The following is a 72089-nucleotide window of genomic DNA, read 5'->3' as shown; positions in this document are numbered from 1 at the left end:
TTCTCTTCATTCCTTGTATGTATATCCCTCTTCATTCAGATGTCGTTAAAGTTACTAGAAACAATAATGGCCGTGTTGCAGCAAACAAACCTTTCCTGTAACGTTGAATTGCTAATCGTGTTCTCTTCATTCCTTGTATGTATATCCCTCTTCATTGTAGTTAAAATTTGTAGAAACGATTATTCTCATTTTGCAGGAAATAAACCTTTCCTGTAACGTTGAATTGCTAATCGTGTTCTCTTCATCCCTTGTATGTATATCTCTCCTGATTCAGATGTAGTTAAAGTTACTAGAAACGATGATGGCCGTGTTGCAGCAAACAAACCTTTCCTGTAACGATGAATTGCTAATGGTGTTCTCTTCATCCCTTGTATGTATATCTCTCTTCATTCAGATGTAGTTAAAGTTTGTAGAAATGATGATAGTCATGTTTCAGCAAACAAAACTTTCCTGTAACGTTGAATTGCTAATCGTGTTCTCTTCATCCCTTGTATGTATATCCCTCTTTATTCAGATGTCGTTAAAGTTACTAGAAACAATAATGGCCGTGTTGCAGCAAACAAACCTTTCCTGTAACGTTGAATTGCTAATTGTGTTCTCTTCATTCCTTGTATGTATATCTCTCTTCATTCAGATGTAGTTAAAGTTTGTAGAAATGATGACTGTCATGTTGCAGCAAACAAAACTTTCCTGTAACGTTGAATTGCTAATCGTGTTCTCTTCATCCCTTGTAGGTATATCCCAATTCATTCAGATGTCATTAATGTTACTAGAAACATTAATGTTTGTTGCAGCAAACAAACCTTTCCTGTAACGTTGAATTCCTAATCATGTTCTCTTCATTCCTTGTATGTATATCCCTCTTCATTCAGATGTCGTTAAAGTTACTAGAAACAATAATGGCCGTGTTGCAGCAAACAAACCTTTCCTGTAACGTTGAATTGCTAATCGTGTTCTCTTCATTCCTTGTATGTATATCTCTCTTCATTCAGATGTTGTTTAAGTTTGTAGAAATGATGATTGTCATGTTGCAGCAAACAAAACTTTCCTGTAACGTTGAATTGGTAATCGTGTTCTCTTCATCCCTTGTATGTATATCTATCTTCATTCAGATGTAGTTAAAGTTACTAGAAATGATGATGGCCGTGTTGCAGCAAAGGAACCTTTCCTGTAACGTTGAATTGCTAATCGTGTTCTCTTCATCCCTTGTATGTATATCCCTCTTCATTCAGATGTAGTTAAAATTTGTAGAAACGATTATTCTCATTTTGCAGGAAATAAACCTTTCCTGTAACGTTGAATTGCTAATCGTGTTCTCTTCATCCCTTGTATGTATATCTCTCCTGATTCAGATGTAGTTAAAGTTACTAGAAACGATGATGGCCGTGTTGCAGCAAACAAACCTTTCCTGTAACGTTGAATTGCTAATCGTGTTCTCTTCATCCCTTGTATGTATATCCCTGTTTATTCAGATGTCGTTAAAGTTACTAGAAACAATAATGGCCGTGTTGCAGGAAACAAACCTTTCCTGTAACGTTGAATTGCTAATGGTGTTCTCTTCATCAATTGCATGTATATCTCTCTTCATTCAGATGTAGTTAAAGTTTGTAGAAATGATTATTCTCATGTTGCAGCAAACAAACCTTTGATGTAACGTTGAATTGCTAATCGTGTTCTCTTCATTCCTTGTATGTATATCCCTCTTCATTCAGATGTCATTAATGTTACTAGAAACAATTATGGCCGTGTTGCAGCAAACAAACCGTTCCTGCAACGTTGAATTGCTAATCGTGTTCTCTTCATTCCTTGTATGTATATCTCTCTTCATTCAGATGTTGTTAAAGTTTGTAGAAATGATGATTGTCATATTGCAGCAAACAAAACTTTCCTGTAACGTTGAATTGCTAATCGTGTTCTCTTCATCCCTTGTATGTATATCCCAATTCATTCAGATGTCATTAATGTTACTAGAGACAATTATGGCCGTGTTGCAGCAAACAAACCTTTCCAGTAACGTTGAATTGCTAATCGTCTTGTCTTCATCCCTTATATGTATATCACTCTTCATTCAGATGTAGTTAAAATTTGTAGAAATGATGATTGTCATGTTGCAGCAAACAAACCTTTCCTGTAACCTTGAATTGCTAATCGTGTTCTCTTCATCCCTTGTATGTATATCTCTCTCCATTCAGATGTAGTTAAAGTTACTAGAAATGATGATGGCCGTGCTGCAGCAAACAAACCTTTTCTGTAACGTTGAATTGCTAATGGTGTTCTCTTCATCCCTTGTATGTATATCTCTCTTGATTCAGATGTAGTTAAAGTTTGTAGAAATGATGATTGTCATGTTTCAGCAAACAAACCTTTCCTGTAACCTTGAATTGTTAACCGTGTTCTCTTCATTCCTTGTATGTATATCTCTCTTCATTCTGATGTAGTTAAAGTTAATAGAAACGATGATGGCCGTGTTGCAAGAAAGAAACTTTTCCTGTAACGATGAATTGCTAATGGTGTTCTCTTCATCCCTTGTATGTATATCTCTATTCATTCAGATGTAGTTAAAGTTTGTAGAAACGATTATTCTCATTTTGCAGGAAACAAACCTTTCCTGTAACGTTGAATTGCTAATCGTGTTCTCTTCATCCCTTGTATGTATATCTCTCCTGATTCAGATGTAATTAAAGTTTGTAGAAACGATTATTCTCATGTTGCAGCGAACAAACCTTTCCTGTAACGTTGAATTGCTAATGGTGTTCTCTTCATCCCTTATATGTATATCTCTCTTCATTCAGATGTCATTAATGTTACTAGAAACAATTATGGCCGTGTTGCAGCAAACAAACCTTTCCAGTAACGTTGAATTGCTAATCGTCTTGTCTTCATCCCTTGTATGTATATGTCTCTTCACTCAGATGTAGTTAAAGTTACTAGAAATGATGATGGCCGTGTTGCAGCAAAGAAACCTTTCCTGTAACGTTGAATTACTAATCGTGTTCTCTTCATCCCTTGTATGTATATCTCTCTTCATTCAGATGTAGTTAAAGTTACTAGAAACGATGATGGCCGTGTTGCAGCAAACAAACCTTTCCTGTAACGTTGAATTGCTAATGGTGTTCTCTTCATCCCTTATATGTATATCTCTCTTCATTCAGATGTAGTTAAAGTTTGTAGAAATGATGATAGTCATGTTTCAGCAAACAAACCTTTCCTGTAACGTTGAATTGCTAATCGTGTTCTCTTCATCCCTTGTATGTATATCTCTCTTCATTCAGATATAGTTAAAGTTACTAAAAACAATAATGGCCGTGTTGCAGCAAAGAATCTTTTCCTGTAACGTTGAATTGCTAATGGTGGTCTCTTCATCCCTTGTATGTATATCTCTCTTCATTCAGATGTAGTTAAAGTTTGTAGAAATGATGATAGTCATGTTGCAGCAAACAAACCTTTCCTGTAACGTTGAATTGGTAATCGTGTTCTCTTCATCCCTTCTATGTATATCTCTCTTCATTCAGATGTAGTTAAAGTTACTAGAAACGATGATCGCCGTGTTGCAGCAAACAAACCTTTCCTGTAACGTTGAATTGTTAATCGTGTTCTCTTCATTCCTTGTATGTATCTCTCTCTTCATTCAGATGTAGTTAAAGTTTGTAGAAATGATGATAGTCATGTTTCAGCAAACAAACCTTTCCTGTAACCTTGAATTGTTAATCGTGTTCTCTTCATCCCTTGTATGTATATCCCTCTTTATTCAGATGTCGTTAAAGTTACTAGAAACAATAATGGCCGTGTTGCAGGAAACTAACCTTTCCTGTAACGTTGAATTGCTAATGGTGTTCTCTTCATCAATTGTATGTATATCTCTCTTCATTCAGATGTAGTTAAAGTTTGTAGAAATGATGATATGTTTCAGCAAACAAACCTTTCCTGTAACCTTGAATTGTTAATTGTGTTCTCTTCATCCCTTGTATGTATATCTCTCTTCATTCAGATGTCGTTAAAGTTACTAGAAACAATAATGGCCGTGTTGCAGCAAACAAACCTTTCCTGTAACGTTGAATTGCTAATCGTGTTCTCTTCATCACTTGTATGTATATCCCAATTCATTCAGATGTCATTAATGTTACTAGAAACAATTATGGCCGTGTTGCAGCAAACAAACCGTTCCTGTAACGTTGAATTGCTAATCGTGTTCTCTTCATTCCTTGTATGTATATCTCTCTTCATTCAGATGTTGTTAAAGTTTGTAGAAATGATGATTGTCATATTGCAGCAAACAAACCTATGCTGTAACGTTGAATTCTTATTCGTGTTCTCTTCATCCCTTGTATATATATCTCTATTCATTCAGATGTAGTTAAAGTTTGTAGAAACGATTATTCTCATGTTGCAGCAAACAAACCTTTCCTGTAACGTTGAATTGCTAATCGTGTTCTCTTCATCCCTTGTATGTATATCTCTCCTCATTCAGATGTAGTTAAAGTTACTAGAAACGATAATGTCCGTGTTGCAGCAAACAAACCTTTCCTTTAATGTTGAATTGCTAATGGTGTTCTCTTCATCCCTTGTATGTATATCTCTCTTCATTCTGATGTAGTTAAAGTTACTAGAAACGATGATGGCCGTGTTGCAGCAAAGAAACTTTTCCTGTAACGATGAATTGCTAATGGTGTTCTCTTCATCCCTTGTATGTATATCTCTATTCATTCAGATGTAGTTAAAGTTACTAGAAACGATGATGGCCGTGTTGCAGCAAACAAACCTTTCCTGTAACGTTGAATTGCTAATGGTGTTCTCTTCATCCCTTGTATGTATATTTCTCTTCATTCAGATGTAGTTAAAGTTTGTAGAAATGATTATTCTCATGTTGCAGCAAACAAACCTTTCCTGTAACGTTGAATTGCTAATCATTTTTCTCTTCATTCCTTGTATGTATATACCTCTTCATTCAGATGTCGTTAAAGTTACTAGAAACAATAATGGCCGTGTTGCAGCAAACAAACCTTTCCTGTAACGTTGAATTGCTAATCGTGTTCTCTTCATCCCTTGAATGTATATCTCTCCTGATTCAGATGTAGTTAAAGTTACTAGAAACGATGATGGCCGTGTTGCAGCAAACAAACCTTTCCTGTAACGTTGAATTGCTAATGGTGTTCTCTTCATCCCTTGTATGTATATCTCTCTTCATTCAGATGTAGTTAAAGTTTGTAGAAATGATGATAGTCATGTTTCAGCAAACAAAACTTTCCTGTAACGTTGAATTGCTAATCGTGTTCTCTTCATCCCTTGTATGTATATCCCAATTCATTCAGATGTCATTAATGTTACTAGAAACAATTATGGCCGTGTTGCAGCAAACAAACCTTTCCAGTAACGTTGAATTGCTAATCGTCTTGTCTTCATCCCTTGTGTGTATATCTCTCTTCATTCAGATGTAGTTAAAATTTGTAGAAATGATGATTGTCATGTTTCAGCAAACAAACCTTTCCTGTAACCTTGAATTGATAACCGTGTTATCTTCATCCCTTGTATATATGAATTGCTAATCGTGTTCTCTTCATCCCTTGTATGCATATCTCTCCTCATTCAGATGTAGTTAAAGTTACTAGAAATGATGATGGCCGTGCTGTAGCAAACAAACCTTTTCTGTAACGTTGAATTGCTAATGGTGTTCTCTTCATCCCTTGTATGTATATCTCTCTTAATTCAGATGTAGTTAAAGTTTGTAGAAATGATGATTGTCATGTTTCAGCAAACAAACCTTTCCTGTAACCTTGAATTGTTAACCGTGTTATATTCATCCCTTGTATATATGAATTGCTAATCGTGTTCTCTTCATCCCTTGTATGCATATCTCTCCTCATTCAGATGTAGTTAAAGTTACTAGAAACGATGATGGCCGTGTTGCAGCAAACAAACCTTTCCTGTAACGTTGAATTGCTAATGGTGTTCTCTTCATCCCTTGTATGTATATCTCTCTTAATTCAGATGTAGTTAAAGTTTGTAGAAATGATGATTGTCATGTTTCAGCAAACAAACCTTTCCTGTAACCTTGAATTGTTAACCGTGTTCTCTTCATCCCTTGTATGTATATCTCTCTTCATTCTGATGTAGTTAAAGTTAATAGAAACGATGATGGCCGTGTTGCAAGAAAGAAACTTTTCCTGTAACGATGAATTGCTAATGGTGTTCTCTTCATCCCTTGTATGTATATCCCTCTTTATTCAGATGTCGTTAAAGTTACTAGAAACAATAATGGCCGTGTTGCAGGAAACAAACCTTTCCTGTAACGTTGAATTGCTAATGGTGTTCTCTTCATCCCTTGTATGTATATCTCTCCTGATTCAGATGTAGTTAAAGTTACTAGAAACGATGATGGCCGTGTTGCAGCAAACAAACCTTTCCTGTAACGTTGAATTGCTAATGGTGTTCTCTTCATCCCTTGTATGTATATCTCTCTTCATTCAGATGTAGTTAAAGTTTGTAGAAATGATGATAGTCATGTTTCAGCAAACAAACCTTTCCTGTAACCTTGAATTGTTAATCGTGTTCTCTTCATCCCTTGCATGTATATCTCTCTTCATTCAGATATAGTTAAAGTTACTAGAAACGATGATGGCCGTGTTGCAGCAAAGAAACTTTTCCTGTAACGTTGAATTGCTAATGGTGTTCTCTTCATCCCTTGTATGTATATCTCTCTTCATTCAGATGTAGTTAAAGTTTGTAGAAACGATTATTCTCATGTTGCAGCGAACAAACCTTTCCTGTAACGTTGAATTGCTAATCGTGTTCTCTTCATCCCTTCTATGTATATCTCTCTTCATTCAGATGTAGTTAAAGTTACTAGAAACGATGATCGCCGTGTTGCAGCAAACAAACCTTTCCTGTAACGTTGAATTGCTAATGGCGTTCTCTTCATCCCTTGTATGTATATCTCTATTCATTCAGATGTAGTTAAAATTTGTAGAAATGATGATTGTCATGTTTCAGCAAACAAACCTTTCCTGTAACCTTGAATTGATAACCGTGTTATCTTCATCCCTTATATATATGAATTGCTAATCGTGTTCTCTTCATCCCTTGTATGCATATCTCTCCTCATTCAGATGTAGTTAAAGTTACTAGAAATGATGATGGCCGTGCTGTAGCAAACAAACCTTTTCTGTAACGTTGAATTGCTAATGGTGTTCTCTTCATCCCTTGTATGTATATCTCTCTTAATTCAGATGTAGTTAAAGTTTGTAGAAATGATGATTGTCATGTTTCAGCAAACAAACCTTTCCTGTAACCTTGAATTGTTAACCGTGTTATATTCATCCCTTGTATATATGAATTGCTAATCGTGTTCTCTTCATCCCTTGTATGCATATCTCTCCTCATTCAGATGTAGTTAAAGTTACTAGAAACGATGATGGCCGTGTTGCAGCAAACAAACCTTTCCTGTAACGTTGAATTGCTAATGGTGTTCTCTTCATCCCTTGTATGTATATCTCTCTTAATTCAGATGTAGTTAAAGTTTGTAGAAATGATGATTGTCATGTTTCAGCAAACAAACCTTTCCTGTAACCTTGAATTGTTAACCGTGTTCTCTTCATCCCTTGTATGTATATCTCTCTTCATTCTGATGTAGTTAAAGTTAATAGAAACGATGATGGCCGTGTTGCAAGAAAGAAACTTTTCCTGTAACGATGAATTGCTAATGGTGTTCTCTTCATCCCTTGTATGTATATCCCTCTTTATTCAGATGTCGTTAAAGTTACTAGAAACAATAATGGCCGTGTTGCAGGAAACAAACCTTTCCTGTAACGTTGAATTGCTAATGGTGTTCTCTTCATCCCTTGTATGTATATCTCTCCTGATTCAGATGTAGTTAAAGTTACTAGAAACGATGATGGCCGTGTTGCAGCAAACAAACCTTTCCTGTAACGTTGAATTGCTAATGGTGTTCTCTTCATCCCTTGTATGTATATCTCTCTTCATTCAGATGTAGTTAAAGTTTGTAGAAATGATGATAGTCATGTTTCAGCAAACAAACCTTTCCTGTAACCTTGAATTGTTAATCGTGTTCTCTTCATCCCTTGCATGTATATCTCTCTTCATTCAGATATAGTTAAAGTTACTAGAAACGATGATGGCCGTGTTGCAGCAAAGAAACTTTTCCTGTAACGTTGAATTGCTAATGGTGTTCTCTTCATCCCTTGTATGTATATCTCTCTTCATTCAGATGTAGTTAAAGTTTGTAGAAACGATTATTCTCATGTTGCAGCGAACAAACCTTTCCTGTAACGTTGAATTGCTAATCGTGTTCTCTTCATCCCTTCTATGTATATCTCTCTTCATTCAGATGTAGTTAAAGTTACTAGAAACGATGATCGCCGTGTTGCAGCAAACAAACCTTTCCTGTAACGTTGAATTGCTAATGGCGTTCTCTTCATCCCTTGTATGTATATCTCTATTCATTCAGATGTAGTTAAAGTTTGTAGAAACGATTATTCTCATGTTGCAGCAAACAATCCTTTCCTGTAACGTTGAATTGCTAATCGTGTTCTCTTCATCCCTTGTATGTATATCCCTCTTCATTCAGATGTCGTTAAAGTTACTAGAAACAATAATGGCCGTGTTGCAGCAAACAAACCTTTCCTGTAACGTTGAATTGCTAATCGTGTTCTCTTCATTCCTTGTATGTATATCTCTCTTCATTCAGATGTAGTTAAAGTTTGTAGAAATGATGATTGTCATGTTGCAGCAAACAAAACTTTCCTGTAACGTTGAATTGCTAATCGTGTTCTCTTCATCACTTGTATGTATATCCCAATTCATTCAGATGTCATTAATGTTACTAGAAACAATTATGGCCGTGTTGCAGCAAACAAACCGTTCCTGTAACGTTGAATTGCTAATCGTGTTCTCTTCATTCCTTGTATGTATATCTCTCTTCATTCAGATGTTGTTAAAGTTTGTAGAAATGATGATTGTCATATTGCAGCAAACAAACCTATGCTGTAACGTTGAATTGTTATTCGTGTTCTCTTCATCCCTTGTATATATATCTCTATTCATTCGGATGTAGTTAAAGTTTGTAGAAACGATTATTCTCATGTTGCAGCAAACAAACCTTTCCTGTAACGTTGAATTGCTAATCGTGTTCTCTTCATCCCTTGTATGTATATCTCTCCTCATTCAGATGTAGTTAAAGTTACTAGAAACGATAATGTCCGTGTTGCAGCAAACAAACCTTTCCTTTAATGTTGAATTGCTAATGGTGTTCTCTTCATCCCTTGTAAGTATATCTCTGTTCATTCAGATGTAGTTATAGTTTGTAGAAATGACGATTGTCATGTTTCAGCAAACAAACCTTTCCTGTAACGTTGAATTGTTAATCGTGTTCTCTTCATCCCTTGTATGTATATCTCTCTTCATTCTGATGTAGTTAAAGTTACTAGAAACGATGATGGCCGTGTTGCAGCAAAGAAACTTTTCCTGTAACGATGAATTGCTAATGGTGTTCTCTTCATCCCTTGTATGTATATCTCTATTCATTCAGATGTAGTTAAAGTTACTAGAAACGATGATGGCCGTGATGCAGCAAACAAACCTTTCCTGTAACGTTGAATTGCTAATGGTGTTCTCTTCATCCCTTGTATGTATATTTCTCTTCATTCAGATGTAGTTAAAGTTTGTAGAAATGATTATTCTCATGTTGCAGCAAACAAACCTTTCCTGTAACGTTGAATTGCTAATCATTTTTCTCTTCATTCCTTGTATGTGTATACCTCTTCATTCAGATGTCGTTAAAGTTACTAGAAACAATAATGGCCGTGTTGCAGCAAACAAACCTTTCCTGTAACGTTGAATTGCTAATCGTGTTCTCTTCATCCCTTGTATGTATATCTCTCCTGATTCAGATGTAGTTAAAGTTACTAGAAACGATGATGGCCGTGTTGCAGCAAACAAACCTTTCCTGTAACGTTGAATTGCTAATGGTGTTCTCTTCATCCCTTGTATGTATATCTCTCTTCATTCAGATGTAGTTAAAGTTTGTAGAAATGATGATAGTCATGTTTCAGCAAACAAAACTTTCCTGTAACGTTGAATTGCTAATCGTGTTCTCTTCATCCCTTGTATGTATATCCCAATTCATTCAGATGTCATTAATGTTACTAGAAACAATTATGCCCGTGTTGCAGCAAACAAACCTTTCCAGTAACGTTGAATTGCTAATCGTCTTGTCTTCATCCCTTGTATGTATATCTCTCTTCATTCAGATGTAGTTAAAATTTGTAGAAATGATGATTGTCATGTTGCAGCAAACAAACCTTTCCTGTAACCTTGAATTGCTAATGGTGTTCTCTTCATCCCTTTTATGTATATCTCTCTCCATTCAGATGTAGTTAAAGTTACTAGAAATGATGATGGCCGTGCTGCAGCAAACAAACCTTTTCTGTAACGTTGAATTGCTAATGGTGTTCTCTTCATCCCTTGTATGTATATCTCTCTTAATTCAGATGTAGTTAAAGTTTGTAGAAATGATGATTGTCATGTTTCAGCAAACAAACCTTTCCTGTAACCTTGAATTGTTAACCGTGTTCTCTTCATCTCTTGTATGTATATCTCTCTTCATTCTGATGTAGTTAAAGTTAATAGAAACGATGATGGCCGTGTTGCAAGAAAGAAACTTTTCCTGTAACGATGAATTGCTAATGGTGTTCTCTTCATCCCTTGTATGTATATCCCTCTTTATTCAGATGTCGTTAAAGTTACTAGAAACAATAATGGCCGTGTTGCAGGAAACAAACCTTTCCTGTAACGTTGAATTGCTAATGGTGTTCTCTTCATCCCTTGTATGTATATCTCTCCTGATTCAGATGTAGTTAAAGTTACTAGAAACGATGATGGCCGTGTTGCAGCAAACAAACCTTTCCTGTAACGTTGAATTGCTAATGGTGTTCTCTTCATCCCTTGTATGTATATCTCTCTTCATTCAGATGTAGTTAAAGTTTGTAGAAATGATGATAGTCATGTTTCAGCAAACAAACCTTTCCTGTAACCTTGAATTGTTAATCGTGTTCTCTTCATCCCTTGCATGTATATCTCTCTTCATTCAGATGTAGTTAAAGTTACTAGAAACGATGATGGCCGTATTGCAGCAAAGAAACTTTTCCTGTAACGTTGAATTGCTAATGGTGTTCTCTTCATCCCTTGTATGTATATCTCTCTTCATTCAGATGTAGTTAAAGTTTGTAGAAACGATTATTCTCATGTTGCAGCGAACAAACCTTTCCTGTAACGTTGAATTGCTAATCGTGTTCTCTTCATCCCTTCTATGTATATCTCTCTTCATTCAGATGTAGTTAAAGTTACTAGAAACGATGATGGCCGTGTTGCAGCAAACAAACCTTTCCTGTAAAGTTGAATTGCTAATGGTGTTCTCTTCATCCCTTGTATGTATATCTCTCTTCAGTCAGATGTAGTTAAAGTTTGTAGAAATGATGATTGTCATATTGCAGCAAACAAACCTTTCCTGTAACGTTGAATTGCTAATGGTGTTCTCTTCATTCCTTGTATGTATATCTCTCTTCATTCAGATGTCGTTAAAGTTTGTAGAAATGATGATAGTCATGTTTCAGCAAACAAACCTTTCCTGTAACCTTGAATTGTTAATCGTGTTCTCTTCATCCCTTGCATGTATATCTCTCTTCATTCAGATATAGTTAAAGTTACTAGAAACGATCATGGCCGTGTTGCACCAAAGAAACTTTTCCTGTAACGTTGAATTGCTAATGGTGTTCTCTTCATCCCTTGTATGTATATCTCTCTTCATTCAGATGTAGTTAAAGTTTGTAGAAACGATTATTCTCATGTTGCAGCGAACAAACCTTTCCTGTAACGTTGAATTGCTAATCGTGTTCTCTTCATCCCTTCTATGTATATCTCTCTTCATTCAGATGTAGTTAAAGTTACTAGAAACGATGATGGCCGTGTTGCAGCAAACAAACCTTTCCTGTAACGTTGAATTGCTAATGGTGTTCTCTTCATCCCTTGTATGTATATCTCTATTCATTCAGATGTCGTTAAAGTTACTAGAAACAATAATGGCCGTGTTGCAGCAAACAAACCTTTCCTGTAACGTTGAATTGCTAATCGTGTTCTCTTCATCCCTTCTATGTATATCTCTCTTCATTCAGATGTCGTTAAAGTTACTAGAAACAATAATGGCCGTGTTGCAGCAAACAAACCTTTCCTGTAACGTTGAATTGCTAATCATGTTCTCTTCAATCCTTGTATGTATATCCCTCTTCATTCAGATGTCGTTAAAGTTACTAGAAACAACAATGGCCGTGTTGCAGCAAACAAACCTTTCCTGTAACGTTGAATTGCTAATCGTGTTCTCTTCATTCCTTGTATGTATATCGCTCTTCATTCAGATGTTGTTAAAGTTTGTAGAAATGATGATTGTCATGTTGCAGCAAACAAAACTTTCCTGTAACGTTGAATTGCTAATCGTGTTCTCTTCATCCCTTGTATGTATATCCCAATTCATTCAGATGTCATTAATGTTACTAGAAACAATTATGGCCGTGTTGCAGCAAACAAACCGTTCCTGTAACGTTGAATTGCTAATCGTTTTCTCTTCATTCCTTGTATGTATATCTCTCTTCATTCAGATGTTGTTAAAGTTTGTAGAAATGATGATTGTCATATTGCAGCAAACAAACCTATGCTGTAACGTTGAATTGTTATTCGTGTTCTCTTCATCCCTTGTATATATATCTCTATTCATTCAGATGTAGTTAAAGTTTGTAGAAACGATTATTCTCATGTTGCAGCAAACAAACCTTTCCTGTAACGTTGAATTGCTAATCGTGTTCTCTCCATCCCTTGTATGTATATCTCTCCTCATTCAGATGTAGTTAAAGTTACTAGAAACGATAATGGCCGTGTTGCAGCAAACAAACCTTTCCTTTAATGTTGAATTGCTAATGGTGTTCTGTTCATCCCTTGTATGTATATCTCTGTTCATTCAGATGTAGTTAAAGTTTGTAGAAATGACGATTGTCATGTTTCAGCAAACAAACCTTTGCTGTAACGTTGAATTGTTAATCGTGTTCTCTTCATCCCTTGTATGTATATCTCTCTTCATTCTGATGTAGTTAAAGTTACTAGAAACGATGATGGCCGTGTTGCAGGAAAGAAACTTTTCCTGTAACGATGAATTGCTAATGGTGTTCTCTTCATTCCTAGTATGTATATCTCTATTCATTCAGATGTAGTTAAAGTTACTAGAAACGATGATGGCTGTGTTGCAGCAAACAAACCTTTCCTGTAACGTTGAATTGCTAATGGTGTTCTCTTCATCCCTTGTATATATATCTCCATTCAGATGTAGTTAAAGTTTGTAGAAACGATTATTCTCATGTTGCAGCAAACAAACCTTTCCTGTAACGTTGAATTGCTAATCGTGTTCTCTCCATCCCTTGTATGTATATCTCTCCTCATTCAGATGTAGTTAAAGTTACTAGAAACGATAATGGCCGTGTTGCAGCAAACAAACCTTTCCTTTAATGTTGAATTGCTAATGGTGTTCTGTTCATCCCTTGTATGTATATCTCTGTTCATTCAGATGTAGTTAAAGTTTGTAGAAATGACGATTGTCATGTTTCAGCAAACAAACCTTTGCTGTAACGTTGAATTGTTAATCGTGTTCTCTTCATCCCTTGTATGTATATCTCTCTTCATTCTGATGTAGTTAAAGTTACTAGAAACGATGATGGCCGTGTTGCAGGAAAGAAACTTTTCCTGTAACGTTGAATTGCTAATGGTGTTCTCTTCATCCCTTGTATGTATATTTCTCTTCATTCAGATGTAGTTAAAGTTTGTAGAAATGATTATTCTCATGTTGCAGCAAACAAACCTTTCCTGTAACGTTGAATTGCTAATCATTTTTCTCTTCATTCCTTGTATGTATATACCTCTTCATTCAGATGTCGTTAAAGTTACTAGAAACAATAATGGCCGTGTTGCAGCAAACAAACCTTTCCTGTAACGTTGAATTGCTAATCGTGTTCTCTTCATCCCTTGTATGTATATCTCTCCTGATTCAGATGTAGTTAAAGTTACTAGAAACGATGATGGCCGTGTTGCAGCAAACAAACCTTTCCTGTAACGTTGAATTGCTAATGGTGTTCTCTTCATCCCTTGTATGTATATCTCTCTTCATTCAGATGTAGTTAAAGTTTGTAGAAATGATGATAGTCATGTTTCAGCAAACAAAACTTTCCTGTAACGTTGAATTGCTAATCGTGTTCTCTTCATCCCTTGTATGTATATCCCAATTCATTCAGATGTCATTAATGTTACTAGAAACAATTATGCCCGTGTTGCAGCAAACAAACCTTTCCAGTAACGTTGAATTGCTAATCGTCTTGTCTTCATCCCTTGTATGTATATCTCTCTTCATTCAGATGTAGTTAAAATTTGTAGAAATGATGATTGTCATGTTGCAGCAAACAAACCTTTCCTGTAACCTTGAATTGCTAATGGTGTTCTCTTCATCCCTTGTATGTATATCTCTCTCCATTCAGATGTAGTTAAAGTTACTAGAAATGATGATGGCCGTGCTGCAGCAAACAAACCTTTTCTGTAACGTTGAATTGCTAATGGTGTTCTCTTCATCCCTTGTATGTATATCTCTCTTAATTCAGATGTAGTTAAAGTTTGTAGAAATGATGATTGTCATGTTTCAGCAAACAAACCTTTCCTGTAACCTTGAATTGTTAACCGTGTTCTCTTCATCCCTTGTATATATGAATTGCTAATCGTGTTCTCTTCATCCCTTGCATGTATATCTCTCTTCATTCAGATATAGTTAAAGTTACTAGAAACGATGATGGCCGTGTTGCAGCAAAGAAACTTTTCCTGTAACGTTGAATTGCTAATGGTGTTCTCTTCATCCCTTGTATGTATATCTCTCTTCATTCAGATGTAGTTAAAGTTTGTAGAAACGATTATTCTCATGTTGCAGCGAACAAACCTTTCCTGTAACGTTGAATTGCTAATCGTGTTCTCTTCATCCCTTCTATGTATATCTCTCTTCATTCAGATGTAGTTAAAGTTACTAGAAACGATGATGGCCGTGTTGCAGCAAACAAACCTTTCCTGTAAAGTTGAATTGCTAATGGTGTTCTCTTCATCCCTTGTATGTATATCTCTCTTCAGTCAGATGTAGTTAAAGTTTGTAGAAATGATGATTGTCATATTGCAGCAAACAAACCTTTCCTGTAACGTTGAATTGCTAATGGTGTTCTCTTCATTCCTTGTATGTATATCTCTCTTCATTCAGATGTCGTTAAAGTTTGTAGAAATGATGATAGTCATGTTTCAGCAAACAAACCTTTCCTGTAACCTTGAATTGTTAATCGTGTTCTCTTCATCCCTTGCATGTATATCTCTCTTCATTCAGATATAGTTAAAGTTACTAGAAACGATCATGGCCGTGTTGCACCAAAGAAACTTTTCCTGTAACGTTGAATTGCTAATGGTGTTCTCTTCATCCCTTGTATGTATATCTCTCTTCATTCAGATGTAGTTAAAGTTTGTAGAAACGATTATTCTCATGTTGCAGCGAACAAACCTTTCCTGTAACGTTGAATTGCTAATCGTGTTCTCTTCATCCCTTCTATGTATATCTCTCTTCATTCAGATGTAGTTAAAGTTACTAGAAACGATGATGGCCGTGTTGCAGCAAACAAACCTTTCCTGTAACGTTGAATTGCTAATGGTGTTCTCTTCATCCCTTGTATGTATATCTCTATTCATTCAGATGTCGTTAAAGTTACTAGAAACAATAATGGCCGTGTTGCAGCAAACAAACCTTTCCTGTAACGTTGAATTGCTAATCGTGTTCTCTTCATCCCTTCTATGTATATCTCTCTTCATTCAGATGTAGTTAAAGTTACTAGAAACGATGATGGCCGTGTTGCAGCAAACAAACCTTTCCTGTAACGTTGAATTGCTAATGGTGTTCTCTTCATCCCTTGTATGTATATCTCTATTCATTCAGATGTCGTTAAAGTTACTAGAAACAATAATGGCCGTGTTGCAGCAAACAAACCTTTCCTGTAACGTTGAATTGCTAATCATGTTCTCTTCAATCCTTGTATGTATATCCCTCTTCATTCAGATGTCTTTAAAGTTACTAGAAACAACAATGGCCGTGTTGCAGCAAACAAACCTTTCCTGTAACGTTGAATTGCTAATCGTGTTCTCTTCATTCCTTGTATGTATATCTCTCTTCATTCAGATGTTGTTAAAGTTTGTAGAAATGATGATTGTCATGTTGCAGCAAACAAAACTTTCCTGTAACGTTGAATTGCTAATCGTGTTCTCTTCATCCCTTGTATGTATATCCCAATTCATTCAGATGTCATTAATGTTACTAGAAACAATTATGGCCGTGTTGCAGCAAACAAACCGTTCCTGTAACGTTGAATTGCTAATCGTTTTCTCTTCATTCCTTGTATGTATATCTCTCTTCATTCAGATGTTGTTAAAGTTTGTAGAAATGATGATTGTCATATTGCAGCAAACAAACCTATGCTGTAACGTTGAATTGTTATTCGTGTTCTCTTCATCCCTTGTATATATATCTCTATTCATTCAGATGTAGTTAAAGTTTGTAGAAACGATTATTCTCATGTTGCAGCAAACAAACCTTTCCTGTAACGTTGAATTGCTAATCGTGTTCTCTCCATCCCTTGTATGTATATCTCTCCTCATTCAGATGTAGTTAAAGTTACTAGAAACGATAATGGCCGTGTTGCAGCAAACAAACCTTTCCTTTAATGTTGAATTGCTAATGGTGTTCTGTTCATCCCTTGTATGTATATCTCTGTTCATTCAGATGTAGTTAAAGTTTGTAGAAATGACGATTGTCATGTTTCAGCAAACAAACCTTTGCTGTAACGTTGAATTGTTAATCGTGTTCTCTTCATCCCTTGTATGTATATCTCTCTTCATTCTGATGTCGTTAAAGTTACTAGAAACGATGATGGCCGTGTTGCAGGAAATAAACTTTTCCTGTAACGATGAATTGCTAATGGTGTTCTCTTCATTCCTAGTATGTATATCTCTATTCATTCAGATGTAGTTAAAGTTACTAGAAACGATGATGGCTGTGTTGCAGCAAACAAACCTTTCCTGTAACGTTGAATTGCTAATGGTGTTCTCTTCATCCCGTGTATGTATATCTCTCTTCATTCAGATGTAGTTAAAGTTTGTAGAAATGATTATTCTCATGTTGCAGCAAACAAACCTTTCCTGTAACGTTGAATTGCTAATCATGTTCTCTTCATTCCTTGTATGTATATCCCTCTTCATTCAGATGTCGTTAAAGTTACTAGAAACAATAATGGCCGTGTTGCAGCAAACAAACCTTTCCTGTAACGTTGAATTGCTAATCGTGTTCTCTTCATTCCTTGTATGTATATCTCTCTTCATTCAGATGTTGTTTAAGTTTGTAGAAATGATGATTGTCATGTTGCAGCAAACAAAACTTTCCTGTAACGTTGAATTGCTAATCGTGTTCTCTTCATCCCTTGTATGTATATCTATCTTCATTCAGATGTAGTTAAAGTTACTAGAAATGATGATGGCCGTGTTGCAGCAAAGGAACCTTTCCTGTAACGTTGAATTGCTAATCGTGTTCTCTTCATCCCTTGTATGTATATCCCTCTTCATTCAGATGTAGTTAAAATTTGTAGAAACGATTATTCTCATTTTGCAGGAAATAAACCTTTCCTGTAACGTTGAATTACTAATCGTGTTCTCTTCATCCCTTGTATGTATATCTCTCCTGATTCAGATGTAGTTAAAGTTACTAGAAACGATGATGGCCGTGTTGCAGCAAACAAACCTTTCCTGTAACGTTGAATTGCTAATCGTGTTCTCTTCATCCCTTGTATGTATATCCCTCTTTATTCAGATGTCGTTAAAGTTACTAGAAACAATAATGGCCGTGTTGCAGGAAACAAACCTTTCCTGTAACGTTGAATTGCTAATCGTGTTCTCTTCATTCCTTGTATGTATATCTATCTTCATTCAGATGTAGTTAAAGTTTGTAGAAATGATGACTGTCATGTTGCAGCAAACAAAACTTTCCTGTAACGTTGAATTGCTAATCGTGTTCTCTTCATCCCTTGTATGTATATCTCTCCTGATTCAGATGTAGTTAAAGTTACTAGAAACGATGATGGCCGTGTTGCAGCAAACAAACCTTTCCTGTAACGTTGAATTGCTAATGGTGTTCTCTTCATCCCTTGTATGTATATCTCTCTTCATTCAGATGTAGTTAAAGTTTGTAGAAATGATGATAGTCATGTTTCAGCAAACAAACCTTTCCTGTAACCTTGAATTGTTAATCGTGTTCTCTTCATCCCTTGCATGTATATCCCTCTTCATTCAGATGTCGTTAAAGTTACTAGAAACAATAATGGCCGTGTTGCAGCAAACAAACCTTTCCTGTAACGTTGAATTACTAATTGTGTTTCTTCATTCCTTGTATGTATATCTCTCTTCATTCTGATGTAGTTAAAGTTACTAGAAACGATGATGGCCGTGTTGCAGGAAAGAAACTTTTCCTGTAACGATGAATTGCTAATGGTGTTCTCTTCATTCCTAGTATGTATATCTCTATTCATTCAGATGTAGTTAAAGTTACTAGAAACGATGATGGCTGTGTTGCAGCAAACAAACCTTTCCTGTAACGTTGAATTGCTAATGGTGTTCTCTTCATCCCGTGTATGTATATCTCTCTTCATTCAGATGTAGTTAAAGTTTGTAGAAATGATTATTCTCATGTTGCAGCAAACAAACCTTTCCTGTAACGTTGAATTGCTAATCATGTTCTCTTCATTCCTTGTATGTATATCCCTCTTCATTCAGATGTCGTTAAAGTTACTAGAAACAATAATGGCCGTGTTGCAGCAAACAAACCTTTCCTGTAACGTTGAATTGCTAATCGTGTTCTCTTCATTCCTTGTATGTATATCTCTCTTCATTCAGATGTTGTTTAAGTTTGTAGAAATGATGATTGTCATGTTGCAGCAAACAAAACTTTCCTGTAACGTTGAATTGCTAATCGTGTTCTCTTCATCCCTTGTATGTATATCTATCTTCATTCAGATGTAGTTAAAGTTACTAGAAATGATGATGGCCGTGTTGCAGCAAAGGAACCTTTCCTGTAACGTTGAATTGCTAATCGTGTTCTCTTCATCCCTTGTATGTATATCCCTCTTCATTCAGATGTAGTTAAAATTTGTAGAAACGATTATTCTCATTTTGCAGGAAATAAACCTTTCCTGTAACGTTGAATTGCTAATCGTGTTCTCTTCATCCCTTGTATGTATATCTCTCCTGATTCAGATGTAGTTAAAGTTACTAGAAACGATGATGGCCGTGTTGCAGCAAACAAACCTTTCCTGTAACGTTGAATTGCTAATCGTGTTCTCTTCATCCCTTGTATGTATATCCCTCTTTATTCAGATGTCGTTAAAGTTACTAGAAACAATAATGGCCGTGTTGCAGGAAACAAACCTTTCCTGTAACGTTGAATTGCTAATCGTGTTCTCTTCATTCCTTGTATGTATATCTATCTTCATTCAGATGTAGTTAAAGTTTGTAGAAATGATGACTGTCATGTTGCAGCAAACAAAACTTTCCTGTAACGTTGAATTGCTAATCGTGTTCTCTTCATCCCTTGTATGTATATCTCTCCTGATTCAGATGTAGTTAAAGTTACTAGAAACGATGATGGCCGTGTTGCAGCAAACAAACCTTTCCTGTAACGTTGAATTGCTAATGGTGTTCTCTTCATCCCTTGTATGTATATCTCTCTTCATTCAGATGTAGTTAAAGTTTGTAGAAATGATGATAGTCATGTTTCAGCAAACAAACCTTTCCTGTAACCTTGAATTGTTAATCGTGTTCTCTTCATCCGTTGCATGTATATCCCTCTTCATTCAGATGTCGTTAAAGTTACTAGAAACAATAATGGCCGTGTTGCAGCAAACAAACCTTTCCTGTAACGTTGAATTACTAATTGTGTTTCTTCATTCCTTGTATGTATATCTCTCTTCATTCAGATGTAGTTAAAGTTTGTAGAAATGATGACTGTCATGTTGCAGCAAACAAAACTTTCCTGTAACGTTGAATTGCTAATCGTGTTCTCTTCATCCCTTGTAGGTATATCCCAATTCATTCAGATGTCATTAATGTTACTAGAAACAATTATGGCCGTGTTGCAGCAAACAAACCTTTCCTGCAACGTTGAATTGCTAATCGTGTTCTCTTCATTCCTTGTATGTATATCTCTCTTCATTCAGATGTTAAAGTTTGTAGAAATGATGATTGTCATATTGCAGCAAACAAAACTTTCCTGTAACGTTGAATTGCTAATTGTGTTCTCTTCATCCCTTGTATGTATATCCCAATTCATTCAGATGTCATTAATGTTACTAGAAACAATTATGGCCGTGTTGCAGCAAACAAACCTTTCCAGTACCGTTGAATTGCTAATCGTCTTGTCTTCATCCCTTGTATGTATATCTCTCTTCATTCAGATGTAGTTAAAATTTGTAGAAATGATGATTGTCATGTTGCAGCAAACAAACCTTTCCTGTAACCTTGAATTGCTAATCGTGTTCTCTTCATCCCTTGTATGTATATCTCTCTCCATTCAGATGTAGTTAAAGTTACTAGAAATGATGATGGCCGTGCTGCAGCAAACAAACCTTTTCTGTAACGTTGAATTGCTAATGGTGTTCTCTTCATCCCTTGTATGTATATCTCTCTTAATTCAGATGTAGTTAAAGTTTGTAGAAATGATGATTGTCATGTTTCAGCAAACAAACCTTTCCTGTAACCTTGAATGGTTAACCGTGTTCTCTTCATCCCCTGTATATATGAATTGCTAATCGTGTTCTCTTCATCCCTTGTATGTATATGTCTCCTCATTCAGATGTAGTTAAAGTTACTAGAAACGATGATGGCCGTGTTGCAGCAAACAAACCTTTCCTGTAACGTTGAATTGCTAATGGTGTTCTCTTCATCCCTTGTATGTATATCTCTATTAATTCAGATGTAGTTAAAGTTTGTAGAAATGGTGATTGTCATGTTTCAGCAAACAAACCTTTCCTGTAACCTTGAATTGTTAACCGTGTTCTCTTCATCCCTTGTATGTATATCTCTCTTCATTCTGATGTAGTTAAAGTTAATAGAAACGATGATGGCCGTGTTGCAAGAAAGAAACTTTTCCTGTAACGATGAATTGCTAATCGGGTTCTCTTCATCCCTTGTATGTATATCCCTCTTTATTCAGATGTCGTTAAAGTTACTAGAAACAATAATGGCCGTGTTGCAGGAAACAAACCTTTCCTGTAACGTTGAATTGCTAATGGTGTTCTCTTCATCCCTTGTATGTATATCTCTCCTGATTCAGATGTAGTTAAAGTTACTAGAAACGATGATGGCCGTGTTGCAGCAAACAAACCTTTCCTGTAACGTTGAATTGCTAATGGTGTTCTCTTCATCCCTTGTATGTATATCTCTCTTCATTCAGATGTAGTTAAAGTTTGTAGAAATGATGATAGTCATGTTTCAGCAAACAAACCTTTCCTGTAACCTTGAATTGTTAATCGTGTTCTCTTCATCCCTTGCATGTATATCTCTCTTCATTCAGATATAGTTAAAGTTACTAGAAACGATGATGGCCGTGTTGCACCAAAGAAACTTTTCCTGTAACGTTGAATTGCTAATGGTGTTCTCTTCATCCCTTGTATGTATATCTCTCTTCATTCAGATGTAGTTAAAGTTTGTAGAAACGATTATTCTCATGTTGCAGCGAACAAACCTTTCCTGTAACGTTGAATTGCTAATCGTGTTCTCTTCATCCCTTCTATGTATATCTCTCTTCATTCAGATGTAGTTAAAGTTACTAGAAACGATGATGGCCGTGTTGCAGCAAACAAACCTTTCCTGTAACGTTGAATTGCTAATGGTGTTCTCTTCATCCCTTGTATGTATATCTCTATTCATTCAGATGTCGTTAAAGTTACTAGAAACAATAATGGCCGTGTTGCAGCAAACAAACCTTTCCTGTAACGTTGAATTGCTAATCGTGTTCTCTTCATCCCTTCTATGTATATCTCTCTTCATTCAGATGTAGTTAAAGTTACTAGAAACGATGATGGCCGTGTTGCAGCAAACAAACCTTTCCTGTAACGTTGAATTGCTAATGGTGTTCTCTTCATCCCTTGTATGTATATCTCTATTCATTCAGATGTCGTTAAAGTTACTAGAAACAATAATGGCCGTGTTGCAGCAAACAAACCTTTCCGGTAACGTTGAATCGCTAATCATGTTCTCTTCAATCCTTGTATGTATATCCCTCTTCATTCAGATGTCGTTAAAGTTACTAGAAACAACAATGGCCGTGTTGCAGCAAACAAACCTTTCCTGTAACGTTGAATTGCTAATCGTGTTCTCTTCATTCCTTGTATGTATATCTCTCTTCATTCAGATGTTGTTAAAGTTTGTAGAAATGATGATTGTCATGTTGCAGCAAACAAAACTTTCCTGTAACGTTGAATTGCTAATCGTGTTCTCTTCATCCCTTGTATGTATATCCCAATTCATTCAGATGTCATTAATGTTACTAGAAACAATTATGGCCGTGTTGCAGCAAACAAACCGTTCCTGTAACGTTGAATTGCTAATCGTGTTCTCTTCATTCCTTGTATGTATATCTCTCTTCATTCAGATGTTGTTAAAGTTTGTAGAAATGATGATTGTCATATTGCAGCAAACAAACCTATGCTGTAACGTTGAATTGTTATTCGTGTTCTCTTCATCCCTTGTATATATATCTCTATTCATTCAGATGTAGTTAAAGTTTGTAGAAACGATTATTCTCATGTTGCAGCAAACAAACCTTTCCTGTAACGTTGAATTGCTAATCGTGTTCTCTTCATCCCTTGTATGTATATCTCTCCGCATTCAGATGTAGTTAAAGTTACTAGAAACGATAATGGCCGTGTTGCAGCAAACAAACCTTTCCTTTAATGTTGAATTGCTAATGGTGTTCTGTTCATCCCTTGTATGTATATCTCTGTTCATTCAGATGTAGTTAAAGTTTGTAGAAATGACGATTGTCATGTTTCAGCAAACAAACCTTTGCTGTAACGTTGAATTGTTAATCGTGTTCTCTTCATCCCTTGTATGTATATCTCTCTTCATTCTGATGTAGTTAAAGTTACTAGAAACGATGATGGCCGTGTTGCAGGAAAGAAACTTTTCCTGTAACGATGAATTGCTAATGGTGTTCTCTTCATTCCTTGTATGTATATCTCTATTCATTCAGATGTAGTTAAAGTTACTAGAAACGATGATGGCTGTGTTGCAGCAAACAAACCTTTCCTGTAACGTTGAATTGCTAATGGTGTTCTCTTCATCCCGTGTATGTATATCTCTCTTCATTCAGATGTAGTTAAAGTTTGTAGAAATGATTATTCTCATGTTGCAGCAAACAAACCTTTCCTGTAACGTTGAATTGCTAATCATGTTCTCTTCATTCCTTGTATGTATATCCCTCTTCATTCAGATGTCGTTAAAGTTACTAGAAACAATAATGGCCGTGTTGCAGCAAACAAACCTTTCCTGTAACGTTGAATTGCTAATCGTGTTCTCTTCATTCCTTGTATGTATATCCCTCTTCATTCAGATGTCGTTAAAGTTACTAGAAACAATAATGGCCGTGTTGCAGCAAACAAACCTTTCCTGTAACGTTGAATTGCTAATTGTGTTCTCTTCATTCCTTGTATGTATATCTCTATTCATTCAGATGTAGTTAAAGTTTGTAGAAATGATGACTGTCATGTTGCAGCAAACAAAACTTTCCTGTAACGTTGAATTGCTAATCGTGTTCTCTTCATCCCTTGTAGGTATATCCCAATTCATTCAGATGTCATTAATGTTACTAGAAACATTAATGTTTGTTGCAGCAAACAAACTTTTCCTGTAACGTTGAATTGCTAATCATGTTCTCTTCATTCCTTGTATGTATATCCCTCTTCATTCAGATGTCGTTAAAGTTACTAGAAACAATAATGGCCGTGTTGCAGCAAACAAACCTTTCCTGTAACGTTGAATTGCTAATCGTGTTCTCTTCATTCCTTGTATGTATATCTCTCTTCATTCAGATGTTGTTTAAGTTTGTAGAAATGATGATTGTCATGTTGCAGCAAACAAACCTTTCCTGTAACGTTGAATTGCTAATGGTGTTCTCTTCATCCCTTGTATGTATATCTATCTTCATTCAGATGTAGTTAAAGTTACTAGAAACAATAATGGCCGTGTTGCAGGAAACAAACCTTTCCTGTAACCTTGAATTGTTAACCGTGTTCTCTTCATCCCTTGTATGTATATCTCTCTTCATTCTGATGTAGTTAAAGTTAATAGAAACGATGATGGCCGTGTTGCAAGAAAGAAACTTTTCCTGTAACGATGAATTGCTAATCGGGTTCTCTTCATCCCTTGTATGTATATCTCTCTTCATTCAGATGTAGTTAAAGTTTGTAGAAATGATGATAGTCATGTTTCAGCAAACAAACCTTTCCTGTAACCTTGAATTGTTAATCGTGTTCTCTTCATCCCTTGCATGTATATCCCTCTTCATTCAGATGTCGTTAAAGTTACTAGAAACAATAATGGCCGTGTTGCAGCAAACAAACCTTTCCTGTAACGTTGAATTACTAATTGTGTTTCTTCATTCCTTGTATGTATATCTCTCTTCATTCAGATGTAGTTAAAGTTTGTAGAAATGATGACTGTCATGTTGCAGCAAACAAAACTTTCCTGTAACGTTGAATTGCTAATCGTGTTCTCTTCATCCCTTGTAGGTATATCCCAATTCATTCAGATGTCATTAATGTTACTAGAAACAATTATGGCCGTGTTGCAGCAAACAAACCTTTCCTGCAACGTTGAATTGCTAATCGTGTTCTCTTCATTCCTTGTATGTATATCTCTCTTCATTCAGATGTTGTTAAAGTTTGTAGAAATGATGATTGTCATATTGCAGCAAACAAAACTTTCCTGTAACGTTGAATTGCTAATTGTGTTCTCTTCATCCCTTGTATGTATATCCCAATTCATTCAGATGTCATTAATGTTACTAGAAACAATTATGGCCGTGTTGCAGCAAACAAACCTTTCCAGTAACGTTGAATTGCTAATCGTCTTGTCTTCATCCCTTGTATGTATATCTCTCTTCATTCAGATGTAGTTAAAATTTGTAGAAATGATGATTGTCATGTTGCAGCAAACAAACCTTTCCTGTAACCTTGAATTGCTAATCGTGTTCTCTTCATCCCTTGTATGTATATCTCTCTTAATTCAGATGTAGTTAAAGTTTGTAGAAATGATGATTGTCATGTTTCAGCAAACAAACCTTTCCTGTAACCTTGAATGGTTAACCGTGTTCTCTTCACCCCTAGTATGTATATCTCTCCTCATTCAGATGTAGTTAAAGTTAATAGAAACGATGATGGCCGTGTTGCAGCAAACAAACCTTTCCTGTAACGTTGAATTGCTAATGGTGTTCTCTTCATCCCTTGTATGTATATCTCTCTTAATTCAGATGTAGTTAAAGTTTGTAGAAATGGTGATTGTCATGTTTCAGCAAACAAACCTTTCCTGTAACCTTGAATTGTTAACCGTGTTCTCTTCATCCCTTGTATGTATATCTCTCTTCATTCTGATGTAGTTAAAGTTAATAGAAACGATGATGGCCGTGTTGCAAGAAAGAAACTGTTCCTGTAACGATGAATTGCTAATCGGGTTCTCTTCATCCCTTGTATGTATATCCCTCTTTATTCAGATGTCGTTAAAGTTACTAGAAACAATAATGGCCGTGTTGCAGGAAACAAACCTTTCCTGTAACGTTGAATTGCTAATGGTGTTTTCTTCATCCCTTGTATGTATATCTCTCCTCATTCAGATGTAGTTAAAGTTACTAGAAACGATGATGGCCGTGTTGCAGCAATCAAACCTTTCCTGTAACGTTGAATTGCTAATGGTGTTCTCTTCATCCCTTGTATGTATATCTCTCTTCATTCAGATGTAGTTAAAGTTTGTAGAAATGATGATAGTCATGTTTCAGCAAACAAACCTTTCCTGTAACCTTGAATTGTTAATCGTATTCTCTTCATCCCTTGCATGTATATCTCTCTTCATTCAGATATAGTTAAAGTTACTAGAAACGATGATGGCCGTGTTGCACCAAAGAAACTTTTCCTGTAACGTTGAATTGCTAATGGTGTTCTCTTCATCCCTTGTATGTATATCTCTCTTCATTCAGATGTAGTTAAAGTTTGTAGAAACGATTATTCTCATGTTGCAGCGAACAAACCTTTCCTGTAACGTTGAATTGCTAATCGTGTTCTCTTCATCCCTTCTATGTATATCTCTCTTCATTCAGATGTAATTAAAGTTACTAGAAACGATGATGGCCGTGTTGCAGCAAACAAACCTTTCCTGTAACGTTGAATTGCTAATGGTGTTCTCTTCATCCCTTGTATGTATATCTCTATTCATTCAGATGTCGTTAAAGTTACTAGAAACAATAATGGCCGTGTTGCAGCAAACAAACCTTTCCTGTAACGTTGAATTGCTAATCATGTTCTCTTCATTCCTTGTATGTATATCCCTCTTCATTCAGATGTCGTTAAAGTTACTAGAAACAACAATGGCCGTGTTGCAGCAAACAAACCTTTCCTGTAACGTTGAATTGCTAATCGTGTTCTCTTCATTCCTTGTATGTATATCTCTCTTCATTCAGATGTTGTTAAAGTTTGTAGAAATGATGATTGTCATGTTGCAGCAAACAAAACTTTCCTGTAACGTTGAATTGCTAATCGTGTTCTCTTCATCCCTTGTATGTATATCCCAATTCATTCAGATGTCATTAATGTTACTAGAAACAATTATGGCCGTGTTGCAGCAAACAAACCGTTCCTGTAACGTTGAATTGCTAATCGTGTTCTCTTCATTCCTTGTATGTATATCTCTCTTCATTCAGATGTTGTTAAAGTTTGTAGAAATGATGATTGTCATATTGCAGCAAACAAACCTATGCTGTAACGTTGAATTGTTATTCGTGTTCTCTTCATCCCTTGTATATATATCTCTATTCATTCAGATGTAGTTAAAGTTACTAGAAACGATTATTCTCATGTTGCAGCAAACAAACCTTTCCTGTAACGTTGAATTGCTAATCGTGTTCTCTTCATCCCTTGTATGTATATCTCTCCTCATTCAGATGTAGTTAAAGTTACTAGAAACGATAATGGCCGTGTTGCAGCAAACAAACCTTTCCTTTAATGCTGAATTGCTAATGGTGTTCTGTTCATCCCTTGTATGTATATCTCTGTTCATTCAGATGTAGTTAAAGTTTGTAGAAATGACGATTGTCATGTTTCAGCAAACAAACCTTTGCTGTAACGTTGAATTGTTAATCGTGTTCTCTTCATCCCTTGTATGTATATCTCTCTTCATTCTGATGTAGTTAAAGTTACTAGAAACGATGATGGCCGTGTTGCAGGAAAGAAACTTTTCCTGTAACGATGAATTGCTAATGGTGTTCTCTTCATTCCTTGTATGTATATCTCTATTCATTCAGATGTAGTTAAAGTTACTAGAAACGATGATGGCTGTGTTGCAGCAAACAAACCTTTCCTGTAACGTTGAATTGCTAATGGTGTTCTCTTCATCCCGTGTATGTATATCTCTCTTCATTCAGATGTAGTTAAAGTTTGTAGAAATGATTATTCTCATGTTGCAGCAAACAAACCTTTCCTGTAACGTTGAATTGCTAATCATGTTCTCTTCATTCCTTGTATGTATATCCCTCTTCATTCAGATGTCGTTAAAGTTACTAGAAACAATAATGGCCGTGTTGCAGGAAACAAACCTTTCCTGTAACGTTGAATTGCTAATGGTGTTCTCTTCATCCCTTGTATGTATATCTCTCTTAATTCAGATGTAGTTAAAGTTTGTAGAAATGATGATTGTCATGTTTCAGCAAACAAACCTTTCCTGTAACCTTGAATGGTTAACCGTGTTCTCTTCATCCCCTGTATATATGAATTGCTAATCGTGTTCTCTTCATCCCTTGTATGTATATGTCTCCTCATTCAGATGTAGTTAAAGTTACTAGAAACGATGATGGCCGTGTTGCAGCAAACAAACCTTTCCTGTAACGTTGAATTGCTAATGGTGTTCTCTTCATCCCTTGTATGTATATCTCTATTAATTCAGATGTAGTTAAAGTTTGTAGAAATGGTGATTGTCATGTTTCAGCAAACAAAACTTTCCTGTAACGTTGAATTGCTAATCGTGTTCTCTTCATCCCTTGTATGTATATCTATCTTCATTCAGATGTAGTTAAAGTTACTAGAAATGATGATGGCCGTGTTGCAGCAAAGGAACCTTTCCTGTAACGTTGAATTGCTAATCGTGTTCTCTTCATCCCTTGTATGTATATCTCTCCTGATTCAGATGTAGTTAAAGTTACTAGAAACGATGATGGCCGTGTTGCAGCAAACAAACCTTTCCTGTAACGTTGTTTTGCTAATCGTGTTCTCTTCATCCCTTGTATGTATATCCCTCTTTATTCAGATGTCGTTAAAGTTACTAGAAACAATAATGGCCGTGTTGCAGGAAACAAACCTTTCCTGTAACGTTGAATTGCTAATGGTGTTCTCTTCATCAATTGCATGTATATCTCTCTTCATTCAGATGTAGTTAAAGTTTGTAGAAATCATTATTCTCATGTTGCAGCAAACAAACCTTTCCTGTAACGTTGAATTGCTAATCGTGTTCTCTTCATTCCTTGTATGTATATCCCTCTTCATTCAGATGTCGTTAAAGTTACTAGAAACAATAATGGCCGTGTTGCAGCAAACAAACCTTTCCTGTAACGTTGAATTGCTAATCGTGTTCTCTTCATCCCTTGTAGGTATATCCCAATTCATTCAGATGTCATTAATGTTACTAGAAACATTAATGTTTGTTGCAGCAAACAAACCTTTCCTGTAACGTTGAATTACTAATCGTGTTCTCTTCATTCCTTGTATGTATATCTCTCTTCATTCAGATGTTGTTTAAGTTTGTAGAAATGATGATTGTCATGTTGCAGCAAACAAACCTTTCCTGTAACGTTGAATTGCTAATGGTGTTCTCTTCATCCCTTGTATGTATATCTATCTTCATTCAGATGTAGTTAAAGTTACTAGAAACAATAATGGCCGTGTTGCAGGAAACAAACCTTTCCTGTAACCTTGAATTGTTAACCGTGTTCTCTTCATCCCTTGTATGTATATCTCTCTTCATTCTGATGTAGTTAAAGTTAATAGAAACGATGATGGCCGTGTTGCAAGAAAGAAACTTTTCCTGTAACGATGAATTGCTAATCGGGTTCTCTTCATCCCTTGTATGTATATCCCTCTTTATTCAGATGTCGTTAAAGTTACTAGAAACAATAATGGCCGTGTTGCAGGAAACAAACCTTTCCTGTAACGTTGAATTGCTAATGGTGTTCTCTTCATCCCTTGTATGTATATCTCTCCTGATTCAGATGTAGTTAAAGTTACTAGAAACGATGATGGCCGTGTTGCAGCAAACAAACCTTTCCTGTAACGTTGAATTGCTAATGGTGTTCTCTTCATCCCTTGTATGTATATCTCTCTTCATTCAGATGTAGTTAAAGTTTGTAGAAATGATGATAGTCATGTTTCAGCAAACAAACCTTTCCTGTAACCTTGAATTGTTAATCGTGTTCTCTTCATCCCTTGCATGTATATCTCTCTTCATTCAGATATAGTTAAAGTTACTAGAAACGATGATGGCCGTGTTGCACCAAAGAAACTTTTCCTGTAACGTTGAATTGCTAATGGTGTTCTCTTCATCCCTTGTATGTATATCTCTCTTCATTCAGATGTAGTTAAAGTTTGTAGAAACGATTATTCTCATGTTGCAGCGAACAAACCTTTCCTGTAACGTTGAATTGCTAATCGTGTTCTCTTCATCCCTTCTATGTATATCTCTCTTCATTCAGATGTAGTTAAAGTTACTAGAAACGATGATGGCCGTGTTGCAGCAAACAAACCTTTCCTGTAACGTTGAATTGCTAATGGTGTTCTCTTCATCCCTTGTATGTATATCTCTATTCATTCAGATGTCGTTAAAGTTACTAGAAACAATAATGGCCGTGTTGCAGCAAACAAACCTTTCCTGTAACCTTGAATTGTTAACCGTGTTCTCTTCATCCCTTGTATGTATATCTCTCTTCATTCTGATGTAGTTAAAGTTAATAGAAACGATGATGGCCGTGTTGCAAGAAAGAAACTTTTCCTGTAACGATGAATTGCTAATCGGGTTCTCTTCATCCCTTGTATGTATATCCCTCTTTATTCAGATGTCGTTAAAGTTACTAGAAACAATAATGGCCGTGTTGCAGGAAACAAACCTTTCCTGTAACGTTGAATTGCTAATGGTGTTCTCTTCATCCCTTGTATGTATATCTCTCCTGATTCAGATGTAGTTAAAGTTACTAGAAACGATGATGGCCGTGTTGCAGCAAACAAACCTTTCCTGTAACGTTGAATTGCTAATGGTGTTCTCTTCATCCCTTGTATGTATATCTCTCTTCATTCAGATGTAGTTAAAGTTTGTAGAAATGATGATAGTCATGTTTCAGCAAACAAACCTTTCCTGTAACCTTGAATTGTTAATCGTGTTCTCTTCATCCCTTGCATGTATATCTCTCTTCATTCAGATATAGTTAAAGTTACTAGAAACGATGATGGCCGTGTTGCACCAAAGAAACTTTTCCTGTAACGTTGAATTGCTAATGGTGTTCTCTTCATCCCTTGTATGTATATCTCTCTTCATTCAGATGTAGTTAAAGTTTGTAGAAACGATTATTCTCATGTTGCAGCGAACAAACCTTTCCTGTAACGTTGAATTGCTAATCGTGTTCTCTTCATCCCTTCTATGTATATCTCTCTTCATTCAGATGTAGTTAAAGTTACTAGAAACGATGATGGCCGTGTTGCAGCAAACAAACCTTTCCTGTAACGTTGAATTGCTAATGGTGTTCTCTTCATCCCTTGTATGTATATCTCTATTCATTCAGATGTCGTTAAAGTTACTAGAAACAATAATGGCCGTGTTGCAGCAAACAAACCTTTCCTGTAACGTTGAATTGCTAATCGTGTTCTCTTCATTCCTTGTATGTATATCTCTCTTCATTCAGATGTTGTTAAAGTTTGTAGAAATGATGATTGTCATGTTGCAGCAAACAAAACTTTCCTGTAACGTTGAATTGCTAATCGTGTTCTCTTCATCCCTTGTATGTATATCCCAATTCATTCAGATGTCATTAATGTTACTAGAAACAATTATGGCCGTGTTGCAGCAAACAAACCGTTCCTGTAACGTTGAATTGCTAATCGTGTTCTCTTCATTCCTTGTATGTATATCTCTCTTCATTCAGATGTTGTTAAAGTTTGTAGAAATGATGATTGTCATATTGCAGCAAACAAACCTATGCTGTAACGTTGAATTGTTATTCGTGTTCTCTTCATCCCTTGTATATATATCTCTATTCATTCAGATGTAGTTAAAGTTTGTAGAAACGATTATTCTCATGTTGCAGCAAACAAACCTTTCCTGTAACGTTGAATTGCTAATCGTGTTCTCTTCATCCCTTGTATGTATATCTCTCCTCATTCAGATGTAGTTAAAGTTACTAGAAACGATAATGGCCGTGTTGCAGCAAACAAACCTTTCCTTTAATGTTGAATTGCTAATGGTGTTCTGTTCATCCCTTGTATGTATATCTCTCTTCATTCAGATGTAGTTAAAGTTTGTAGAAATGATTATTCTCATGTTGCAGCAAACAAACCTTTCCTGTAATGTTGAATTGCTAACCATGTTCTCTTCATTCCTTGTATGTATATCCCTCTTCATTCAGATGTCGTTAAAGTTACTAGAAACAATAATGGCCGTGTTGCAGCAAACAAACCTTTCCTGTAACGTTGAATTGCTAATCGTGTTCTCTTCATTCCTTGTATGTATATCTCTCTTCATTCAGATGTTGTTTAAGTTTGTAGAAATGATGATTGTCATGTTGCAGCAAACAAACCTTTCCTGTAACGTTGAATTGCTAATCGTGTTCTCTTCATCCCTTGTATGTATATCTATCTTTATTCAGATGTAGTTAAAGTTACTAGAAATGATGATGGCCGTGTTGCAGCAAAGGAACCTTTCCTGTAACGTTGAATTGCTAATCGTGTTCTCTTCATCCCTTGTATGTATATCCCTCTTCATTCAGATGTAGTTAAAATTTGTAGAAACGATTATTCTCATTTTGCAGGAAATAAACCTTTCCTGTAACGTTGAATTGCTAATCGTGTTCTCTTCATCCCTTGTATGTATATCTCTCCTGATTCAGATGTAGTTAAAGTTACTAGAAACGATGATGGCCGTGTTGCAGCAAACAAACCTTTCCTGTAACGTTGAATTGCTAATCGTGTTCTCTTCATCCCTTGTATGTATATCCCTCTTTATTCAGATGTCGTTAAAGTTACTAGAAACAATAATGGCCGTGTTGCAGGAAACAAACCTTTCCTGTAACGTTGAATTGCTAATGGTGTTCTCTTCATCAATTGCATGTATATCTCTCTTCATTCAGATGTAGTTAAAGTTTGTAGAAATGATTATTCTCATGTTGCAGCAAACAAACCTTTCCTGTAACGTTGAATTGCTAATCGTGTTCTCTTCATTCCTTGTATGTATATCCCTCTTCATTCAGATGTCGTTAAAGTTACTAGAAACAATAATGGCCGTGTTGCAGCAAACAAACCTTTCCTGTAACGTTGAATTGCTAATTGTGTTCTCTTCATTCCTTGTATGTATATCTCTCTTCATTCAGATGTAGTTAAAGTTTGTAGAAATGATGACTGTCATGTTGCAGCAAACAAACCTTTCCTGTAACGTTGAATTGCTAATCGTGTTCTCTTCATCCCTTGTAGGTATATCCCAATTCATTCAGATGTCATTAATGTTACTAGAAACATTAATGTTTGTTGCAGCAAACAAACCTTTCCTGTAACGTTGAATTGCTAATCATGTTCTCTTCATTCCTTGTATGTATATCCCTCTTCATTCAGATGTCGTTAAAGTTACTAGAAACAATAATGGCCGTGTTGCAGCAAACAAACCTTTCCTGTAACGTTGAATTGCTAATGGTGTTCTCTTCATCAATTGCATGTATATCTCTCTTCATTCAGATGTAGTTAAAGTTTGTAGAAATGATTATTCTCATGTTGCAGCAAACAAACCTTTGATGTAACGTTGAATTGCTAATCGTGTTCTCTTCATTCCTTGTATGTATATCCCTCTTCATTCAGATGTCGTTAAAGTTACTAGAAACAATAATGGCCGTGTTGCAGCAAACAAACCTTTCCGGTAACGTTGAATTGCTAATCGTGTTCTCTTCATCCCTTGTAGGTATATCCCAATTCATTCAGATGTCATTAATGTTACTAGAAACAATTATGGCCGTGTTGCAGCAAACAAACCGTTCCTGCAACGTTGAATTGCTAATCGTGTTCTCTTCATTCCTTGTATGTATATCTCTCTTCATTCAGATGTTGTTAAAGTTTGTAGAAATGATGATTGTCATATTGCAGCAAACAAAACTTTCCTGTAACGTTGAATTGCTAATCGTGTTCTCTTCATCCCTTGTATGTATATCCCAATTCATTCAGATGTCATTAATGTTACTAGAGACAATTATGGCCGTGTTGCAGCAAACAAACCTTTCCAGTAACGTTGAATTGCTAATCGTCTTGTCTTCATCCCTTGTATGTATATCACTCTTCATTCAGATGTAGTTAAAATTTGTAGAAATGATGATTGTCATGTTGCAGCAAACAAACCTTTCCTGTAACCTTGAATTGCTAATCGTGTTCTCTTCATCCCTTGTATGTATATCTCTCTCCATTCAGATGTAGTTAAAGTTACTAGAAATGATGATGGCCGTGCTGCAGCAAACAAACCTTTTCTGTAACGTTGAATTGCTAATGGTGTTCTCTTCATCCCTTGTATGTATATCTCTCTTAATTCAGATGTAGTTAAAGTTTGTAGAAATGATGATTGTTATGTTTCAGCAAACAAACCTTTCCTGTAACCTTGAATTGTTAACCGTGTTCTCTTCATTCCTTGTATGTATATCTCTCTTCATTCTGATGTAGTTAAAGTTAATAGAAACGATGATGGCCGTGTTGCAAGAAAGAAACCTTTCCTGTAACGTTGAATTGCTAATCGTGTTCTCTTCATCCCTTGTATGTATATCCCTCTTCATTCAGATGTAGTTAAAATTTGTAGAAACGATTATTCTCATTTTGCAGGAAATAAACCTTTCCTGTAACGTTGAATTGCTAATCGTGTTCTCTTCATCCCTTGTATGTATATCTCTCCTGATTCAGATGTAATTAAAGTTTGTAGAAACGATTATTCTCATGTTGCAGCGAACAAACCTTTCCTGTAACGTTGAATTGCTCATCGTGTTCTCTTCATCCCTTCTATGTATATCTCTCTTCATTCAGATGTAGTTAAAGTTACTAGAAACGATGATGGCCGTGTTGCAGCAAACAAACCTTTCCTGTAACGTTGAATTGCTAATGGTGTTCTCTTCATCCCTTGTATGTATATCTCTATTCATTCAGATGTAGTTAAAGTTTGTAGAAACGATTATTCTCATGTTGCAGCAAACAATCTTTTCCTGTAACGTTGAATTGCTAATCGTGTTCTCTTCATCCCTTGTATGTATATCCCTCTTCATTCAGATGTCGTTAAAGTTACTAGAAACAATAATGGCCGTGTTGCAGCAAACAAACCTTTCCTGTAAAGTTGAATTGCTAATGGTGTTCTCTTCATCCCTTGTATGTATATCTCTCTTCAGTCAGATGTAGTTAAAGTTTGTAGAAATGATTATTCTCATGTTGCAGCAAACAAACCTTTCCTGTAACGTTGAATTGCTAATCATGTTCTCTTCATTCCTTGTATGTATATCCCTCTTCATTCAGATGTCGTTAAAGTTACTAGAAACAATAATGGCTGTGTTGCAGCAAACAAACCTTTCCTGTAACGTTGAATTGCTAATCGTGTTCTCTTCATTCCTTGTATGTATATCTCTCTTCATTCAGATGTTGTTAAACTTTGTAGAAATGATGATTGTCATGTTGCAGCAAACAAAACTTTCCTGTAACGTTGAATTGCTAATCGTGTTCTCTTCATCCCTTGTAGGTATATCCCAATTCATTCAGATGTCATTAATGTTACTAGAAACAATTATGGCCGTGTTGCAGCAAACAAACCTTTCCAGTAACGTTGAATTGCTAATCGTCTTGTCTTCATCCCTTGTATGTATATCTCTCTTCACTCAGATGTAGTTAACGTTACTAGAAATGATGATGGCCGTGTTGCAGCAAAGAAACCTTTCCTGTAACGTTGAATTACTAATCGTGTTCTCTTCATCCCTTGTATGTATATCTCTCTTCATTCAGATGTAGTTAAAGTTACGAGAAACGATGATGGCCGTGTTGCAGCAAAGAAACTTTTCCTGTAACGATGAATTGCTAATGGTGTTCTCTTCATCCCTTGTATGTATATCTCTCTTCATTCAGATGTAGTTAAAGTTACGAGAAACGATGATGGCTGTGTTGCAGCAAAGAAACTTTTCCTGTAACGTTGAATTGCTAATGGTGTTCTCTTCATCCCTTGTATGTATATCTCTCTTCATTCAGATGTAGTTAAAGTTTGTAGAAATGATTATTCTCATGTTGCAGCAAACAAACCTTTCTTGTAACGTTGAATTGCTAATCATGTTCTCTTCATTCCTTGTATGTATATCTCTCTTCATTCAGATGTAGTTAAAGTTTGTAGAAATGATGATAGTCATGTTTCAGCAAACAAACCTTTCCTGTAACCTTGAATTGTTAATCGTGTTCTCTTCATCCCTTCTATGTATATCTCTCTTCATTCAGATGTAGTTAAAGTTACTAGAAACAATAATGGCCGTGTTGCAGGAAACAAACCTTTCCTGTAACGTTGAATTGCTAATGGTGTTCTCTTCATCCCTTGTATGTATATCTCTCTTCATTCAGATGTAGTTAAAGTTTGTAGAAATGATGATAGTCATGTTTCAGCAAACAAACCTTTCCTGTAACCTTGAATTGTTAATCGTGTTCTCTTCATCCCTTCTATGTATATCTCTCTTCATTCAGATATAGTTAAAGTTACTAAAAACGATGATGGCCGTGTTGCAGCAAAGAATCTTTTCCTGTAACGTTGAATTGCTAATGGTGTTCTCTTCATCCCTTGTATGTATATCTGTCTTCATTCAGATGTAGTTAAAGTTTGTAGAAAGGATTATTCTCATGTTGCAGCAAACAAACCTTTCCTGTAACCTTGAATTGTTAATCGTGTTCTCTTCATCCCTTGTATGTATATCTCTCTTTATTCAGATGTCGTTAAAGTTACTAGAAACAATAATGGCCGTGTTGCAGGAAACTAACCTTTCCTGTAACGTTGAATTGCTAATGGTGTTCTCTTCATCAATTGTATGTATATCTCTCTTCATTCAGATGTAGTTAAAGTTTGTAGAAATGATGATATGTTTCAGCAAACAAACCTTTCCTGTAACCTTGAATTGTTAATTGTGTTCTCTTCATCCCTTGTATGTATATCTCTCTTCATTCAGATGTCGTTAAAGTTACTAGAAACAATAATGGCCGTGTTGCAGCAAACAAACCTTTCCTGTAACGTTGAATTGCTAATTGTGTTCTCTTCATTCCTTGTATGTATATCTCTCTTCATTCAGATGTAGTTAAAGTTTGTAGAAATGATGACTGTCATGTTGCAGCAAACAAAACTTTCCTGTAACGTTGAATTGCTAATCGTGTTCTCTTCATCCCTTGTAGGTATATCCCAATTCATTCAGATGTCATTAATGTTACTAGAAACAATTATGGCCGTGTTGCAGCAAACAAACCGTTCCTGCAACGTTGAATTGCTAATCGTGTTCTCTTCATTCCTTGTATGTATATCTCTCTTCATTCAGATGTTGTTAAAGTTTGTAGAAATGATGATTGTTATATTGCAGCAAACAAAACTTTCCTGTAACGTTGAATTGCTAATCGTTTTCCCTTCATCCCTTGTATGTATCTCCCAATTCATTGAGATGTCATTAATGTTACTAGAAACAATTATGGCCGTGTTGCAGCAAACAAACCTTTCCAGTAACGTTGAATTGCTAATCGTCTTGTCTTCATCCCTTGTATGTATATCTCTCTTCATTCAGATGTAGTTAAAATTTGTAGAAATGATGATTGTCATGTTGCAGCAAACAAACCTTTCCTGTAACCTTGAATTGCTAATCGTGTTCTCTTCATCCCTTGTATGTATATCTCTCTCCATTCAGATGTAGTTAAAGTTACTAGAAATGATGATGGCCGTGCTGCAGCAAACAAACCTTTTCGGTAACGTTGAATTGCTAATGGTGTTCTCGTCATCCCTTGTATGTATATCTCTCTTAATTCAGATGTAGTTAAAGTTTGTAGAAATGATGATTGTCATGTTTCAGCAAACAAACCTTTCCTGTAACCTTGAATTGTTAACCGTGTTCTCTTCATCCCTTGTATATATGAATTGCTAATCGTGTTCTCTTCATCCCTTGTATGTATATCTCTCCTCATTCAGATGTAGTTAAAGTTACTAGAAACGATGATGGCCGTGTTGAAGCAAACAAACCTTTCCTGTAACGTTGAATTGCTAATGGTGTTCTCTTCATCCCTTGTATGTATATCTCTCTTCATTCAGATGTAGTTAAAATTTGTAGAAACGATTATTCTCATTTTGCAGGAAATAAACCTTTCCTGTAACGTTGAATTGCTAATAGTGTTCTCTTCATCCCTTGTATGTATATCTCTCCTGATTCAGATGTAGTTAAAGTTACTAGAAACGATGATGGCCGTGTTGCAGCAAACAAACCTTTCCTGTAACGTTGAATTGCTAATCGTGTTCTCTTCATCCCTTGTATGTATATCTCTCTTCATTCAGATGTAGTTAAAGTTTGTAGAAATGATGATAGTCATGTTTCAGCAAACAAACCTTTCCTGTAACCTTGAATTGCTAATCGTGTTCTCTTCATTCCTTGTATGTATATCTCTCTTCATTCAGATGTTGTTAAAGTTTGTAGAAATGATGATTGTCATGTTGCAACAAACAAAACTTTCCTGTAACGTTGAATTGCTAATCGTGTTCTCTTCATCCCTTGTATGTATATCCCAATTCATTCAGATGTCATTAATGTTACTAGAAACAATTATGGCCGTGTTGCAGCAAACAAACCTTTCCAGTAACGTTGAATTGCTAATCGTCTTGTCTTCATCCCTTGTATGTATATCTCTCTTCACTCAGATGTAGTTAAAGTTACTAGAAATGATGATGGCCGTGTTGCAGCAAAGAAACCTTTCCTGTAACGTTGAATTACTAATCGTGTTCTCTTCATCCCTTGTATGTATATCTCTCTTCATTCAGATGTAGTTAAAGTTACTAGAAACGATGATGGCCGTGTTGCAGCAAACAAACCTTTCCTGTAACGTTGAATTGCTAATGGTGTTCTCTTCATCCCTTGTATGTATATCTCTCTTCATTCAGATGTAGTTAAAGTTTGTAGAAATGATGATAGTCATGTTTCAGCAAACAAACCTTTCCTGTAACCTTGAATTGTTAATCGTGTTCTCTTCATCTTTTCTATGTATATCTCTCTTCATTCAGATGTAGTTAAAGTTACTAGAAACAATAATGGCCGTGTTGCAGGAAACAAACCTTTCCTGTAACGTTGAATTGCTAATGGTGTTCTCTTCATCCCTTGTATGTATATCTGTCTTCATTCAGATGTAGTTAAAGTTTGTAGAAAGGATTATTCTCATGTTGCAGCAAACAAACCTTTCCTGTAACGTTGAATTGCTAATCGTGTTCTCTTCATCCCTTCTATGTATATCTCTCTTCATTCAGATGTAGTTAAAGTTACTAGAAACGATGATCGCCGTGTTGCAGCAAACAAACCTTTCCTGTAACGTTGAATTGTTAATCGTGTTCTCTTCATTCCTTGTATGTATATCTCTCTTCATTCAGATGTAGTTAAAGTTTGTAGAAATGATGATAGTCATGTTTCAGCAAACAAACCTTTCCTGTAACCTTGAATTGTTAATCGTGTTCTCTTCATCCCTTGTATGTATATCCCTCTTTATTCAGATGTCGTTAAAGTTACTAGAAACAATAATGGCCGTGTTGCAGGAAACTAACCTTTCCTGTAACGTTGAATTGCTAATGGTGTTCTCTTCATCAATTGTATGTATATCTCTCTTCATTCAGATGTAGTTAAAGTTTGTAGAAATGATGATATGTTTCAGCAAACAAACCTTTCCTGTAACCTTGAATTGTTAATTGTGTTCTCTTCATCCCTTGTATGTATATCTCTCTTCATTCAGATGTCGTTAATGTTACTAGAGACAATTATGGCCGTGTTGCAGCAAACAAACCGTTCCTGCAACGTTGAATTGCTAATCGTGTTCTCTTCATTCCTTGTATGTATATCTCTCTTCATTCAGATTTTGTTAAAGTTTGTAGAAATGATGATTGTCATGCTGCAGCAAACAAACCTTTCCTGTAACCTTGAATTGTTAATCGTCTTCTCTTCATCCCTTGTATGTATATCTCTATTCATTCAGATGTAGTTAAAGTTTGTAGAAACGATTATTCTCATGTTGCAGCAAACAATCTTTTCCTGTAACGTTGAATTGCTAATCGTGTTCTCTTCATCCCTTGTATGTATATCCCTCTTCATTCAGATGTCGTTAAAGTTACTAGAAACAATAATGGCCGTGTTGCAGCAAACAAACCTTTCCTGTAAAGTTGAATTGCTAATGGTGTTCTCTTCATCCCTTGTATGTATATCTCTCTTCAGTCAGATGTAGTTAAAGTTTGTAGAAATGATTATTCTCATGTTGCAGCAAACAAACCTTTCCTGTAACGTTGAATTGCTAATCATGTTCTCTTCATTCCTTGTATGTATATCCCTCTTCATTCAGATGTCGTTAAAGTTACTAGAAACAATAATGGCTGTGTTGCAGCAAACAAACCTTTCCTGTAACGTTGAATTGCTAATCGTGTTCTCTTCATTCCTTGTATGTATATCTCTCTTCATTCAGATGTTGTTAAACTTTGTAGAAATGATGATTGTCATGTTGCAGCAAACAAAACTTTCCTGTAACGTTGAATTGCTAATCGTGTTCTCTTCATCCCTTGTAGGTATATCCCAATTCATTCAGATGTCATTAATGTTACTAGAAACAATTATGGCCGTGTTGCAGCAAACAAACCTTTCCAGTAACGTTGAATTGCTAATCGTCTTGTCTTCATCCCTTGTATGTATATCTCTCTTCACTCAGATGTAGTTAACGTTACTAGAAATGATGATGGCCGTGTTGCAGCAAAGAAACCTTTCCTGTAACGTTGAATTACTAATCGTGTTCTCTTCATCCCTTGTATGTATATCTCTCTTCATTCAGATGTAGTTAAAGTTACGAGAAACGATGATGGCCGTGTTGCAGCAAAGAAACTTTTCCTGTAACGATGAATTGCTAATGGTGTTCTCTTCATCCCTTGTATGTATATCTCTCTTCATTCAGATGTAGTTAAAGTTACGAGAAACGATGATGGCTGTGTTGCAGCAAAGAAACTTTTCCTGTAACGTTGAATTGCTAATGGTGTTCTCTTCATCCCTTGTATGTATATCTCTCTTCATTCAGATGTAGTTAAAGTTTGTAGAAATGATTATTCTCATGTTGCAGCAAACAAACCTTTCTTGTAACGTTGAATTGCTAATCATGTTCTCTTCATTCCTTGTATGTATATCTCTCTTCATTCAGATGTAGTTAAAGTTTGTAGAAATGATGATAGTCATGTTTCAGCAAACAAACCTTTCCTGTAACCTTGAATTGTTAATCGTGTTCTCGTCATCCCTTCTATGTATATCTCTCTTCATTCAGATGTAGTTAAAGTTACTAGAAACAATAATGGCCGTGTTGCAGGAAACAAACCTTTCCTGTAACGTTGAATTGCTAATGGTGTTCTCTTCATCCCTTGTATGTATATCTCTCTTCATTCAGATGTAGTTAAAGTTTGTAGAAATGATGATAGTCATGTTTCAGCAAACAAACCTTTCCTGTAACCTTGAATTGTTAATCGTGTTCTCTTCATCCCTTCTATGTATATCTCTCTTCATTCAGATATAGTTAAAGTTACTAAAAACGATGATGGCCGTGTTGCAGCAAAGAATCTTTTCCTGTAACGTTGAATTGCTAATGGTGTTCTCTTCATCCCTTGTATGTATATCTGTCTTCATTCAGATGTAGTTAAAGTTTGTAGAAAGGATTATTCTCATGTTGCAGCAAACAAACCTTTCCTGTAACCTTGAATTGTTAATCGTGTTCTCTTCATCCCTTGTATGTATATCTCTCTTTATTCAGATGTCGTTAAAGTTACTAGAAACAATAATGGCCGTGTTGCAGGAAACTAACCTTTCCTGTAACGTTGAATTGCTAATGGTGTTCTCTTCATCAATTGTATGTATATCTCTCTTCATTCAGATGTAGTTAAAGTTTGTAGAAATGATGATATGTTTCAGCAAACAAACCTTTCCTGTAACCTTGAATTGTTAATTGTGTTCTCTTCATCCCTTGTATGTATATCTCTCTTCATTCAGATGTCGTTAAAGTTACTAGAAACAATAATGGCCGTGTTGCAGCAAACAAACCTTTCCTGTAACGTTGAATTGCTAATTGTGTTCTCTTCATTCCTTGTATGTATATCTCTCTTCATTCAGATGTAGTTAAAGTTTGTAGAAATGATGACTGTCATGTTGCAGCAAACAAAACTTTCCTGTAACGTTGAATTGCTAATCGTGTTCTCTTCATCCCTTGTAGGTATATCCCAATTCATTCAGATGTCATTAATGTTACTAGAAACAATTATGGCCGTGTTGCAGCAAACAAACCGTTCCTGCAACGTTGAATTGCTAATCGTGTTCTCTTCATTCCTTGTATGTATATCTCTCTTCATTCAGATGTTGTTAAAGTTTGTAGAAATGATGATTGTTATATTGCAGCAAACAAAACTTTCCTGTAACGTTGAATTGCTAATCGTTTTCTCTTCATCCCTTGTATGTATCTCCCAATTCATTCAGATGTCATTAATGTTACTAGAAACAATTATGGCCGTGTTGCAGCAAACAAACCTTTCCAGTAACGTTGAATTGCTAATCGTCTTGTCTTCATCCCTTGTATGTATATCTCTCTTCATTCAGATGTAGTTAAAATTTGTAGAAATGATGATTGTCATGTTGCAGCAAACAAACCTTTCCTGTAACCTTGAATTGCTAATCGTGTTCTCTTCATCCCTTGTATGTATATCTCTCTCCATTCAGATGTAGTTAAAGTTACTAGAAATGATGATGGCCGTGCTGCAGCAAACAAACCTTTTCGGTAACGTTGAATTGCTAATGGTGTTCTCGTCATCCCTTGTATGTATATCTCTCTTAATTCAGATGTAGTTAAAGTTTGTAGAAATGATGATTGTCATGTTTCAGCAAACAAACCTTTCCTGTAACCTTGAATTGTTAACCGTGTTCTCTTCATCCCTTGTATATATGAATTGCTAATCGTGTTCTCTTCATCCCTTGTATGTATATCTCTCCTCATTCAGATGTAGTTAAAGTTACTAGAAACGATGATGGCCGTGTTGAAGCAAACAAACCTTTCCTGTAACGTTGAATTGCTAATGGTGTTCTCTTCATCCCTTGTATGTATATCTCTCTTCATTCAGATGTAGTTAAAATTTGTAGAAACGATTATTCTCATTTTGCAGGAAATAAACCTTTCCTGTAACGTTGAATTGCTAATAGTGTTCTCTTCATCCCTTGTATGTATATCTCTCCTGATTCAGATGTAGTTAAAGTTACTAGAAACGATGATGGCCGTGTTGCAGCAAACAAACCTTTCCTGTAACGTTGAATTGCTAATCGTGTTCTCTTCATCCCTTGTATGTATATCTCTCTTCATTCAGATGTAGTTAAAGTTTGTAGAAATGATGATAGTCATGTTTCAGCAAACAAACCTTTCCTGTAACCTTGAATTGCTAATCGTGTTCTCTTCATTCCTTGTATGTATATCTCTCTTCATTCAGATGTTGTTAAAGTTTGTAGAAATGATGATTGTCATGTTGCAGCAAACAAAACTTTCCTGTAACGTTGAATTGCTAATCGTGTTCTCTTCATCCCTTGTATGTATATCCCAATTCATTCAGATGTCATTAATGTTACTAGAAACAATTATGGCCGTGTTGCAGCAAACAAACCTTTCCAGTAACGTTGAATTGCTAATCGTCTTGTCTTCATCCCTTGTATGTATATCTCTCTTCACTCAGATGTAGTTAAAGTTACTAGAAATGATGATGGCCGTGTTGCAGCAAAGAAACCTTTCCTGTAACGTTGAATTACTAATCGTGTTCTCTTCATCCCTTGTATGTATATCTCTCTTCATTCAGATGTAGTTAAAGTTACTAGAAACGATGATGGCCGTGTTGCAGCAAACAAACCTTTCCTGTAACGTTGAATTTCTAATGGTGTTCTCTTCATCCCTTGTATGTATATCTCTCTTCATTCAGATGTAGTTAAAGTTTGTAGAAATGATGATAGTCATGTTTCAGCAAACAAACCTTTCCTGTAACCTTGAATTGTTAATCGTGTTCTCTTCATCTTTTCTATGTATATCTCTCTTCATTCAGATGTAGTTAAAGTTACTAGAAACAATAATGGCCGTGTTGCAGGAAACAAACCTTTCCTGTAACGTTGAATTGCTAATGGTGTTCTCTTCATCCCTTGTATGTATATCTGTCTTCATTCAGATGTAGTTAAAGTTTGTAGAAAGGATTATTCTCATGTTGCAGCAAACAAACCTTTCCTGTAACGTTGAATTGCTAATCGTGTTCTCTTCATCCCTTCTATGTATATCTCTCTTCATTCAGATGTAGTTAAAGTTACTAGAAACGATGATCGCCGTGTTGCAGCAAACAAACCTTTCCTGTAACGTTGAATTGTTAATCGTGTTCTCTTCATTCCTTGTATGTATATCTCTCTTCATTCAGATGTAGTTAAAGTTTGTAGAAATGATGATAGTCATGTTTCAGCAAACAAACCTTTCCTGTAACCTTGAATTGTTAATCGTGTTCTCTTCATCCCTTGTATGTATATCCCTCTTTATTCAGATGTCGTTAAAGTTACTAGAAACAATAATGGCCGTGTTGCAGGAAACTAACCTTTCCTGTAACGTTGAATTGCTAATGGTGTTCTCTTCATCAATTGTATGTATATCTCTCTTCATTCAGATGTAGTTAAAGTTTGTAGAAATGATGATATGTTTCAGCAAACAAACCTTTCCTGTAACCTTGAATTGTTAATTGTGTTCTCTTCATCCCTTGTATGTATATCTCTCTTCATTCAGATGTCGTTAATGTTACTAGAGACAATTATGGCCGTGTTGCAGCAAACAAACCGTTCCTGCAACGTTGAATTGCTAATCGTGTTCTCTTCATTCCTTGTATGTATATCTCTCTTCATTCAGATTTTGTTAAAGTTTGTAGAAATGATGATTGTCATGCTGCAGCAAACAAACCTTTCCTGTAACCTTGAATTGTTAATCGTCTTCTCTTCATCCCTTGTATGTATATCTCTATTCATTCAGATGTAGTTAAAGTTTGTAGAAACGATTATTCTCATGTTGCAGCAAACAATCTTTTCCTGTAACGTTGAATTGCTAATCGTGTTCTCTTCATCCCTTGTATGTATATCCCTCTTCATTCAGATGTCGTTAAAGTTACTAGAAACAATAATGGCCGTGTTGCAGCAAACAAACCTTTCCTGTAAAGTTGAATTGCTAATGGTGTTCTCTTCATCCCTTGTATGTATATCTCTCTTCAGTCAGATGTAGTTAAAGTTTGTAGAAATGATTATTCTCATGTTGCAGCAAACAAACCTTTCCTGTAACGTTGAATTGCTAATCATGTTCTCTTCATTCCTTGTATGTATATCCCTCTTCATTCAGATGTCGTTAAAGTTACTAGAAACAATAATGGTTGTGTTGCAGCAAACAAACCTATCCTGTAACGTTGAATTGCTAATCGTGTTCTCTTCATTCCTTGTATGTATATCTCTCTTCATTCAGATGTTGTTAAACTTTGTAGAAATGATGATTGTCATGTTGCAGCAAACAAAACTTTCCTGTAACGTTGAATTGCTAATCGTGTTCTCTTCATCCCTTGTAGGTATATCCCAATTCATTCAGATGTCATTAATGTTACTAGAAACAATTATGGCCGTGTTGCAGCAAACAAACCTTTCCAGTAACGTTGAATTGCTAATCGTCTTGTCTTCATCCCTTGTATGTATATCTCTCTTCACTCAGATGTAGTTAACGTTACTAGAAATGATGATGGCCGTGTTGCAGCAAAGAAACCTTTCCTGTAACGTTGAATTACTAATCGTGTTCTCTTCATCCCTTGTATGTATATCTCTCTTCATTCAGATGTAGTTAAAGTTACGAGAAACGATGATGGCCGTGTTGCAGCAAAGAAACTTTTCCTGTAACGATGAATTGCTAATGGTGTTCTCTTCATCCCTTGTATGTATATCTCTCTTCATTCAGATGTAGTTAAAGTTACGAGAAACGATGATGGCTGTGTTGCAGCAAAGAAACTTTTCCTGTAACGTTGAATTGCTAATGGTGTTCTCTTCATCCCTTGTATGTATATCTCTCTTCATTCAGATGTAGTTAAAGTTTGTAGAAATGATTATTCTCATGTTGCAGCAAACAAACCTTTCTTGTAACGTTGAATTGCTAATCATGTTCTCTTCATTCCTTGTATGTATATCTCTCTTCATTCAGATGTAGTTAAAGTTTGTAGAAATGATGATAGTCATGTTTCAGCAAACAAACCTTTCCTGTAACCTTGAATTGTTAATCGTGTTCTCGTCATCCCTTCTATGTATATCTCTCTTCATTCAGATGTAGTTAAAGTTACTAGAAACAATAATGGCCGTGTTGCAGGAAACAAACCTTTCCTGTAACGTTGAATTGCTAATGGTGTTCTCTTCATCCCTTGTATGTATATCTCTCTTCATTCAGATGTAGTTAAAGTTTGTAGAAATGATGATAGTCATGTTTCAGCAAACAAACCTTTCCTGTAACCTTGAATTGTTAATCGTGTTCTCTTCATCCCTTCTATGTATATCTCTCTTCATTCAGATATAGTTAAAGTTACTAAAAACGATGATGGCCGTGTTGCAGCAAAGAATCTTTTCCTGTAACGTTGAATTGCTAATGGTGTTCTCTTCATCCCTTGTATGTATATCTGTCTTCATTCAGATGTAGTTAAAGTTTGTAGAAAGGATTATTCTCATGTTGCAGCAAACAAACCTTTCCTGTAACCTTGAATTGTTAATCGTGTTCTCTTCATCCCTTGTATGTATATCTCTCTTTATTCAGATGTCGTTAAAGTTACTAGAAACAATAATGGCCGTGTTGCAGGAAACTAACCTTTCCTGTAACGTTGAATTGCTAATGGTGTTCTCTTCATCACTTGTATGTATATCTCTCTTCATTCAGATGTAGTTAAAGTTTGTAGAAATGATGATATGTTTCAGCAAACAAACCTTTCCTGTAACCTTGAATTGTTAATTGTGTTCTCTTCATCCCTTGTATGTATATCTCTCTTCATTCAGATGTCGTTAAAGTTACTAGAAACAATAATGGCCGTGTTGCAGCAAACAAACCTTTCCTGTAACGTTGAATTGCTAATTGTGTTCTCTTCATTCCTTGTATGTATATCTCTCTTCATTCAGATGTAGTTAAAGTTTGTAGAAATGATGACTGTCATGTTGCAGCAAACAAAACTTTCCTGTAACGTTGAATTGCTAATCGTGTTCTCTTCATCCCTTGTAGGTATATCCCAATTCATTCAGATGTCATTAATGTTACTAGAAACAATTATGGCCGTGTTGCAGCAAACAAACCGTTCCTGCAACGTTGAATTGCTAATCGTGTTCTCTTCATTCCTTGTATGTATATCTCTCTTCATTCAGATGTTGTTAAAGTTTGTAGAAATGATGATTGTTATATTGCAGCAAACAAAACTTTCCTGTAACGTTGAATTGCTAATCGTTTTCTCTTCATCCCTTGTATGTATCTCCCAATTCATTCAGATGTCATTAATGTTACTAGAAACAATTATGGCCGTGTTGCAGCAAACAAACCTGCCCAGTAACGTTGAATTGCTAATCGTCTTGTCTTCATCCCTTGTATGTATATCTCTCTTCATTCAGATGTAGTTAAAATTTGTAGAAATGATGATTGTCATGTTGCAGCAAACAAACCTTTCCTGTAACCTTGAATTGCTAATCGTGTTCTCTTCATCCCTTGTATGTATATCTCTCTCCATTCAGATGTAGTTAAAGTTACTAGAAATGATGATGGCCGTGCTGCAGCAAACAAACCTTTTCGGTAACGTTGAATTGCTAATGGTGTTCTCGTCATCCCTTGTATGTATATCTCTCTTAATTCAGATGTAGTTAAAGTTTGTAGAAATGATGATTGTCATGTTTCAGCAAACAAACCTTTCCTGTAACCTTGAATTGTTAACCGTGTTCTCTTCATCCCTTGTATATATGAATTGCTAATCGTGTTCTCTTCATCCCTTGTATGTATATCTCTCCTCATTCAGATGTAGTTAAAGTTACTAGAAACGATGATGGCCGTGTTGAAGCAAACAAACCTTTCCTGTAACGTTGAATTGCTAATGGTGTTCTCTTCATCCCTTGTATGTATATCTCTCTTCATTCAGATGTAGTTAAAATTTGTAGAAACGATTATTCTCATTTTGCAGGAAATAAACCTTTCCTGTAACGTTGAATTGCTAATAGTGTTCTCTTCATCCCTTGTATGTATATCTCTCCTGATTCAGATGTAGTTAAAGTTACTAGAAACGATGATGGCCGTGTTGCAGCAAACAAACCTTTCCTGTAACGTTGAATTGCTAATCGTGTTCTCTTCATCCCTTGTATGTATATCTCTCTTCATTCAGATGTAGTTAAAGTTTGTAGAAATGATGATAGTCATGTTTCAGCAAACAAACCTTTCCTGTAACCTTGAATTGCTAATCGTGTTCTCTTCATTCCTTGTATGTATATCTCTCTTCATTCAGATGTTGTTAAAGTTTGTAGAAATGATGATTGTCATGTTGCAGCAAACAAAACTTTCCTGTAACGTTGAATTGCTAATCGTGTTCTCTTCATCCCTTGTATGTATATCTCTCCTCATTCAGATGTAGTTAAAGTTACTAGAAACGATGATGGCCGTGTTGATGCAAACAAACCTTTCCTGTAACGTTGAATTGCTAATGGTGTTCTCTTCATCCCTTGTATGTATATCTCTCTTCATTCAGATGTAGTTAAAATTTGTAGAAACGATTATTCTCATTTTGCAGGAAATAAACCTTTCCTGTAACGTTGAATTGCTAATAGTGTTCTCTTCATCCCTTGTATGTATATCTCTCCTGATTCAGATGTAGTTAAAGTTACTAGAAACGATGATGGCCGTGTTGCAGCAAACAAACCTTTCCTGTAACGTTGAATTGCTAATCGTGTTCTCTTCATCCCTTGTATGTATATCTCTCTTCATTCAGATGTAGTTAAAGTTTGTAGAAATGATGATACTCATGTTTCAGCAAACAAACCTTTCCTGTAACCTTGAATTGCTAATCGTGTTCTCTTCATTCCTTGTATGTATATCTCTCTTCATTCAGATGTTGTTAAAGTTTGTAGAAATGATGATTGTCATGTTGCAGCAAACAAAACTTTCCTGTAACGTTGAATTGCTAATCGTGTTCTCTTCATCCCTTGTATGTATATCCCAATTCATTCAGATGTCATTAATGTTACTAGAAACAATTATGGCCGTGTTGCAGCAAACAAACCTTTCCAGTAACGTTGAATTGCTAATCGTCTTGTCTTCATCCCTTGTATGTATATCTCTCTTCACTCAGATGTAGTTAAAGTTACTAGAAATGATGATGGCCGTGTTGCAGCAAAGAAACCTTTCCTGTAACGTTGAATTACTAATCGTGTTCTCTTCATCCCTTGTATGTATATCTCTCTTCATTCAGATGTAGTTAAAGTTACTAGAAACGATGATGGCCGTGTTGCAGCAAACAAACCTTTCCTGTAACGTTGAATTGCTAATGGTGTTCTCTTCATCCCTTGTATGTATATCTCTCTTCATTCAGATGTAGTTAAAGTTTGTAGAAATGATGATAGTCATGTTTCAGCAAACAAACCTTTCCTGTAACCTTGAATTGTTAATCGTGTTCTCTTCATCTTTTCTATGTATATCTCTCTTCATTCAGATGTAGTTAAAGTTACTAGAAACAATAATGGCCGTGTTGCAGGAAACAAACCTTTCCTGTAACGTTGAATTGCTAATGGTGTTCTCTTCATCCCTTGTATGTATATCTGTCTTCATTCAGATGTAGTTAAAGTTTGTAGAAAGGATTATTCTCATGTTGCAGCAAACAAACCTTTCCTGTAACGTTGAATTGCTAATCGTGTTCTCTTCATCCCTTCTATGTATATCTCTCTTCATTCAGATGTAGTTAAAGTTACTAGAAACGATGATCGCCGTGTTGCAGCAAACAAACCTTTCCTGTAACGTTGAATTGTTAATCGTGTTCTCTTCATTCCTTGTATGTATATCTCTCTTCATTCAGATGTAGTTAAAGTTTGTAGAAATGATGATAGTCATGTTTCAGCAAACAAACCTTTCCTGTAACCTTGAATTGTTAATCGTGTTCTCTTCATCCCTTGTATGTATATCCCTCTTTATTCAGATGTCGTTAAAGTTACTAGAAACAATAATGGCCGTGTTGCAGGAAACTAACCTTTCCTGTAACGTTGAATTGCTAATGGTGTTCTCTTCATCAATTGTATGTATATCTCTCTTCATTCAGATGTAGTTAAAGTTTGTAGAAATGATGATATGTTTCAGCAAACAAACCTTTCCTGTAACCTTGAATTGTTAATTGTGTTCTCTTCATCCCTTGTATGTATATCTCTCTTCATTCAGATGTCGTTAATGTTACTAGAGACAATTATGGCCGTGTTGCAGCAAACAAACCGTTCCTGCAACGTTGAATTGCTAATCGTGTTCTCTTCATTCCTTGTATGTATATCTCTCTTCATTCAGATTTTGTTAAAGTTTGTAGAAATGATGATTGTCATGCTGCAGCAAACAAACCTTTCCTGTAACCTTGAATTGTTAATCGTGTTCTCTTCATCCCTTGTATGTATATCTCTATTCATTCAGATGTAGTTAAAGTTTGTAGAAACGATTATTCTCATGTTGCAGCAAACAAACCTTTCCTGTAACGTTGAATTGCTAATCGTGTTCTCTTCATCCCTGCTATGTATATCTCTCTTCATTCAGATGTAGTTAAATAACTAGTAACGATGATGGCCGTGTTGCAGCAAACAAACCTTTCCTGTAACGTTGAATTGCTAATGGTGTTCTCTTCATCCCTTGTATGTATATCTCTCTTCATTCAGATGTAGTTAAAGTTTGTACAAATGATGATTGTCATGTTGCAGCAAACAAAACTTTCCTGTAACGTTGAATTGCTAATCGTGTTCTCTTCATCCCTTGTAGGTATATCCCAATTCATTCAGATGTCATTAATGTTACTAGAAACAATTATGGCCGTGTTGCAGCAAACAAACCGTTCCTGCAACGTTGAATTGCTAATTGTGTTCTCTTCATTCCTTGTATGTATACCTCTCTTCATTCAGATGTTGTTAAATTTTGTAGAAATGATGATTGTCATGTTGCAGCAAACAAACCTTTCCTGTAACGTTGAATTGCTAATCGTGTTCTCTTCATCCCTTCTATGTATATCTCTCTTCATTCAGATGTAGTTAAAGTAACTAGAAACGATGATGGCCGTGTTGCAGCAAACAAACCTTTCCTGTAACGTTGAATTGCTAATGGTGTTCTCTTCATCCCTTGTATGTATATCTCTCTTCATTCAGATGTAGTTAAAGTTTGTAGAAATGATGATTGTCATGTTTCAGCAAACAAACCTTTCCTGTTACCTTGAATTGTTAATCGTATTCTCTTCATCCCTTGTATGTATATCTCCTGTCATTCAGATGTAGTTAAAGTTTGTAGAAACGATTATTCTCATGTTGCAGGAAACAAACCTTTCCTGTAACGTTGAATTGCTAATGGTGTTCTCTTCATCCCTTGTATGTATATCTCTCTTCATTCAGATGTAGTTAAAGTTTGTAGAAATGATGATTGTCATGTTTCAGCAAACAAACCTTTCCTGTTACCTTGAATTGTTAATCGTCTTGTCTTCATCCCTTGTATGTATATCTCTCTTCACTCAGATGTAGTTAAAGTTACTAGAAATGATGATGGCCGTGTTGCAGCAAAGAAACCTTTCCTGTAACGTTGAATTACTAATCGTGTTCTCTTCATCCCTTGTATGTATATCTCTCTTCATTCAGATGTAGTTAAAGTTACTAGAAACGATGATGGCCGTGTTGCAGCAAACAAACCTTTCCTGTAACGTTGAATTGCTAATGGTGTTCTCTTCATCCCTTGTATGTATATCTCTCTTCATTCAGATGTAGTTAAAGTTTGTAGAAATGATGATAGTCATGTTTCAGCAAACAAACCTTTCCTGTAACCTTGAATTGTTAATCGTGTTCTCTTCATCTTTTCTATGTATATCTCTCTTCATTCAGATGTAGTTAAAGTTACTAGAAACAATAATGGCCGTGTTGCAGGAAACAAACCTTTCCTGTAACGTTGAATTGCTAATGGTGTTCTCTTCATCCCTTGTATGTATATCTGTCTTCATTCAGATGTAGTTAAAGTTTGTAGAAAGGATTATTCTCATGTTGCAGCAAACAAACCTTTCCTGTAACGTTGAATTGCTAATCGTGTTCTCTTCATCCCTTCTATGTATATCTCTCTTCATTCAGATGTAGTTAAAGTTACTAGAAACGATGATCGCCGTGTTGCAGCAAACAAACCTTTCCTGTAACGTTGAATTGTTAATCGTGTTCTCTTCATTCCTTGTATGTATATCTCTCTTCATTCAGATGTAGTTAAAGTTTGTAGAAATGATGATAGTCATGTTTCAGCAAACAAACCTTTCCTGTAACCTTGAATTGTTAATCGTGTTCTCTTCATCCCTTGTATGTATATCCCTCTTTATTCAGATGTCGTTAAAGTTACTAGAAACAATAATGGCCGTGTTGCAGGAAACTAACCTTTCCTGTAACGTTGAATTGCTAATGGTGTTCTCTTCATCAATTGTATGTATATCTCTCTTCATTCAGATGTAGTTAAAGTTTGTAGAAATGATGATATGTTTCAGCAAACAAACCTTTCCTGTAACCTTGAATTGTTAATTGTGTTCTCTTCATCCCTTGTATGTATATCTCTCTTCATTCAGATGTCGTTAATGTTACTAGAGACAATTATGGCCGTGTTGCAGCAAACAAACCGTTCCTGCAACGTTGAATTGCTAATCGTGTTCTCTTCATTCCTTGTATGTATATCTCTCTTCATTCAGATTTTGTTAAAGTTTGTAGAAATGATGATTGTCATGCTGCAGCAAACAAACCTTTCCTGTAACCTTGAATTGTTAATCGTGTTCTCTTCATCCCTTGTATGTATATCTCTATTCATTCAGATGTAGTTAAAGTTTGTAGAAACGATTATTCTCATGTTGCAGCAAACAAACCTTTCCTGTAACGTTGAATTGCTAATCGTGTTCTCTTCATCCCTGCTATGTATATCTCTCTTCATTCAGATGTAGTTAAATAACTAGTAACGATGATGGCCGTGTTGCAGCAAACAAACCTTTCCTGTAACGTTGAATTGCTAATGGTGTTCTCTTCATCCCTTGTATGTATATCTCTCTTCATTCAGATGTAGTTAAAGTTTGTACAAATGATGATTGTCATGTTGCAGCAAACAAACCGTTCCTGCAACGTTGAATTGCTAATCGTGTTCTCTTCATTCCTTGTATGTATATCTCTCTTCATTCAGATTTTGTTAAAGTTTGTAGAAATGATGATTGTCATGCTGCAGCAAACAAACCTTTCCTGTAACCTTGAATTGTTAATCGTGTTCTCTTCATCCCTTGTATGTATATCTCTATTCATTCAGATGTAGTTAAAGTTTGTAGAAACGATTATTCTCATGTTGCAGCAAACAAACCTTTCCTGTAACGTTGAATTGCTAATCGTGTTCTCTTCATCCCTGCTATGTATATCTCTCTTCATTCAGATGTAGTTAAATAACTAGTAACGATGATGGCCGTGTTGCAGCAAACAAACCTTTCCTGTAACGTTGAATTGCTAATGGTGTTCTCTTCATCCCTTGTATGTATATCTCTCTTCATTCAGATGTAGTTAAAGTTTGTACAAATGATGATTGTCATGTTGCAGCAAACAAAACTTTCCTGTAACGTTGAATTGCTAATCGTGTTCTCTTCATCCCTTGTAGGTATATCCCAATTCATTCAGATGTCATTAATGTTACTAGAAACAATTATGGCCGTGTTGCAGCAAACAAACCGTTCCTGCAACGTTGAATTGCTAATTGTGTTCTCTTCATTCCTTGTATGTATACCTCTCTTCATTAAGATGTTGTTAAATTTTGTAGAAATGATGATTGTCATGTTGCAGCAAACAAACCTTTCCTGTAACGTTGAATTGCTAATCGTGTTCTCTTCATCCCTTCTATGTATATCTCTCTTCATTCAGATGTAGTTAAAGTATCTAGAAACGATGATGGCCGTGTAGCAGCAAACAAACCTTTCCTGTAACGTTGAATTGCTAATGGTGTTCTCTTCATCCCTTGTATGTATATCTCTCTTCATTCAGATGTAGTTAAAGTTTGTAGAAATGATGATTGTCATGTTTCAGCAAACAAACCTTTCCTGTTACCTTGAATTGTTAATCGTATTCTCTTCATCCCTTGTATGTATATCTCCTGTCATTCAGATGTAGTTAAAGTTTGTAGAAACGATTATTCTCATGTTGCAGGAAACAAACCTTTCCTGTAACGTTGAATTGCTAATCGTGTTCTCTTCATCCCTTGTAGGTATATCCCAATTCATTCAGATGTAAAGTTACTGGAAACGATGGTTGTCATGTTGCAGCAAACAAACCTTTCCTGTAACGTTGAATTGCTAATCGTGCTCTCTTCATCCCTTGTATGTATATCCCTCTTCATTCAGATGTCGTTAAAGTTACTAGAAACAATTATGGCCGTGTTGCAGCAAACAAACCTTTCCTGTAACGTTGAATTGCTAATCGTGTTCTCTTCATCCCTTGTATGTTTGTCTCTCTTCATTCTGATGTAGTTAAAGTTACTAGAAACGATGATGGCCGTGTTGCAAGAAAGAAACTTTTCCTGTAACGATGAATTGCTAATGGTGTTCTCTTCATCCCTTGTATGTATATCTCTCTTCATTCAGATGTAGTTAAAGTTTGTAGAAATGATGATAGTCATGTTTCAGCAAACAAACCTTTCCTGTAACCTTGAATTGTTAATCGTGTTCTCTTCATCCCTTGTATGTATATCCCTCTTTATTCAGATGTCGTTAAAGTTACTAGAAACAATAATGGCCGTGTTGCAGGAAACTAACCTTTCCTGTAACGTTGAATTGTTAATCGTGTTCTCTTCATTCCTTGTATGTATATCTCTCTTCATTCAGATGTAGTTAAAGTTTGTAGAAACGATTATTCTCATTTTGCAGGAAACAAACCTTTCCTGTAACGTTGAATTGCTAATCGTGTTCTCTTCATCCCTTGTATGTATATCTCTCCTGATTCAGATGTAGTTAAAGTTACTAGAAACGATGATCGCCGTGTTGCAGCAAACAAACCTTTCCTGTAACGTTGAATTGTTAATCGTGTTCTCTTCATTCCTTGTATGTATATCTCTCTTCATTCAGATGTAGTTAAAGTTTGTAGAAATGATGATATGTTTCAGCAAACAAACCTTTCCTGTAACCTTGAATTGTTAATTGTGTTCTCTTCATCCCTTGTATGTATATGTCTCTTCATTCAGATGTCGTTAATGTTACTAGAGACAATTATGGCCGTGTTGCAGCAAACAAACCGTTCCTGCAACGTTGAATTGCTAATCGTGTTCTCTTCATTCCTTGTATGTATATCTCTCTTCATTCAGATTTTGTTAAAGTTTGTAGAAATGATGATTGTCATGTTGCAGCAAACAAACCTTTCCTGTAACCTTGAATTGTTAATCGTGTTCTCTTCATCCCTTGTATGTATATCTCTATTCATTCAGATGTAGTTAAAGTTTGTAGAAACGATTATTCTCATGTTGCAGCAAACAAACCTTTCCTGTAACGTTGAATTGCTAATCGTGTTCTCTTCATCCCTGCTATGTATATCTCTCTTCATTCAGATGTAGTTAAATAACTAGTAACGATGATGGCCGTGTTGCAGCAAACAAACCTTTCCTGTAACGTTGAATTGCTAATGGTGTTCTCTTCATCCCTTGTATGTATATCTCTCTTCATTCAGATGTAGTTAAAGTTTGTACAAATGATGATTGTCATGTTGCAGCAAACAAACCTTTCCTGTAACGTTGAATTGCTAATCGTGTTCGCTTCATCCCTTGTAGGTATATCCCAATTCATTCAGATGTCATTAATGTTACTAGAAACAATTATGGCCGTGTTGCAGCAAACAAACCGTTCCTGCAACGTTGAATTGCTAATCGTGTTCTCTTCATTCCTTGTATGTATATCTCTCTTCATTCAGATGTTGTTAAAGTTTGTAGAAATGATGATTGTCATGTTGCAGCAAACAAACCTTTCCTGTAACCTTGAATTGTTAATCGTGTTCTCTTCATCCCTTGTATGTATATCTCTATTCATTCAGATGTAGTTAAAGTTTGTAGAAACGATTATTCTCATGTTGCAGCAAACAAACCTTACCTGTAACGTTGAATTGCTAATCGTGTTCTCTTCATCCCTTCTATGTATATCTCTCTTCATTCAGATGTAGTTAAAGTTTGTAGAAATGATGATTGTCATGTTGCAGCAAACAAAACTTTCCTGTAACGTTGAATTGCTAATCGTGTTCTCTTCATCCCTTGTAGGTATATCCCAATTCATTCAGATGTCATTAATGTTACTAGAAACAATTATGGCCGTGTTGCAGCAAACAAACCGTTCCTGCAACGTTGAATTGCTAATTGTGTTCTCTTCATTCCTTGTATGTATACCTCTCTTCATTCAGATGTTGTTAAATTTTGTAGAAATGATGATTGTCATGTTGCAGCAAACAAACCTTTCCTGTAACGTTGAATTGCTAATCGTGTTCTCTTCATCCCTTCTATGTATATCTCTCTTCATTCAGATGTAGTTAAAGTTTGTAGAAATGATGATTGTCATGTTTCAGCAAACAAACCTTTCCTGTTACCTTGAATTGTTAATCGTGTTCTCTTCATCCCTTGTATGTATATCTCCTGTCATTCAGATGTAGTTAAAGTTTGTAGAAACGATTATTCTCATGTTGCAGGAAACAAACCTTTCCTGTAACGTTGAATTGCTAATCGTGTTCTCTTCATCCCTTGTATGTATATCTCTCTTGATTCAGATGTAAAGTTACTGGAAACGATGGTTGTCATGTTGCAGCAAACAAACCTTTCCTGTAACGTTGAATTGCTAATCGTGCTCTCTTCATCCCTTGTATGTATATCCCTCTTCATTCAGATGTCGTTAAAGTTACTAGAAACAATTATGGCCGTGTTGCAGCAAACAAACCTTTCCTGTAACGTTGAATTGCTAATCGTGTTCTCTTCATCCCTTGTATGTTTGTCTCTCTTCATTCTGATGTAGTTAAAGTTACTAGAAACGATGATGGCCGTGTTGCAAGAAAGAAACTTTTCCTGTAACGATGAATTGCTAATGGTGTTCTCTTCATCCCTTGTATGTATATCTCTATTCATTCAGATGTAGTTAAAGTTTGTAGAAACGATTATTCTCATGTTGCAGCAAACAATCCTTTCCTGTAACGTTGAATTGCTAATCGTGTTCTCTTCATCCCTTGTATGTATATCCCTCTTTATTCAGATGTTGTTAAAGTTTGTAGAAATGATGATTGTCATGTTGCAGCAAACAAACCTTTCCTGTAACTTTGAATTGCTAATGGTGTTCTCTTCATCAATTGTATGTATATCTCTCTTCATTCAGATGTAGTTAAAGTTTGTAGAAATGATTATTCTCATGTTGCAGCAAACAAACCTTTCCTGTAACGTTGAATTGCTAATCGTGTTCTCTTCATTCCTTGTATGTATATCCCTCTTCATTCAGATGTAGTTAAAGTTTGTAGAAACGATTATTCTCATGTTGCAGCAAGCAATCCTTTCCTGTAACGTTGAATTGCTAATCGTGTTCTCTTCATCCCTTGTATGTATATCTCTCTTCATTCAGATGTTGTTAAAGTTTGTAGAAATGATGATTGTCATGTTGCAGCAAACAAAACTTCCCTGTAACGTTGAATTGCTAATCGTGTTCTCTTCATCCCTTGTAGGTATATCCCAATTCATTCAGATGTCATTAATGTTACTAGAAACAATTATGGCCGTGTTGCAGCAAACAAACCGTTCCTGCAACGTTGAATTGCTAATTGTGTTCTCTTCATTCCTTGTATGTATACCTCTCTTCATTCAGATGTTGTTAAATTTTGTAGAAATGATGATTGTCATGTTGCAGCAAACAAACCTTTCCTGTAACGTTGAATTGCTAATCGTGTTCTCTTCATCCCTTCTATGTATATCTCTCTTCATTCAGATGTAGTTAAAGTTTGTAGAAATGATGATTGTCATGTTTCAGCAAACAAACCTTTCCTGTTACCTTGAATTGTTAATCGTGTTCTCTTCATCCCTTGTATGTATATCTCCTGTCATTCAGATGTAGTTAAAGTTTGTAGAAACGATTATTCTCATGTTGCAGGAAACAAACCTTTCCTGTAACGTTGAATTGCTAATCGTGTTCTCTTCATCCCTTGTATGTATATCTCTCTTGATTCAGATGTAAAGTTACTGGAAACGATGGTTGTCATGTTGCAGCAAACAAACCTTTCCTGTAACGTTGAATTGCTAATCGTGCTCTCTTCATCCCTTGTATGTATATCCCTCTTCATTCAGATGTCGTTAAAGTTACTAGAAACAATTATGGCCGTGTTGCAGCAAACAAACCTTTCCTGTAACGTTGAATTGCTAATCGTGTTCTCTTCATCCCTTGTATGTTTGTCTCTCTTCATTCTGATGTAGTTAAAGTTACTAGAAACGATGATGGCCGTGTTGCAAGAAAGAAACTTTTCCTGTAACGATGAATTGCTAATGGTGTTCTCTTCATCCCTTGTATGTATATCTCTATTCATTCAGATGTAGTTAAAGTTTGTAGAAACGATTATTCTCATGTTGCAGCAAACAATCCTTTCCTGTAACGTTGAATTGCTAATCGTGTTCTCTTCATCCCTTGTATGTATATCCCTCTTTATTCAGATGTTGTTAAAGTTTGTAGAAATGATGATTGTCATGTTGCAGCAAACAAACCTTTCCTGTAACTTTGAATTGCTAATGGTGTTCTCTTCATCAATTGTATGTATATCTCTCTTCATTCAGATGTAGTTAAAGTTTGTAGAAATGATGATTGTCATGTTGCAGCAAACAAACCTTTCCTGTAACGTTGAATTGCTAATCGTGTTCTCTTCATTCCTTGTATGTATATCCCTCTTCATTCAGATGTAGTTAAAGTTTGTAGAAACGATTATTCTCATGTTGCAGCAAGCAATCCTTTCCTGTAACGTTGAATTGCTAATCGTGTTCTCTTCATCCCTTGTATGTATATCCCTCTTCATTCAGATGTCATTAAAGTTACTAGAAACAATAATGGCCGTGTTGCAGCAAACAAACCTTTCCTGTAACGTTGAATTGCTAATCGTGTTCTCTTCATTCCTTGTATGTATATCTCTCTTCATTCAGATGTTGTTAAAGTTTGTAGAAATGATGATTGTCATGTTGCAGCAAACAAAACTTCCCTGTAACGTTGAATTGCTAATCGTGTTCTCTTCATCCCTTGTATGTATATCCCAATTCATTCAGATGTCATTAATGTTACTAGAAACAATTATGGCCGTGTTGCAGCAAACAAACCTTTCCAGTAACGTTGAATTGCTAATCGTCTTTTCTTCATCCCTTGTATGTATATCTCTCTTCATTCAGATGTAGTTAAAATTTGTAGAAATGATGATTGTCATGTTGCAGCAAACAAACCTTTCCTGTAACCTTGAATTGCTAATCGTGTTCTCTTCATCCCTTGTATGTATATCTCTCTTCATTCAGATGTAGTTAAATTTACTAGAAATGATGATGGCCGTGCTGCAGCAAACAACCCTTTCGTGTAACGTTGAATTGCTAATGGTGTTCTCTTCATCCCTTGTATGTATGAATTGCTAATCGTGTTCTCTTCATCCCTTGTATGTATATCTCTTCTCATTCAGATGTAGTTAAAGTTAGTAGAAACGATGATGGCCGTGTTGCAGCAAACAAACCTTTCCTGTAACGTTGACTTGCTAATGGTGTTCTCTTCATCCCTTGTATGTATATCTCCTGTCATTCAGATGTAGTTAAAGTTTGTAGAAACGATTATTCTCATGTTGCAGGAAACAAACCTTTCCTGTAACGTTGAATTGCTAATCGTGTTCTCTTCATCCCTTGTATGTATATCTCTCTTGATTCAGATGTAAAGTTACTGGAAACGATGGTTGTCATGTTGCAGCAAACAAACCTTTCCTGTAACGTTGAATTGCTAATCGTGCTCTCTTCATCCCTTGTATGTATATCCCTCTTCATTCAGATGTCGTTAAAGTTACTAGAAACAATTATGGCCGTGTTGCAGCAAACAAACCTTTCCTGTAACGTTGAATTGCTAATCGTGTTCTCTTCATCCCTTGTATGTTTGTCTCTCTTCATTCTGATGTAGTTAAAGTTACTAGAAACGATGATGGCCGTGTTGCAAGAAAGAAACTTTTCCTGTAACGATGAATTGCTAATGGTGTTCTCTTCATCCCTTGTATGTATATCTCTATTCATTCAGATGTAGTTAAAGTTTGTAGAAACGATTATTCTCATGTTGCAGCAAACAATCCTTTCCTGTAACGTTGAATTGCTAATCGTGTTCTCTTCATCCCTTGTATGTATATCCCTCTTTATTCAGATGTTGTTAAAGTTTGTAGAAATGATGATTGTCATGTTGCAGCAAACAAACCTTTCCTGTAACTTTGAATTGCTAATGGTGTTCTCTTCATCAATTGTATGTATATCTCTCTTCATTCAGATGTAGTTAAAGTTTGTAGAAATGATTATTCTCATGTTGCAGCAAATAAACCTTTCCTGTAACGTTGAATTGCTAATCGTGTTCTCTTCATTCCTTGTATGTATATCCCTCTTCATTCACATGTAGTTAAAGTTTGTAGAAACGATTATTCTCATGTTGCAGCAAGCAATCCTTTCCTGTAACGTTGAATTGCTAATCGTGTTCTCTTCATCCCTTGTATGTATATCCCTCTTCATTCAGATGTCATTAAAGTTACTAGAAACAATAATGGCCGTGTTGCAGCAAACAAACCTTTCCTGTAACGTTGAATTGCTAATCGTGTTCTCTTCATTCCTTGTATGTATATCTCTCTTCATTCAGATGTTGTTAAAGTTTGTAGAAATGATGATTGTCATGTTGCAGCAAACAAAACTTCCCTGTAACGTTGAATTGCTAATCGTGTTCTCTTCATCCCTTGTAGGTATATCCCAATTCATTCAGATGTCATTAATGTTACTAGAAACAATTATGGCCGTGTTGCAGCAAACAAACCGTTCCTGCAACGTTGAATTGCTAATTGTGTTCTCTTCATTCCTTGTATGTATACCTCTCTTCATTCAGATGTTGTTAAATTTTGTAGAAATGATGATTGTCATGTTGCAGCAAACAAACCTTTCCTGTAACGTTGAATTGCTAATCGTGTTCTCTTCATCCCTTCTATGTATATCTCTCTTCATTCAGATGTAGTTAAAGTTTGTAGAAATGATGATTGTCACGTTTCAGCAAACAAACCTTTCCTGTTACCTTGAATTGTTAATCGTGTTCTCTTCATCCCTTGTATGTATATCTCCTGTCATTCAGATGTAGTTAAAGTTTGTAGAAACGATTATTCTCATGTTGCAGGAAACAAACCATTCCTGTAACGTTGAATTGCTAATCGTGTTCTCTTCATCCCTTGTATGTATATCTCTCTTGATTCAGATGTAAAGTTACTGGAAACGATGGTTGTCATGTTGCAGCAAACAAACCTTTCCTGTAACGTTGAATTGCTAATCGTGTTCTCTTCATCCCTTGTATGTTTGTCTCTCTTCATTCTGATGTAGTTAAAGTTACTAGAAACGATGATGGCCGTGTTGCAAGAAAGAAACTTTTCCTGTAACGATGAATTGCTAATGGTGTTCTCTTCATCCCTTGTATGTATATCTCTATTCATTCAGATGTAGTTAAAGTTTGTAGAAACGATTATTCTCATGTTGCAGCAAACAATCCTTTCCTGTAACGTTGAATTGCTAATCGTGTTCTCTTCATCCCTTGTATGTATATCCCTCTTTATTCAGATGTTGTTAAAGTTTGTAGAAATGATGATTGTCATGTTGCAGCAAACAAACCTTTCCTGTAACTTTGAATTGCTAATGGTGTTCTCTTCATCAATTGTATGTATATCTCTCTTCATTCAGATGTAGTTAAAGTTTGTAGAAATGATTATACTCATGTTGCAGCAAACAAACCTTTCCTGTAACGTTGAATTGCTAATCGTGTTCTCTTCATTCCTTGTATGTATATCCCTCTTCATTCAGATGTAGTTAAAGTTTGTAGAAACGATTATTCTCATGTTGCAGCAAGCAATTCTTTCCTGTAACGTTGAATTGCTAATCGTGTTCTCTTCATCCCTTGTATGTATATCCCTCTTCATTCAGATGTCATTAAAGTTACTAGAAACAATAATGGCCGTGTTGCAGCAAACAAACCTTTCCTGTAACGTTGAATTGCTAATCGTGTTCTCTTCATTCCTTGTATGTATATCTCTCTTCATTCAGATGTTGTTAAAGTTTGTAGAAATGATGATTGTCATGTTGCAGCAAACAAAACTTCCCTGTAACGTTGAATTGCTAATCGTGTTCTCTTCATCCCTTGTATGTATATCCCAATTCATTCAGATGTCATTAATGTTACTAGAAACAATTATGGCCGTGTTGCAGCAAACAAACCTTTCCAGTAACGTTGAATTGCTAATCGTCTTTTCTTCATCCCTTGTATGTATATCTCTCTTCATTCAGATGTAGTTAAAATTTGTAGAAATGATGATTGTCATGTTGCAGCAAACAAACCTTTCCTGTAACCTTGAATTGCTAATCGTGTTCTCTTCATCCCTTGTATGTATATCTCTCTTCATTCAGATGTAGTTAAATTTACTAGAAATGATGATGGCCGTGCTGCAGCAAACAACCCTTTCGTGTAACGTTGAATTGCTAATGGTGTTCTCTTCATCCCTTGTATGTATGAATTGCTAATCGTGTTCTCTTCATCCCTTGTATGTATATCTCTTCTCATTCAGATGTAGTTAAAGTTAGTAGAAACGATGATGGCCGTGTTGCAGCAAACAAACCTTTCCTGTAACGTTGACTTGCTAATGGTGTTCTCTTCATCCCTTGTATGTATATCTCTCTTCATTCAGATGTAGTTAAAGTTTGTAGAAATGATGATTGTCATGTTTCAGCAAACAAACCTTTCCTGTAACCTTGAATTGTTAATTGTGTTCTCTTCATCCCTTGTATGTATATCTCTCTTCATTCTGATGTAGCTAAAGTTAATAGAAACGATGATGGCCGTGTTGCAAGAAAGAAACTTTTCCTGTAACGATGAATTGCTAATGGTGTTCTCTTCATACCTTGTATGTATATCTCTATTCATTCAGATGTAGTTAAAGTTTGTAGAAACGATTATTCTCATTTTGCAGGAAATAAACCTTTCCTGTAACGTTGAATTGCTAATCGTGTTCTCTTCATCCCTTGTATGTATATCTCTCCTGATTCAGATGTAGTTAAAGTTACTAGAAACGATGATGGCCGTGTTGCAGCAAACAAACCTTTCCTGTAACGTTGAATTGCTAATGGTGTTCTCTTCATCCCTTGTATGTATATCTCTCTTCATTCAGATGTAGTTAAAGTTTGTAGAAATGATGATAGTCATGTTTCAGCAAACAAACCTTTCCTGTAACCTTGAATTGTTAATCGTGTTCTCTTCATCCCTTGCATGTATATCTCTCTTCATTCAGATATAGTTAAAGTTACTAGAAACGATGATGGCCGTGTTGCAGCAAAGAAACTTTTCCTGTAACGTTGAATTGCTAATGGTGTTCTATTCATCCCTTGTATGTATATCTCTGTTCATTCAGATGTAGTTAAAGTTTGTAGAAACGATTATTCTCATGTTGGAGCGAACAAACCTTTCCTGTAACGTTGAATTGCTAATCGTGTTCTCTTCATCCCTTCTATGTATATCTCTCTTCATTCAGATGTAGTTAAAGTTACTAGAAACGATGATGGCCGTGTTGCAGCAAACAAACCTTTCCTGTAACGTTGAATTGCTAATGGTGTTCTCTTCATCCCTTGTATGTATATCTCTCTTCATTCAGATGTAGTTAAAGTTTGTAGAAAGGATTATTCTCATGTTGCAGCAAACAAACCTTTCCTGTAACGTTGAATTGCTAATCGTGTTCTCTTCATCCCTTGTGTGTATATCCCTCTTCATTCAGATGTCGTTAAAGTTACTAGAAACAATAATGGCCGTGTTGCAGCAAACAAACCTTTCCTGTAACGTTGAATTGCTAATGGTGTTCTCTTCATCCCTTGTATGTATATCTCTCTTCATTCAGATGTAGTTAAAGTTTGTAGAAATGATTATTCTCATGTTGCAGCAAACAAACCTTTCCTGTAACGTTGAATTGCTAATCATGTTCTCTTCATTCCTTGTATGTATATCCTTCTTCATTCAGATGTCGTTAAAGTTACTAGAAACAATAATGGCCGTGTTGCAGCAAACAAACCTTTCCTGTAACGTTGAATTGCTAATGGTGTTCTCTTCATCCCTTGTATGTATATCTCTCTTCATTCAGATGTAGTTAAAGTTTGTAGAAATGATTATTCTCATGTTGCAGCAAACAAACCTTTCCTGTAACGTTGAATTGCTAATCATGTTCTCTTCATTCCTTGTATGTATATCCTTCTTCATTCAGATGTCGTTAAAGTTACTAGAAACAATAATGGCCGTGTTGCAGCAAACAAACCTTTCCTGTAACGTTGAATTGCTAATGGTGTTCTCTTCATCCCTTGTATGTATATCTCTCTTCATTCAGATGTAGTTAAAGTTTGTAGAAATGATTATTCTCATGTTGCAGCAAACAAACCTTTCCTGTAACGTTGAATTGCTAATCGTGTTCTCTTCATTCCTTGTATGTATATCTCTCTTCATTCAGATGTTGTTAAAGTTTGTAGAAATGATGATTGTCATGTTACAGCAAACAAAACTTTCCTGTAACGTTGAATTGCTAATCGTGTTCTCTTCATCCCTGGTATGTATATCCCAATTCATTCAGATGTCATTAATGTTACTAGAAACAATTATGGCCGTGTTGCAGCAAACAAACCGTTCCTGTAACGTTTGAATTGCTAATCGTGTTCTCTTCATTCCTTGTATGTATATCTCTCTTCATTCAGTTGTTGTTAAAGTGTGTAGAAAAGATGATTGTCATGTTCCAGCAAATAAACCTATGGTGTAACGTTGAATTGTTATTCGTGTTCTCTTCATCCCTTGTATGTATATCTCTATTCATTCAGATGTAGTTAAAGTTTGTAGAAACGATTATTCTCATGTTGCAGCAAACAAACCTTTCCTGTAACGTTGAATTGCTAATCGTGTTCTCTTCATCCCTTCTATGTATATCTCTCCTGATTCAGATGTAGTTAAAGTTACTAGAAACGATGATGGCCGCGTTGCAGCAAACAAACCTTTCCTGTAACGTTGAATTGCTAATGGTGTTCTGTTCATCACTTGTATGTATATCTCTCTTCATTCAGGTGTAGTTAAAGTTTGTAGAAATGATGATAGTCATGTTTCAGCAAAGAAACCTTTCCTGTAACCTTGAATTGCTAATCGTGCTCTCTTCATCCCTTGTATGTATATCCCTCTTCATTCAGATGTCGTTAAAGTTACTAGAAACAATAATGGCCGTGTTGCAGCAAACAAACCTTTCCTGTAACGTTGAATTGCTAATCGTGTTCTCTTCATTCCTTGTATGTATATCTCTCTTCATTCAGATGTTGTTAAAGTTTGTAGAAATGATGATTGTCATGTTGCAGCAAACAAAACTTTCCTGTAACGTTGAATTGCTAATCGTGTTCTCTTCATCCCTTGTATGTATATCCCAATTCATTCAGATGTCATTAAAGTTACTAGAAACGATGATGGCCGTGTTGCAGCAAACAAACCTTTCCTGTAACGTTGACTTGCTAATGGTGTTCTCTTCATCCCTTGTATGTATATCTGTCTTCATTCAGATGTAGTTAAAGTTTGTAGAAAGGATAATTCTCATGTTGCAGCAAACAAACCTTTCATGTAACGTTGAATTGCTAATGGTGTTCTCTTCATCCCTACTATGTATATCTCTCTTCATTCAGATGTAGTTAAAGTTACTAGAAACGATGATGGCCGTGTTGCAGCAAACAAACCTTTCCTGTAACGTTGAATTGCTAATGGTGTTCTCTTCATCCCTTGTATGTATATCTCTATTCATTCAGATGTAGTTAAAGTTTGTAGAAACGATTATTCTCATGTTGCAGCAAACAATCCTTTCCTGTAACGTTGAATTGCTAATCGTGTTCTCTTCATTCCTTGCATGTATATCCCTCTTCATTCAGATGTCGTTAAAGTTACTAGAAACAATAATGGCCGTGTTGCAGCAAACAAACCTTTCCTGTAACGTTGAATTGCTAATCGTGTTCTCTTCATTCCTTGTATGTATATCTCTCTTCATTCAGATGTAGTTAAAGTTTGTAGAAATGATGATTGTCATGTTGCAGCAAACAAAACTTTCCTGTAACGTTGAATTGCTAATCGTGTTCTCTTCATCCCTTGTAGGTATATCCCAATTCATTCAGATGTCATTAATGTTACTAGAAACAATTATGGCCGTGTTGCAGCAAACAAACCGTTCCTGCAACGTTAAATTGCTAATCGTGTTCTCTTCATTCCTTGTATGTATATCTCTCTTCATTCAGATGTTGTTAAAGTTTGTAGAAATGATGATTGTCATGTTGCAGCAAACAAACCTTTCCTGTAACCTTGAATTGTTAATCGTGTTCTCTTCATCCCTTGTATGTATATCTCTATTCATTCAGATGTAGTTAAAGTTTCTAGAAACGATTATTCTCATTTTGCAGCAAACAAACCTTTCCTGTAACGTTGAATTGCTAATCGTGTTCTCTTCATCCCTTGTATGTATATCTCTCTTCATTCAGATGTAGTTAAAGTAACTAGAAACGATGATCTCCGTGTTGCAGCAAACAAACCTTTCCTGTAACGTTGAATTGCTAATGGTGTTCTCTTCATCCCTTGTATGTATATCTCTCTTCATTCAGATGTAGTTAAAGTTTGTAGAAATGATGATTGTCATGTTGCAGCAAACAAACCTTTCCTGTAACGTTGAATTGCTAATCGTGTTCTCTTCATCCCTTCTATGTATATCTCTCTTCATTCAGATGTAGTTAAAGTAACTAGAAACGATGATGGCCGTGTTGCAGCAAACAAACCTTTCCTGTAACGTTGAATTGCTAATGGTGTTCTCTTCATCCCTTGTATGTATATCTCTCTTCATTCAGATGTAGTTAAAGTTTGTAGAAATGATGATTGTCATGTTGCAGCAAACAACACTTTCCTGTAACGTTGAATTGCTAATCGTGTTCTCTTCATCCCTTGTAGGTATATCCCAATTCATTCAGATGTCATTAATGTTACTAGAAACAATTATGGCCGTGTTGCAGCAAACAAACCGTTCCGGCAACCTTGAATTGCTAATCGTGTTCTCTTCATTCCTTGTATGTATATCTCTCTTCATTTAGATGTTGTTAAATTTTGTAGAAATGATGATTGTCATGTTGCAGCAAACAAACCTTTCCTGTAACCTTGAATTGTTAATCGTGTTCTCTTCATCCCTTGTATGTATATCTCTATTCATTCAGATGTAGTTAAAGTTTGTAGAAACGATTATTCTCATGTTGCAGCAAACAAACCTTTCCTGTAACGTTGAATTGCTAATCGTGTTCTCTTCATCCCTTCTATGTATATCTCTCTTCATTCAGATGTAGTTAAAGTTTGTAGAAATGATGATTGTCATGTTTCAGCAAACAAACCTTTCCTGTTACCTTGAATTGTTAATCGTGTTCTCTTCATCCCTTGTATGTATATCTCCTGTCATTCAGATGTAGTTAAAGTTTGTAGAAACGATTATTCTCATGTTGCAGGAAACAAACCTTTCCTGTAACGTTGAATTGCTAATCGTGTTGTCTTCATCCCTTGTATGTATATCTCTCTTCATTCAGATGTAAAGTTACTGGAAACGATGGTTGTCATGTTGCAGCAAACAAACATTTCCAGTAACGTTGAATTGCTAATCGTGCTCTCTTCATCCCTTGTATGTATATCCCTCTTCATTCAGATGTATTTAAAGTTACTAGAAACAATTATGGCCGTGTTGCAGCAAACAAACCTTTCCTGTAACGTTGAATTGCTAATCGTGTTCTCTTCATCCCTTGTATGTATATCTCTCTTCATTCTGATGTAGTTAAAGTTACTAGAAACGATGATGGCCGTGTTGCAAGAAAGAAACATTTCCTGTAACGATGAATTGCTAATGGTGTTCTCTTCATCCCTTGTATGTATATCTCTATTCATTCAGATGTAGTTAAAGTTTGTAGAAACGATTATTCTCATTTTGCAGGAAACAAACCTTTCCTGTAACGTTGAATTGCTAATCGTGTTCTCTTCATCCCTTGTATGTATATCTCTCCTGATTCAGATGTAGTTAAAGTTACTAAAAACGATGATGGCTGTGTTGCAGCAAACAAACCTTTCCAGTAACGTTGAATTGCTAATGGTGTTCTCTTCATCCCTTGTATGTATATCTCTCTTCATTCAGATGTAGTTAAAGTTTGTAGAAATGATGATAGTCATGTTTCAGCAAACAAACCTTTCCTGTAACCTTGAATTGCTAATCGTGCTCTCTTCATCCCTTGTATGTATATCCCAATTCATTCAGATGTCATTAATGTTACTAGAAACAATTATGGCCGTGTTGCAGCAAACAAACCTTTCCAGTAACGTTGAATTGCTAATCGTCTTGTCTTCATCCCTTGTATGTATATCTCTCTTCATTCAGATGTAGTTAAAGTTACTAGAAACGATGATGGCCGTGTTGCAGCAAACAAACCTTTCCTGTAACGTTGAATTGCAAATGGTGTTCTCTTCATCCCTTGTATGTATATCTCTCTTCATTCAGATGTAGTTAAAGTTTGTAGAAATGATGATAGTCATGTTTCAGCAAACAAACCTTTCCTGTAACCTTGAATTGTTAATCGTGTTCTCTTCATCCCTTGCATGTATATCTCTCTTCATTCAGATATAGTTAAAGTTACTAGAAACGATGATGGCCGTGTTGCAGCAAAGAAACTTTTCCTGTAACGTTGAATTGCTAATGGTGTTCTATTCATCCCTTGTATGTATATCTCTCTTCATTCAGATGTAGTTAAAGTTTGTAGAAACGATTATTCTCATGTTGGAGCGAACAAACCTTTCCTGTAACGTTGAATTGCTAATCGTGTTCTCTTCATCCCTTCTATGTATATCTCTCTTCATTCAGATGTAGTTAAAGTTACTAGAAACGATGATGGCCGTGTTGCAGCAAACAAACCTTTCCTGTAACGTTGAATTGCTAATGGTGTTCTCTTCATCCCTTGTATGTATATCTCTCTTCATTCAGATGTAGTTAAAGTTTGTAGAAATGATTATTCTCATGTTGCAGCAAACAAACCTTTCCTGTAACGTTGAATTGCTAATCATGTTCTCTTCATTCCTTGTATGTATATCCTTCTTCATTCAGATGTCGTTAAAGTTACTAGAAACAATAATGGCCGTGTTGCAGCAAACAAACCTTTCCTGTAACGTTGAATTGCTAATGGTGTTCTCTTCATCCCTTGTATGTATATCTCTCTTCATTCAGATGTAGTTAAAGTTTGTAGAAATGATTATTCTCATGTTGCAGCAAACAAACCTTTCCTGTAACGTTGAATTGCTAATCGTGTTCTCTCCATTCCTTGTATGTATATCTCTCTTCATTCAGATGTTGTTAAAGTTTGTAGAAATGATGATTGTCATGTTACAGCAAAGAAAACTTTCCTGTAACGTTGAATTGCTAATCGTGTTCTCTTCATCCCTTGTATGTATATCCCAATTCATTCAGATGTCATTAATGTTACTAGAAACAATTATGGCCGTGTTGCAGCAAACAAACCGTTCCTGTAACGTTTGAATTGCTAATCGTGTTCTCTTCATTCCTTGTATGTATATCTCTCTTCATTCAGTTGTTGTTAAAGTGTGTAGAAAAGATGATTGTCATGTTCCAGCAAATAAACCTATGGTGTAACGTTGAATTGTTATTCGTGTTCTCTTCATCCCTTGTATGTATATCTCTATTAATTCAGATGTAGTTAAAGTTTGTAGAAACGATTATTCTCATGTTGCAGCAAACAAACCTTTCCTGTAACGTTGAATTGCTAATCGTGTTCTCTTCATCCCTTCTATGTATATCTCTCCGGATTCAGATGTAGTTAAAGTTACTAGAAACGATGATGGCCGCGTTGCAGCAAACAAACCTTTCCTGTAACGTTGAATTGCTAATGGTGTTCTGTTCATCACTTGTATGTATATCTCTCTTCATTCAGGTGTAGTTAAAGTTTGTAGAAATGATGATAGTCATGTTTCAGCAAACAAACCTTTCCTGTAACCTTGAATTGCTAATCGTGCTCTCTTCATCCCTTGTATGTATATCCCTCTTCATTCAGATGTCGTTAAAGTTACTAGAAACGATGATGGCCGTGTTGCAGCAAACAAACCTTTCCTGTAACGTTGAATTGCTAATGGTGTTCTCTTCATCCCTTGTATGTATATCTCTATTCATTCAGATGTAGTTAAAGTTTGTAGAAACGATTATTCTCATGTTGCAGCAAACAATCCTTTCCTGTAACGTTGAATTGCTAATCGTGTTCTCTTCATTCCTTGTATGTATATCCCTCTTCATTCAGATGTCGTTAAAGTTACTAGAAACAATAATGGCCGTGTTGCAGCAAACAAACCTTTCCTGAAACGTTGAATTGCTAATCGTGTTCTCTTCATTCCTTGTATGTATATCTCTCTTCATTCAGATGTAGTTAAAGTTTGTAGAAATGATGATTGTCATGTTGCAGCAAACAAAACTTTCCTGTAACGTTGAATTGCTAATCGTGTTCTCTTCATCCCTTGTAGGTATATCCCAATTCATTCAGATGTCATTAATGTTACTAGAAACAATTATGGCCGTGTTGCAGCAAACAAACCGTTCCTGCAACGTTAAATTGCTAATCGTGTTCTCTTCATCCCTTGTATGTATATCTCTCTTCATTCAGATGTAGTTAAAGTAACTAGAAACGATGATCTCCGTGTTGCAGCAAACAAACCTTTCCTGTAACGTTGAATTGCTAATGGTGTTCTCTTCATCCCTTGTATGTATATCTCTCTTCATTCAGATGTAGTTAAAGTTTGTAGAAATGATGATTGTCATGTTGCAGCAAACAAACCTTTCCTGTAACGTTGAATTGCTAATCGTGTTCTCTTCATCCCTTCTATGTATATCTCTCTTCATTCAGATGTAGTTAAAGTAACTAGAAACGATGATGGCCGTGTTGCAGCAAACAAACCTTTCCTGTAACGTTGAATTGCTAATGGTGTTCTCTTCATCCCTTGTATGTATATCTCTCTTCATTCAGATGTAGTTAAAGTTTGTAGAAATGATGATTGTCATGTTGCAGCAAACAACACTTTCCTGTAACGTTGAATGGCTAATCGTGTTCTCTTCATCCCTTGTATGTATATCTCTATTCATTCAGATGTAGTTAAAGTTTGTAGAAACAATTATTCTCATTTTGCAGGAAACAAACCTTTCCTGTAACGTTGAATTGCTAATCGTGTTCTCTTCATCCCTTGTATGTATATCTCTCCTGATTCAGATGTAGTTAAAGTTACTAAAAACGATGATGGCTGTGTTGCAGCAAACAAACCTTTCCAGTAACGTTGAATTGCTAATGGTGTTCTCTTCATCCCTTGTATGTATATCTCTCTTCATTCAGATGTAGTTAAAGTTTGTAGAAATGATGATAGTCATGTTTCAGCAAACAAACCTTTCCTGTAACCTTGAATTGCTAATCGTGCTCTCTTCATCCCTTGTATGTATATCCCTCTTCATTCAGATGTCGTTAAAGTTACTAGAAACAATAATGGCCGTG

The sequence above is a fragment of the Rhineura floridana genome, chromosome 9, assembly GCF_030035675.1.
Source record: "Rhineura floridana isolate rRhiFlo1 chromosome 9, rRhiFlo1.hap2, whole genome shotgun sequence".
Classification (NCBI taxonomy): domain Eukaryota; kingdom Metazoa; phylum Chordata; class Lepidosauria; order Squamata; family Rhineuridae; genus Rhineura; species Rhineura floridana.
This window is presented reverse-complemented; position numbering follows the sequence as displayed.